The sequence below is a fragment of the Cherax quadricarinatus genome, chromosome 37 (assembly GCF_038502225.1).
Source record: "Cherax quadricarinatus isolate ZL_2023a chromosome 37, ASM3850222v1, whole genome shotgun sequence".
In the NCBI taxonomy this organism is placed as follows: domain Eukaryota; kingdom Metazoa; phylum Arthropoda; class Malacostraca; order Decapoda; family Parastacidae; genus Cherax; species Cherax quadricarinatus.
The window spans coordinates 24,348,494-24,420,582 of record NC_091328.1 but is presented as its reverse complement, the minus strand read 5'-3'; the positions used below and the strand labels follow the sequence as shown (position 1 = coordinate 24,420,582).

The 72,089-nt window shown below is 40.9% G+C and overlaps 2 protein-coding genes across 2 annotated transcripts in view; one reads left to right on the top strand and one right to left on the bottom strand.

The window, feature by feature from the left end:
• The first annotated feature begins 27,187 nt into the window (after positions 1-27,187).
• LOC128704213 (cytochrome P450 2L1-like) lies at positions 27,188-47,457 on the top strand. The gene is made up of 10 exons (XM_053799269.2): positions 27,188-27,275; positions 33,043-33,142; positions 36,311-36,441; positions 37,420-37,638; positions 42,988-43,187; positions 44,559-44,673; positions 45,570-45,750; positions 46,108-46,225; positions 46,691-46,835; positions 47,273-47,457. The coding sequence occupies exons 1-10, from the start codon at positions 27,188-27,190 to the stop codon at positions 47,455-47,457; spliced, it is 1,482 nt and encodes a 493-aa protein (XP_053655244.2).
• Positions 47,458-67,534: 20,077 nt separating this feature from the next.
• The window catches only part of LOC138853673 (uncharacterized), a 5,572-nt gene continuing 1,017 nt past the window's right edge, over positions 67,535-72,089 (bottom strand). Inside the window, exons 3-4 of the mRNA XM_070091727.1 lie at positions 70,459-70,647; positions 67,535-68,954 (exon numbers count right to left, since the gene is read on the bottom strand). Coding sequence (XP_069947828.1) covers positions 68,701-68,954; positions 70,459-70,647 — 443 coding nt within the window. The 3' untranslated portion in view covers positions 67,535-68,700. The remainder of the gene's footprint in view (positions 68,955-70,458; positions 70,648-72,089) is intronic.

The window sequence follows — 72,089 nt, the reverse complement described above, 5'->3', positions numbered from 1 at the left end:
CTCCGACTGAACTTAATTACTCTTCAGTCCTCCCTTCTTTATCCAATCCTCCCCCCTTCTTTTTCCCCTTCCTCCCCCCTCACAAACATCTCCTTTTCCCCATCCTGTTTGTAGCCTCTGTGGTCCTCCCCTCAGCCATTATGGTTTCTAGTTTGGGGGGAGTAAGCTGGAGCTCATCCCGCTCCGTTAGGTTCCTTGGGTGTGCCGTGGAATCTGGATTATCTGGAGGCGCTCTACTCCTTTCCCAGATTTCCGAGAAGTGGGAGGGATGTCTTGCAGGTGACGGTTGAATCTCCAGAGGCTGCCTGTCGGTTCTGGGAAGTGGCAGCCGATGGAGGTATGCTTTGTGGCAGGATTCTAACCACCCTCTCTTTTGTCCACCGAGATGGCTCGGTAGATGTGAGGTTGCTATCCCATAGTGCTTGTGTACTGACGTGACAGATAGGGTATTGCATGGGTTCATGCTGCATCTGCACTATTTGTGGTCTCTAGGTCCTCTCGGATGAGAGGAGGCACTTACAGCCCTTTCATGCCTTCTAGTGACTGTCCCTCTGCTGTCCCTCTTTTTTTTTCTTTCCTTTCTTTTTTTTCTTATAAATAATACTAAGAATGAAGTCCTGTCATCATGGAATCTTCATTCAGTGATAGCCGTCCTCCTCCCAGGCCCCTTTTTGTTACCATATCCTGTTCTGACTCGGCTTTGTTGTTGGACCATTCTCTAGAGACTTCCCATTCCCCTGTACCTTTTGCTGGTGATGCTTCATCACCTGCTCCAGGTGCTAGGGCTCTGCCCATTTCTGTTAGTGCCTCTGCTTCTTGCTTGCCTCTAAATATGCATCCGGCTTCACCGAATACAGTGTGACAGTTTTCGGATTGCTGCCCACCCACGGTACTATGCCTAAACGTTCCAGACCATTTACTGACGCTGAACCTTATCCTTCTTTTTCCCACCGTTGTCAGGTCTATCTTAATAAACGTGAAATCTGTTGTCTTAGGGAGAGCAAAGGCCTTACGCTATAGCTGTCTCTCGGCTCCGTCTGCAGGGGAATCTTCCTTGCCTTCCTTATTCGCGAGTAGCTAGGAGACCTCCAGCCTTGGTCGTCCACCCACCTACCAGCTCCTCCAGTGTCGTGTCTTCCAGGGTCGCACCCGTCTCTAATTGATTTGCAGTTTTACCCTCTGAAACCCCCACCTCCTTACCTACTTCTACTTCTATTTCTCGCCCACTAGTTTCTCAGTCTGCAAGGCCTCGCATGCCTGCATCTTCATCGCTCCTATCACCAGCAAAGCTGAACCTGTTTCAAAACCCAAGTCTCTTCGCATTCCTCCAGTACTTACAATTCCTCAACAGTTTTCCTTTTTGGCCTCAGTGCCTCTTTCTAACCCCCCTTTTTAATTCCCACACGGAGGTGGAGGTTCACCCCCCTCGTGTAATCCCCTCTTCTCCTGTACCCCGCAGTCTTCTTACCCAATTCCTTCCAACCTCCTTCCTCTCCTGTTCCACCGCAAGACTCTTCTACCCCACCAGCACATCTCTCCAAGTTCATACTCCCCTCCCCTCTCAGACGTCTTTGGTTCCCTCCATAATCTCCCTGATCTCTACTTGCTCTCTGTCATCTGTCTCTGAAATCATGGTATCGGCATCTTCCATAATTATCCGCTGAGACACTTGACGCTATCTCCAACTATACTGCGGAGACAAAACCCTCGATGGACACTGACAGGTTTCCTTCTACCCCTTCTTATTTTTCACGACCCTCACAGCAATCTGTTCCTTCACAGCATTCTGATTATTCCTTGCTTACACACTTACCGTTGCCCCAACACATTGACTTCACTGACACTAACAGCCCATAGATTTTATCGCTTCTTTTTTGTTGACATACCTGTCTTTGTAAATAATGACTTATTTACAGTGGAATATTCGTGGCCTCAGGGGTAATCAGAGTGAGCTCCAGGTGTTGCTCTCCCAGTTGTCCCCAGTATGTGCTGGGTTACAAAAGCCCAAAATTCGTTCAACTGTTATTCGTCCTGTTTCGGGTTATGTGCTGTTGCATTCTTCTGATCCCTTTCCTGATGAATCATTTAATGAGAGCGTGCTTCTTGTGTGCGTTGGTATACCATGTCAACAGGTCTTTGTTCGTTCTCTGCTGCATTATACTGCAGCCCCCACTTATTTGCACAAAGGATATACAGTTTACTCTATATCTCTCCCCTTCCCATGCATTCTGAATCTCGGATATTGCATTCTTTATCTCTTCTCTACCACCACCCATATTGTTGTTAGGTGATTTTATTGCTCATCATAATCTTTGGGGAGGGTCACTGTGACTCTCGTGGTGATTGTTACGACTTGCTCTATGCTGCAACAATAGGGGAATAATTACTTCATTTTGTTTTTTGGTTAGTTTTATTTACTACCAATTATGAACCTTTATTGGTACCCAGTCAGTAAATTAAACTGACAATTCACTATTATCAGTGAAATGAGACTGTACAATGAGGAACGTAATTCTATGTTCAAATCCTTATCAATTAAGTATAATACAATAATTACAATGAACAGTCCAAAAAAGAAAGACTAAGGGAGCTTTAAGGAAGTAAATCAGTTATCCTTCCTAAGCAGAAGAGTTATCAGACTCTTGGAATTAACAGCAAAGTTAAGACAATAGGTATGATTTAGAATTATTGACTATGTTAAGATCTCTGGGTTGAAGACCCGATCAGAGTCAGTGCTATGATCTGACTGACTGTTCAAATGCTCAGTGGTCTGACGTCAGGTCTGTCAGGAGGTAGCGCCAGGCGCCAATTCTGGAACCATCAACCGGTCTCTAAAGTAGTGGTTTCCCACTTGCATAACAGAACACAGTAATCAACCTACTATAATACAATAATAATATAATACAATATAATATAATACTATAATAATGCCTAACGAATAATATCTTATTGAATACAACCTTGCTTGAGAGTACCTTTGATGATATATACCGTACCAGATAATAATATACAGTGAGGATTCTCTGCTCGTCTGTTGGTGTGAGCAGTCGTGCGTCTGCTGCCCTCTCTCGGCGATTGGAAGACTTCCTGTTTTTTCCAATATGGCTAAGGGTGTGAGGAAGAGGGTAAATACTGTGGGCATCGAGCTAGTTCGCGGGGCGATTTCGCCGCAAGCTGCTCCCTTGCTGTTGCCATTAATCATCCGGGATACGTATGGTATACAGGATGCAGAATTATATGGTGTAGCACTTAATGGCGCATACAGGGTGTTTGTCAAGTTGTTGAACACCGGCGTCTATGAGTGGCTGGTAGAGACATACCAGGATGTGCGAGTGGACGTCAATTATATGGTGAGTGTCCGCCTTCATGACGTCTCCAGGCATTATACTTGGGTCAGAGTGCGAAATGTACCGTTTGAGGCAGATGAAACGGACATACGCAATGTTTTCAAGGACTACGGGACCGTTCACCTGGTACAGCCCAGCAAGTGGGTAGAAGGTGCATATGTTGGATTCCCGGAGGGCACGTTTTCGCTAAAAATGACGATATGGCACCCCATACCGTCATATGTTATGTTGGAGGCCTTCAGGACTCAGCTCATGGTGTCCTATGCTGGGCAACGTAGGACCTGCAGGCGTTGTGGTGATTTTGATCACATTGCTGCATATTGTGAACGATAGACTCGAATTCATGGTCTAGAATGTATTGCCGCAGGGGAATGTGGGCAAGTTGGACGTGCTCTGGAGCTACAGGAAGATGTGGGCCTGGTCGTCTGTGGAATGAGGAGGTGAAGCGAGCTGAGGCAGTGGCAGGTGGGGACCTGACTGCCCCTGTGGCTGGGGGCCCTGTGGGACCCATTTTGCCTGATGGTGGGGGACGTCATGGCTCGGAGGAGGAAGCCAACGATGAGGTCCTAGAGTCGGTGCTCACCTCGCTGTTTTCCCAGTCAGATGGGGAGGGCGAGTCGGCAACGAGGGCTGGTGTGAGGAATGTTGCAGACCTGTGCAGACAGCAAATTGAGCCCATTGACTTGGTGGTGTCTCAGGGGGCAATGTGCCCAGATGGTGGGAAGGTTGGACATGTGGTGGAGGTGGAGGTTCACCGTGAGGCATCACAGGAGGTGGAGATGGAAATGGGTGGAGTCACGCACAAGCGTGAGGCTGTGACATCGGATTTGGATGATGTCCTGACTCCAGCACAGAGGACCAGCAAGGTAGCAGTGGTGGAAGAAGACTTTGGACCCGGAGCTGGACCGGGGAGGGGTTAGAGCTGCCAGTAGAGACGTGCGTAAAGGAGGTCCGAAAGGACATGGTGGCGTTGGGAAAAAGGTTTCAAAGCACAGGGAGAAGAAACCAGCGCTGGCCTAAGGTGCATGACAGTAAACATTAATGGTTTGTGTCAGGATGTGAAGCGTGCGTGGTTTGCAAGTTTCTTGTGCCGGAATAGAGTGGATGTCGTATTTGTGCAAGAGCACAATATCAAGGTGGGGCGTGTATTGGAGGTGGATGGATATAGGGCTTTTGTGATGCAGATGGGATGCTTGAAGGGAGGGGTGGAAGTCCTACTCCGGGAGGCGAGCCCATTTGTAGTTAGTAGAAGTGAAGGGGGGGTGAGGGGCGTATTATAAGAGTGGATGGATGATGGATGGGCGAGCGAGTGGCGTTCGTGTGTGTGTGTGTATGCACCCGCGGAGAGTGATGCACGTCTGAAAGTGGATTTCGTGATGGATGAGCTCGTTTATTATTTCCGTTCTTTACCACCTGTTGCTATCATGGGAAGGGATTGGAATTGTGTTATTCGTAGGCCAGACGTTGAGCCGCGTGGGGCGGCGCATTTTTCAACTATCTTAGGTGATCTTCTGAGAGATGTGTGCCTATGTGAAGTATTTGGGGGTGGGGCTTGGGCGGTGCAGCACACTTTTGTTAGACATGGATGTGCGGTGAGGCTAGATCAGATGTACATCACAAAGCAGGTAAGAGTGGAGTCCTTGCGTACAGTGGAGGTGGAATATTCTGATCATAGGGCGGTTGTGGTTGACCTGGGGTGGTATGGGCTGTCCAGGAGGTATAAGAGCTATTGGAAACTAAATATGAGGATCTTGGGTGATGAGGAGGGGCAGGGAGGATTCGAGACGTTGTGGGCAGAGCTCAGTGAGGAAAGGCGGGGTGTAGAGGATTTGCTGGGGTGGTGGGACAGGGTGGCTAAGGGACGAATACGTCAGTTTTATGTGAGGGAAGGAAAACACAATGCAACAATCGTATGGACTCCTTCAGTACCTAGAGGGTAGGTTGAGGGATTGCTACGGAAGAGGTGGACACGGGGGAGTATATCCTGTGGAGGAGATAGAATCGTTGGAGGGAAGGATTCGTGAGCTGCAAAATGAACGTTTTGATGTGGTGCATGTGCAGGGAGGGGGGGTTGAGGAGGTGTTGTGGGGCGATCGACCATCAGCGTGTGTTTTACAGGGTCAGCAGCACCGTCGGAAAGCCACTGAGGTTGGTAGGTAAGTCGTCCACTCTGAAGTGGGAGGTTATTGTGAGGAGCAAAGTGTTGCGGACGACAGAGGGGATGAATAGTTATGAGGATGCATGGTATGAGCAGTATTTGGGGAGAAGTGGAGTGGGAGGTGAGGCTTTGCATAGCATCTGCGAGCTAGTGCCATGTTCATTGGGGCGTAGTGATTGAGTAGCGCTGTGTGGGGAGATAGATGAGGGTGAGGTTTGGCGGGCATTGGTGAGTATGCATACAGGAAAGGCTCTGGGGATAGATGGATTGCCCTGTGAATTTTACCTGCAGAATTGAAAGTTAATGCGTGGATTCCTGGTGGAGTTAATGAATATCATGAAGGAGAAGAGGATGTTGGGGGAATTACAAGGGGGTGGGGACAAGGGAGGTGGGGTGTGGGCCGGGGATCGTAGGTTACATCGACGACACGACGGTACTCGTGTGAGAGGGAAAAAGTTTGAGAGGGGTGGGAGAGGTCGTTCGTACTTTCGTGGAGGCTACAGGGATGAGGGTCAATGCGGAGAAATCATGCTTATTAAGACTGGGAAATTGGAACTGGCAGGGAGATTGGGATGCTGGTGTGGAGTGGAGAGAGGTGAACTCTGAGCATATTGTGGACTGGGTGCAGCATAGATTGGGGAGTTTGTGACTGTACTATTTGACATTGTTGCAGAGGGCAATCGTGGTAAACACGTTACTGTACAGTAAGATTTGGCATGTGGCGGCAGTTTACTCCCATAAAGGGGCAAGGAATTACGAGAATCTTAAAGAGGGTGTTTAAGTTTATATGAGGTTCTGGGTGTGATTGGCTGAGGAGGGAGGTGGTAATGCTGCTGGAACGTCAGGGGGGGGTTAGGGTTATTGGATCTGCAGCGTTGGGTAAAATGTGTTTACTTACGAAGGGAGTATGTTCGAGTCGGGGGGTGTGGGGGGGTTAAAGCTTCTGTATGAGGGAGTGAAGAGGTGGTATGTGGGTGCAGAGTTGAGGGAATGTGAGGAGGTGCTGCGTACCATCATGGTCCTACGAGAGCCTGGCAAAATCCACTTGGGGGTGTTGGCGAGAGTGATTGGGAGCCGGGTGGTGGTGCCGGTTGAGGGAATATACCCCATGTATGGATGGGGAGATATTTGGTGTCGTTTTCGTAAGTTGAAGCTCAGGCCTCGGGTGCGGTAAAAGGGGTCCTGTACACGTGCAAACAAGAGCTGTGGCACTGGATACTCCTGCCTAAGACCCCAAGCATCCATTGATCTGCACCCTCACCCACGCACCCCTGTATAGCGCTTCAACCCATTCCATGATTTCATCTCCAAAACCCTGACACCAAAGTATTGTGCTCAATGCTCCTCTTTCCACCCTATCATATGCTCCCTGTCAATCCAAGGCTAACAGTCCCAATTCCCTTCCCCCGATTTTCCACGAAACCTTTGAGGATCACATGCCCAGTAACTATTGACCTATCTGGCAATCTGTATTGGTTCCTGGAAGAAACTCTCCCCACTACGCACTTAAACCTGTTACCCAATACCTTCACAAATAGCTTCTAATCCTCACATAGAAATGCAATGGCACGGCAGTCCCAAAGGGTATGCTGTTGCTTTCCCTTCAGGACCAACACCACCACCGCCGTCGCCTGCTTCTTCCGCAATTCGCCCCCTCCTTCATCGAAGTCATCAGTCGAAACAAAAAGCTCCTCAGCAGCTTCCATTGTATCAGATAAAACTCACACGAGAGACCATTGACACCTGGCGCTTTCCCCTTATGCATCTCGCTTAATGCCCTCCATATTTCCTCCTTTGTGATGACCCCACCCAACGCTTCCCGATCTCCCCTCCCCAGTTTGCATGGCATATACCCAAGCACTTTCTCTAAAGCCTCCCCTCCACCCCATAACTGTTCCAATACGTTTCATACCATCTATCTTCATACGTACTCATACCTTTCGTAGTCCTTAACAGCTGACCCTCCTGATAACTCCCCATCGACGACTGAACTGCCAAGCACAGGATAGCAGTGACCTGCTGCCGCTTTTTCTGTCGGCGCAACAGGCATGCCAATGGCCGATCACCCCATAACACCTCTTCCACTCCCCTCTGCACCCTTATTGCTGCAAACCTCTCCTCCTGCACCACCAGTATACTCTCCTTCACAGTATCAACATCATCTACAGGATAAGTTCCCACCACCACACCCCACACCTAATAATCCCTTAACCAGTCCTCCAACTAACTGGTTAAACCATGGTTGGTAGATAAGACACATAGGCAACATTTAAGCAACTTTATTCCGAAACGTTTCGCCTACACAGTAGGCTTCTTCAGTTGAGTACAGAAAGTAGGCAGGAGCAGTAGAGATGTGAAGACGATGTAATCAGTCCATCACCCTTGAAGTCGTAGATTTGAGGTTGTCAGTCCCTCAGCCTGGAGAAGCTCTGTTCCAAAGTCTGGAACTAACTGAAGATCAAGCGACAGTGTTGAGACTTAAATACTGTCAGAAGGAGAGGTGCAGAGTAGTAGTATTGAGAATGTAGCCACTGAGAGGTCATGTCCCTCTCAGATCAAACAATTCTCACTTGAAAAAGTTGTCCAAGGTTAAACCATACTTCAATTGATTTATGTGCTTCCCTTCCCTCATAAAATTTCTTTATCCTTTCCTTTGGTACACCATCCCACCATTTCACCATATCTCTCACCCTGCTCCCTTCCACACTAAGCTGTTCCCATAGTGCTGCAACACCCTCCAACCCCTCCTTGTCTGCTAGCATGCTCATGTTCAGCTTCCAATAACTCCTATGCCTTTCCCCCAAAGACTCCCACCCCACGTCCACTACTACCACCCTATGATCCAAATAAGCAACCGCCACAGTGTGAAAAGACTCAACGGTGATCCTCTGGGAAAGATATATTCTATCCAACCTAGCCGCATACCCTTTCCGAACAAACGTATGCTCTACCTCCCATGACCCCTCCCCCCGAAAAGCATCCCATAATAGTTCACCTACAACTGTCGACACATAATTCACCCCCTTTGGTTCCACATCTGCCCTCCATATGATGCAGTTCCAGTTCCCTCCTATTATAGCCACAGATGGCAAGGCACGCAACAAAAACACTAGATTTTCACCCACAAAAGCAGTCTTCACTGGCACATCACTTTCTGCCAGTGCATACACACACACACAAATGACACTTTCTCCCCCATCCACCAACCATCCACTTGCAAGACCCTCCCCATGCCCCCTCCCTCATGCCTCTGCAATACCAAAGGTCTCGCCTCCCGGATCAAGACACCCACTCCACCTTTCAAATGGGCTGATGGCTGCGCTACCACTTGATATCCTTCCACCTCCAACACGACCATCCCTGAAATTGTGTTCTTGAATAAACACCACATCCACCCTATATTTGGCCAAAAACATTTGAAACCACTCTCTCTTCACACTGTTACACAACCTATTAACATTTACTGTCATACACTGGAGGCCTTCTTAATGCTTCCAACCCCACCTCCTGTCAACACTTTTCCCACCCCCACCAGGGCTTGGGGCTCCCTCTTTCTTTCTCTCACCACTTTCCTGCCCGACATCCCCCTCCCTTCTGGTGTTGCCGGCCTTGGCAGCCTCATCCTCCATGTCATCGTCCTGGGAGGCCACACAATGGACCTCCACCTCCACCTTACGATGTTTCATTATGCAGGCCATTGTAGCAGGCTCACTGATTTCACAGGCTCCTCAAGGTGGTCCCACCTCGCACTCACCACAGTCGGCCGCTCCACTTCCACCTCTAGCTCAGGTGCACGTACCTCCCCAGCTGACTGGGACAAGGTCTGCAGAACTGTAACTAGTTCCTCCTCAATTACCTGCACCTCGGACTGTACCTGCACCTCTTCACTTGCCACTGGCAAAGTCGTGGGGCCTGTTAAGTCTTGACACGCCTCGCCCTTGACTGATGCAGCCAGGGTCTCCTCAACCACTTCACTCCACAGACGACCATGCCCTCCTGAGCACCGTGGGCCCTCAACGACCACCTCCGTCTCGTGAACAGGTGCTTCACCAGCTATTTCATTCGCCCATCTCTGCTTCCCACACACCACTGCCATGTGATCGTATGCCCCATATAGGTGGCAAGTACGCCTCTGCCCAGCATACGACACTAGTACCTGTGTTTTAAAGTCCTCCAAATGAACGTAGGACGGGATGGGGAACTGCAGAGTCATCTTCAGGGTAAAGGTACCTTCCAGGTGGCCCGCGTAAGCACCAGATACCTACTTCCCTTGTTGGTCCAAATGCACAGTCCCATAAGCTTCAAAGATACTTCGGATGTCCGCGGAGGTTGACCCACGTGAAATGACGTGAGACGTCTATCATCATCACGCATACAGCCGGTGTGGCATCGATACTGACGTCCTGAAAACGAGACACTAATGACTCGTACACTGTGGCTGAGTTCAGTTTCACAAAAATCCTGTATGTCCCATTCAACGTAACGCCCTACACCTCGTCCAGGATTCCATATGCTTCCTGAATGATGGCAGGGACTAATGCTTGTGCAGATGTAGGCGATATCACTCAACGGAGCAGCTCAATTCCTACGATACTGACACAACGTCGCACACTGATCGCCATTTTGAATCAAGGTGGCTCGCCCGAAAGAACAGCAGAGGAGTGCAGAGCACAACCGCACTCCACCGCAGTCAGACAGCGAGATAGCTTGACATATCACGTATTCCATAATAAGTGGACAGTTTAGCACATAGGGTTCAAAATAGTGACCATAGTGTTGTGTGTCTGAAAAACTGCCAGAAGTACTTGCAACCAAGCCTGAGGTTGGCTAGTACAATCTATGTTAGTATGTTCATATTTGTGAGGAAAAAGGGGGTAATAAGTGAGGTTATGATTGTTCAGACACCCAGGAACCATTAGCGTTTTACTGCCCACACTACCATCTAGCGAGCTGAGGTTAAACTCCAGTTTCTGGGTCTGATTTGCTTTAATTTCTACTGGTAGTATTAATCTTACCTGGTGTGGGTTGAAGTTTGGAGAATCACTTCACCTCCACTCTTCACCTGATCAGGTAAAGTGATCTGCCAGGAGTATTTCTGTTCATGGTTTCTGATTTTCCTGGTTACCAGCAATGAAACTGAAGTCGAATACCATCCTTTGTCTTTCTTCAGTGTTATACTTACCTAACTCTCATGTTTCCAGTGTTATTTTCTTTATTGTCAGCTCTGCTGCTGGCCTGGTCAACCAGGGTAGACGCTAGTAAATTGGAACAAGATCCCTGTCTACTGGACGTACTGGGACATTACGACTACTCACTGAATTCTTAAATGTGATGCTACAACCAGGTGGTGACGAAATTTTCCAGCTCATCGGACGAGCACCGCCGCCCAGGATAACCTACACCATTTCTTTAAAACATCAAAGACAATCCTGCGCATTAAGCACTTCTGTCACAATATCATACTGGAACCACAACGGCAGTTTTTATTTTTATTTAATTTTAATTAAAAGCCTTAGAAAATTATCTTCATTATTATTCCTAGAGTCATTCATTTATTTATTTTTTCCATTCGTTTTGTTCAGGCGGAAGGCGTTTCCCTGACAATGTTATCATAGTGAGTGATAGATCTACTCACTTAAGTTTCATTATTTGCCTCTCTTCTAATATTATTATGCCTAACGCTAGACACAGACACAACAAAAAAATGTATTCTACATTTTCCTTCGGGATACTTTCTTGGCTAACTTATATTCTGAGAGAAATGCATGTGAGAATATCATTGTTGACATATTGTGGAAGCATAACAAGCCATCGACTAGCAAGGAAAATTTGGAAAAGGCGTTGCAGAAAGCGGGATAAGTTCAGGCAAGTGTGTAACCTTAGGATAGGAATCTGACGTAATTGGTATAATCCCTAGTTAGGCGAAGGTGCTTCAAAAGGATGTATAATTCCTAGGCAGGTGAGGAATTTGTGATAAGATGCTACTAAAAATCAGTGTAATTCTCAAGAATCTGTGGGAACTTTGTACAAGGCTCTGTAGAAAACTGTGTAATTCCTACAAGTTGTGGAAATTTAGGATAAAATTCTGTAGAAGGCAGTATAACTCCTGGGCAGGTCAGAGAAGATCCGAAAGGCGTTACAGAAGGTGTGATATCGTAAGTGAAACTCGCATCACCTCCAGGGAAGGTTATGGCTGCTCTACTTGTGTTGGTGAGTAAACCCGTTGACCTCATGCAGCAGGAGTCTCTTCCGTAACCTCAACCTACGCTCTGTGTTCTTGTGTAATACGTAACCTCAACCATCACACTATGTGTGTTCCTGTGTCTTACGTAACCTCAAACATCGCACTGTGTGTTCCTGTGTCTTGCGTATCCTGCGAAAGCGTATGAAGCTATGTTAGTCTTCCCTCATTATTTTACATTTTTTGTACCTCTGTGTGTGTGTGTGTGTGTGTGTGTGTGTGTGTGTGTGTGTGTGTGTGTGTGTGTGTGTGTGTGTGTGTGTGTGTGTGTGTACGCGCGCGCGCGCGCGTGAGCGTGCTGATGGTGCTGGTGCTGGTAAGAGATGAGACGTGCGCAGTGGTTGGCTCGAGACACTTGTCTTCTCTAGTCCGGAGACGAACCTTCATCTCACCCACCAAATTTCAACTAAGGTAAACAATCTCTCTTACGCACCCCCTCTAACGAAGTTATAAGTAGCTTTGTACTTTAAAATTTAAATCATAATTTGCTAATGTTAATGCCCAATAATCGATGCAGTTTTTTTTTTTTAAGTTTTATACATCAGCATAGGTAGCTGCCCGGAACTGTACGGTATTTAATAGATTTTTGACTAGCTCCATTTATCTTGCGGAAAGGTAAGTCATTCACTAGGTTGTGACGCCAGCCAGCTTTGCATAGGAGAGAAGGAGATCTTCAGTATTCCAAAATGGATTTGGTATTTGCGAGTTTCCGTTTGTCAAATCAACATATTTCTTTAGGAATAAAGTTAAACGAATAAATAAGTATATGTACAACAGTAACACTCATACGTAACGTCATTTACAGCTGCAGTTTCGAATTAATTCTACATTGATGTAATTTATAAGAAGCAGAGAGTCAAAATTTCCATAGGAAAAGGAAGACATATGTTAAGAGCAGATAATGCATTCACCGGAATCTGCTAGTCCCTCGTTGTTTCAATCATCTGGACCGATAAAGACGTTAATGAGCGAAAGCTGTCCTACAGAAAGTTCACCTGCCGTGGAATAAGTGTCTCTATAGGTTACCTTGGGTAAGAGTCGTCAGGAAACAGGATAGATGGCTCCTGACCCCGGTTTTAGCCATATGAGGACAAGACGCTGGAGATTTTGTGTCTTCTGACCGAGGCCTTCATATCCCTTACCGAAATTAAAGATAATTCCATCTGACACATGTGCAACATCTGGGTATCTTTATTGTAGACGTTTCGCCATCCAGTGGCTTTATCGATACAAATTCTAGGACATATGTACATGTCCTAGAATTTGTATAGATAAAGCCACTGGATGGCGAAACGTCTACAATAAAGATACCCAGATGTTGCACATGTGTCTTAATCTCACCTTGTCGGTATTATATACCATTCGTACACAACATAATTCCATCTAATGTTGGAATGTAAGGCATGAATTATCACTTTCCAGATCACTTTCCACACATCTCCTAGGTGCTAAATAACACTAATGTATGTGCAGGCGATCCTGATATGTCAAAATGAAAATTTCTTTTATATTATCACATACACGATAAAAATATTTCAGTTGTATTGACACTTCTAATATTTACGAATGCGATGCTGCTGTTTTGGTATCTGTTTCTTTTGATGATTTTATGTTCATTTAGTGTATTTCTTCAAGAAATGTTGTATACACACACACACACACACACACACACACACACAAATTGCATGTGTCCAATGTTTCATCTTATCGATATTGTATACCATTTATATACAATTTTAGAGGTAGACACTAACATACACACACTCACACACAAAAACAGGATGTTCCACATATGGGACACAGAAACAAGGGGCCACAATTGGAAACTGAAGACTCCTATGAGTCAAAGGTATGTTAGGAAGTATTTCATCAGTCATGGAGTTGTCAGGAAGTGGAATAGGCTAGAAAGCGACATAGTGGAGGCAGGAACCATGCAGGGAGAGAGAGGACCTAGTAGCAAACAGTGAAGAGGCGGGGACAGGAGCTATGACTCGACATCTGAATCTAAAAATAGGTGAATACAAATAGTTGAGTACACACATTCACACACACACATGTAAGCAATAGGAGAAGACGACATGACTCAGCTGGCAAATTTTCTGATAATAAGGGGTTTGCAAGAGAAAGAAACCTGCCAGTCAAAGTGATTTTCAAGGCAGAATCGGCTCGAAACAGGATCCTGTAGGAGAAAGCATGACTAAGGGGCATGTTGGCATACCAGAGGGTGTATCTCGACTGCAAGAGAACACGAGAAGAATGCAGAAACTGAATGAGAGGCTACGAAAATGAAAGGAAGAAAGATAGGCAAAGATGGGGGTAGACTGGAGAACCTAGACTCATGAGGAAGATCAAATACGACCTCCCTCACAACCATCTACAGAAGCCCCCCAACCAAAACAACCCCAGTGCAACCAAACATTCTAACCCAAAACACACATGCTGTACCCTGATCCCGCCCACTGCATTACAAACAACACCTTCACAGCAACCACCCATAATTCCTCATTGGGTCTACTGCTTCCCCAACCCCAACGCACCCCCCAGACCACAGTTATAGAAAAGAACTTGAATGTTTGGTATACAAATGCAGACAGAATAACAAATAAATGTGAGGAGTGGCATGAAAGAATCAAGGAGACATCCACAGACATAACAGTACTCACAGAAACAAAACTCACCAGGATAATAACAGATGCAATCTTTCCACCCGGACATTCATTCCTGAGGAAAGACAGAGGGAGCAGAGGGGGAAGAGGAGTTGCACTGCTCATCAAAAACTGGTGGGGATTTGAGGAAGTAAAAGGAATAGATAGAATGGGCGAAATGGTCTACATAGTAGGAGCAATCCAGTCTGGGGGCCATAAGGTGGTAATTGTAGTGTTGTACAACCACCACAGAACTGCAGGAGGCCATGAGAATACTACAAAGAGAGCAACAGAGCAATGGTAGACACACTAGCAGAGGTGGCCAGAAAAGCTCATGTGGGTAGAGCAGTTACTAGTTATGGGTGATTTTCAATCACAAGGAGATTGACTGGGAAAACCTGGAACCCCATGGGGTCCCAAAACATGGAGAGCCGAGATGGTGGATGTAGTACTGGAAAATCTCATGCATCAACATGTTAGAGACACTACAAGAGAGAGGTGAGGATGAACTTGCAAAACTTGTTCATCCTCACCTCTCTGAACATCGAGCATATCATCGTGTATGAAAGGTCCCTTGGAGCTAGTGCCTCTTCAAGGGGTGTATCTTGGTGCGGTGAAGAGGCTCTTGGTCTTAGGAATTAGACCTTTTGGTCTCCTTCCTCAGACCAAACCTAATTACCCCCCAATCCCTCTTCCCCTATCCCATCCTCCCCATGCTCCCTTTTTCCCTTTCCTCCTCCTCCCTATCCCTTCCCTATTCCCTTCCAATTTTCAGCCTTTGGGCTTCTTCCCACAGACACTCTAGTTCCTAGGTAAGGGGAAGGTTACCAGGGTCCGTCCCATTCCATTGAGATCCTCGGCTGTGGTGTAGTTTGCTGTGGAATCTGGATCACCTGGATGTGCCCCTATCCCTCTCTGGTCTCCTGGGGGGTGACTTTGGGTGTCTTTTGGGTGACGGGTGTATCTCTGGAGGCTGCCTGTCGGATTCTGGAGGGTGGTGGCCGAAGGAGGTATGCTTTGTGGCAGGTGTCCGGCTGCCCTCTCTTTTGTCCAACGAAGTGGCTTGGCGAATGTGAGGTTGCTATCCCAAATTGCTGGTTTACTGGCATGAAAGGTAGGGCATGACAGTGGTTCCAGGCCCTTTTTTGCCTCCTAAGAGCTATTCCTTCACATTCCCCCTGTTTTCTTTTCTTTTTTTCTTTTTTTCTTTTCTTCTTTTTTTTTATGAAGCAACAAGAAGAAAGTCCCAAATCCATGATCCTGTTCTCCCGTTGCTCTACTGAAACCACACCGTGTTCCGACCCTGCCACATTATTTGACCACTCTTTGGACATTCCTAATGCCCCTGTACCTCTTGCTCTCCTGCTTCAGGTACCGGGGTTTCGACCAGCTCATTCGATACATCTGACCTCCACTCTTGACTCACGAAATCGTAATGACACGATTGCAAACAAACCATACCCCGGTTGGGATTGAACCCGTGGGCTGGAGTTTTGAGACTCTCTGACCGCGGGTTCAATCCCAGCCGGGGTATGGTTTGACCTCCACTCTTCTTTGACTATGCTTCTGGCTTCTTTCTATGGTGCATCAGTTTTCGGATCACTCGCCCATACCACGTCGAACCCACTCCAGCCCACACCTAAATGCCTAAGACCATTACCTGATGATACTTCTTTCCTTCCTTCTCATTCTTCTCAGAAACGACCGGCACAGCACGGACACCCTTCATACACTATTTTTGAAAATACACAATTGAGTAAGTTTTTTACTTTACGACCGGCTTCCTCTACTGCCCTTGTTTCCGACCATAGTATTGCCAAGGCGCTCCTACACCATGTTGGTCGAGATATATCTTTTCATGCTCTCAAGAGTGGTACACGCATCATTACTGTCCGGAATGTTAACCAAACGCCCGATTTTTCTCTCCTTATAACTCTCGATATTATTCCTGAAAGAACTGATAAACATCAATCCTTCAATTCATGTAGTGGTACTGTCATTCTGCCCCATACCATTGTCCAACATAATTTCCAGACATGTGACGATGACATTCTGGAACAGTTAGAACTCTAAGACCTCCGAATCCTCAAAGTAAACACTTATGTCCTTCCTGCCCACAGGCAGATTAACTGTAGCTCGATTAACTGCCGTGTGCTGCCGTACTCTGTATATATTCCGGGAGACTGTTCACAAGTTCAAAAGGTGATCCCTACACCGCAACAGTGTAGAAAGTGCTGGCGTTTTGGTCAGCCAACAAAATATTGCAGATCCATGGCTGAATGCCGTCTGTGGTGCCGACAACCTTACCAATACGTTTTGTTGTCTACCTCTCTCTTGCCTTAACTGTAATGAGGCTCACTCATCTTACTCTCTCCGTGGCCAAGTTTACTTTAATGAGTGTGAAATCCGTTGTCTTAAAGAGGCAGAAAGCCTCCTATATGCCATGACAATCTCTCATCTTCCCTGTATTTCTAATTCTCGTGTCACTAAACATCTTCCTTCTGGGGTCTCAACTTCTGCATCCTCCTCTGTGGTCACCCATTCCACAGTCACCCCTGTCTCTAATTCTTTTGTTGTCCTGGACTCAGAGATTCCTACCTCGGCACTTCACTCTGTTCTCACCTCTTCCTCTTCTCACTCACATGTTTCTGTGTCTACAAGACCTCGTACAACAACTACTTCCCATCGCCCCTCTCCTCTAAAGTCCAAAACATCCCCATTGTTTAAATCTTCTCCCTCCCTTCTGCAACCTACTCATTTTTCTTTTCCAGTCTCTGTACTCAGTTCTTCACCTCTGCCTTTGTTACGAGTGTGGAGGTTCATCCTTCTCCTTGAATAGTACCTTCTTTCCCTGTCCCCTCCCAAGTTTCTTCCTCTTCGGCCCCTTCCCAGGTCGCTTCCTCTCCTGTTCCCTCCCAAGCTTCTTCCCCAGTTCCCTCTACCCTTTTATTCCCCCCTACTTTGGCACAGTCCATCATCACCCCGATCTTTACTCACCCTCTTTCTTCCATCTCCAATTTTGTACCACATACAACGTCCCTATCCTATGAAACACTTGATGCTATTTTAGAATATATTGAGGAGACTAGACCACTGATGGACACCGATCCACCTCCTGTTCCTCCTCTTCACTCTTCTCCGTCTGTACAACTCCTTTCTTCGCAGTGTCCCAATCCTTCGCTGCTTGAAAGTTTTCTGCTATCTCCACATGTAGGCTTTTCTAACCCTACTAGCCCATAGACACTCCCACCTTCAGGTTTCTTGTATCTTTCTTTTCGCAAATCATGGCACATTTACAGTGGAATATCCGCGGCCTCAGAGGTAACTGTGGTGAGCTCCAGGTGTTGCTGTCCCAGTTTTCCCCTGTTTGTGTTTGTTTACAAGAACCCAAATTACGTTCCGCTGTCATCCATCCCAAATCAGGCCATTTGTTATGTTCATCGGATCCTTTTCCAAAAGGGAAGCTTCAATAAAAGTGTACTTCTTATATGCACCAGTATTCCATACCATCAGCTCTTTGTTCATACTTTGCTGCATTGCACTGCAGCCCTTATCCACTTGAATAAGTGGTATATAATCTGTTCTTTGAATCTCTCTCCCTCTCAGACCTTATCTATTCAAGATGTTGCATTTCTGGTTTCTACCTTACCGCTACCACTTCTGTTACTTGGCGATTTTAATACCCACCATTTCCTTTAGGGGGGATCCCAATGTGATTCCCGCAGCATTCAGTTGGGGGCTTTTCTCGCTTCTCTCTCCCTTTATGTTTTAAATTCGTGTACTCCCACCCATTTTGATCCTTGAACTCATTCTCTCTCTTGCATTGATCTCTCGGTCTACTCTTCCTCAGCTGTACTAGACTTCACCTGGTCTGTCCTCCCGGACTTGCATGACAGCAGTCATTTTCCAATCATCCTTACTTCTCCTTCATATTCACCACCTCTTCGTAGCCCATGCTGGCAATATCACTGAGCAAACTGGGATCTTTTCTCACATCTGACTGCTTTAAGTTAGGTTCCTTCTTCGTCCTCCACTGATGACCTTTTACACCTCTTCTCGACTTCAGTTTTAACTGCGGCTTCACATTTTATACCCCGAACCTCGAGCACGCATTCTCAGAAGTGCGTGTCTTGGTGGTCTCCTGCTTGTGCTCGGGCAGTACTTTTGAAACGCGCTGCTTAAGGCAGGTGCCGATACAATAGAACCACAGCAGAAGCAAGCAATCGCTCGCCGTGTCATCCGTGAAGCTAAACGCACTTGCTGTGGGATTATGTTTCTACCATCACCTCTGCTTCCTCTATCACTGTGGTCTGGAAAAAAAGTACGGAAACTGAGTGGTAAATACTCTCCCGACCCGGCTCATGTTCTTCGGGTTGCCGGTGTTAGTATCGCAAACCCTCTTGATGTTGCCACCGAAATTGGCAATCATCATCATTTATGCCCTTCGTTTCGTTCCTCAAAGTCTGCTAGAGAGTTAGAGCCCTTAAACTTTTCTTACCAGTGCAGTTTGCAAGGTGATGGAATGTCTGGTAAATAGACGTTTGATGCAGTATTTAGACGCACAAAACAATCTCTCCACTAGTCAATATGGCTTTCGTAAGGGCCATTCTATCATTACCCCTTGCTATGCTTAGATTCGTATGTCAGTAATGCCTTTGCCAATAACTACTCAGTTATCGTCATCTTTTTTGGCCTTGAGAAGGCATACGATACTACTTGGATGTATAATATCTTCTCCCAGACCCACTCCTTAGGCCTCTGGGGCAATCTACCATTTTTCCTTAAGAACTATAGCTTTTCCAGGCGCTGATTGTCACATTATTGTTGTTTTTCTCCACCATGCAGTCAACAGTGTTTCCAATTGTGCCACCACTCATGGGTTTAAATTTTCTAGTACTAAAACTCACCAAATTACTTTTGCTAGGCGTTTTGTCGTCTCTGATCATCCATTGCACCTATATGGCTCGCGTATCCCAGAAAGGTCAGGTTTTTAGATCTTCTGTTTGACCGTAGATTAACCTGGAAACCCCACATTACCTCTCTGAAGGCAACTTGTCATAGCCGGCTGAACTTGCTTAAAACCCTTGCTTATCTCTCATGGGGGGATGATCATCTAACTCTCCTTCGGCTACATTCAGCCCTAATTTTATCGAAACTCGATTATGGCGACGTCTACTGCAACTCTCTCTAGCCTTAATCCCATCCATCACCAGGAATTACGTTTATGCCTTGGTGTTTTTCGCTCTTCATCGGTTAAGAGCCTCTATACAGAGGCGAATATTTCATCCTTGTCCGATCGCCGTGGTGCTCATTGCCTTCACTATTATGTTCACTCTCATGACCCCCACAATCCTCCCGTACATAGGGTAGCCAATGATGTTAGTAGACGTTATTTATTTGTTCGTGGCCCCTGTTTACTCTGTCCCTTATCTCGTCACCTACATTTGTTCTTGTCTTCTCTTCAGTTATCACCTTTCTATGTTCATGTAGCATCTCACTCTTCCCTATCCCCTTGGGACGTTTCGGCGGTTCGTGTCTGTTCTTTCTCAATGCCATGCGCGAAAGCCCAACTGCCTACAGTGGCTTCTCGCTTTCTTTTTCTTAACCATTTCCGATTTCATTCTCATGCCATCTCAGTGTACACCGATGGTTCCAAGTCTTCTGATGGCAACAGATTAGCAGCAGCGTTTCCGGGCAGCGATATGTGTGGGCATTTATTATCTCCAGCTAGTATTTTACGGGTGAATTCGATGCCATTCTCATAGCACTTATCCATATTGCATCTATGCCTGTGTCACCATTTGTGGTCCTTTCAGACTTCCTTAGTGCTTTACAGGCTATACGAAAATTTGATACACTTCATCCCCTGGTTCTTCGTATTCAACTTTGGTCACTCCGTATCTCTAGCAAGCACAAAGATATTGCTTTTGTTGGGTCCCCGGTCATTTTGACATACAGGGCAATGACCAGGCAGACACTGTTGTGCGGTCAGCGGTACATGACCTCCCAGTTTCATATAGAGGTGTTCCATTCGCAGACTATTTTAATGTAATTGCTACCCACCTTCGCAACCGTTGGCAACAACGTTTGTCTGATCTGCTCCATAATAAACTACATTCTATTAAACCAAGTACAGGTTTCTGGCTGTCTTCTTATCATCAACGTCGAGGTTGGGAGACTACTCTCTCCCTTCTTCGCATCGGCCACACTCGTCTTACTCGCAGGTATGTCATGGAGAGGCGCCCTGTTCCACTCTGTGAGAATTGTCAGTTTGTGTTAGCCACATTCTGTTGGACTGCCCATTCTATCAACGAGCGTGCATAATTTAACTCCAACATCATCACCACTCTACTGCTCTTACTTTACCTTCCCTTCTTGCTGATGGACCCTCCTTTAGCCCAGACTCTCTCATTGACTTTATGACAGCAACTGATTTACTGCACAAACTCTGATGAAGATGCCTCTAGTACTCCTCACAGCCCTTTCTATCTCAATCTCTTGCTGCCCTCTACCCCTACACTATCCACTGCCCTGGTGCACTTCATGACCTACTAAACATCCCTCTCCCTCTGTCTACCTAATACCCCTGCATCCTTCCCTGCCTGGCGGCGCTGTATGACCCTCGTAGTTTCAGCACTTCTTTTTGATAATAATAATAATAAAAATAATAATAATAATAATAATAATAATAATAATAATAATAATAATAATAATAATAATAATAATAATAATAATAATAATAATTATTATTATTATTATTATTATTATTATTATTATTATTATTATTATTATTATTATTATTATTATTATTATTATTATTATTGTTGTTGTACTTGTTCTTGTTATTACTGGAGCTAGTGATCACGTGGATCTGTGCTTTGAATACATAGTTGAGCTACAAATGGAGAGGGTAGGAGAAATAGGACGGGAGAGGCCAAACCACAAAAGGGGCGACTACACAGGCATGAGGAACTTCCTGGTAGACGTTCAGTAGGAAAGAGAATTGGCAGGAAAACCAGTAAAAGAAATGATGGACTATCTGACAACAAAATGCAAGGAGGTAGAGAAGAAGTTTGTTCCCAAGGGAAACAGAAATAATGGGTAAAACAGAACGAGTTCTTTGTTCACCCATAAGTGTAGGGAGGCAAAAACTAAGTGCACTAGAGAATGGAAAAAATACAGAAGACAACGGACCCAGGAAAATAAAAAGATTAGCCAAAGAATTAGAAACGAATATGCACTGATAAGAAGGGAGGCTCAGCAACAATACATAAAACGACATAACATCGAAAGTCAAGTCTGACCTGAAGCTGTTGTATAGTCACATCAGAAGGAAAACAATAGTCAAGGACCAGATAATCAGGCTGAGGAAAAAAGGTGGACAGTTCACAAGAAACGACCAAGAAGTATGTGAGGAGCTAAATATGAGATTTCAAAAAGTATTTACAGTGGAGACAGGAAGGACTCAAGTAAGTCAAAATAGGGAGGTACACCAACAAGGGATACACTAAAAAGTGCTGGATGAAATACTACCGAGGAGGAGGTGAAGAAGCTCCTAAGTGAACTTGATACATCAAAGGTGGTGGGACCGGACAACATCTCTCCGTAGGTCCTTAGAGAGGGAGCACCGATAGTGCGTGTGCCGCTTTCAAAAATCTTCAACACATTAATTGAAACTGGGCAACTACATGAGGTATGGAAGATGGCAAAGATAGTCCTAGCTTTTAAGAAAGGAGACAGACAGGAGTCATTAAACTACAGACCTGTGTCGCTGATGTGTATATTATGCAAAGTCATGAAGAAGATTATCAGGAGGAGAGTGGAGGAGCATCTAGAAAGACACAAGCATATAAACGGCAACCAGCACGGTTTCAGGGAAGGAAAATGTGTCACAAACCTACTGGAGTGTTATGACAAGGTAATGGAATTAAGACACGAGAGAGAGGGATGGATAGATTTCATTTTCTTGGATTGCAAGAAGGCCTTCGACACAGTTCCTCACAAGAGGTTAATGCAAAAGCTAGATGATCAGGCACGCATAACAGGAAAGGTACTGCAATGGATCAGAGAATATCTGATAGGGGGGCAACAACGAGTCATGGTACTTGACGATGTGTCAGAGTGGGCGCCTGTGACGAGCGGGGTTCCGCAGGGGTCAGTCCTAGGACCTGTGCTGTTTTTGGTGTATGTGAATAACATGAAGGAAGGGATAGACTCAGATGTGTTCCAGTTTGCAGATGATGTGAAGTTAATGAAAAGAATTAAATTGGATGAGGATCAGGCAGAGCTACAAAGAGACCTGAACAGGCTACAAGCCTGGTCTAGGAACCAAATGCAAAGTCATGAAGATCGGGGAAAAACAAAGAAGACCGCAGACAGAGTATATGCTAGGTGGCAAAAGACTGCAAACCTCACTCAAGAATAAAGATCTTGGTTTGAGTATAATACCGAGCACATTTGAGGTGCAGATCAACCAGATAACTGCTGCAGCATATGGGCGCCTGGCAAACCTAAGAATAGAGTTCCGATATCTAAGTAAGGAATCGTTCAAGACTCTGTACATCGCGTACGTCAGGCCCATATTGGAGTATGCAGCACCATTTTGGAATCCACACCTGATCAAGCACGTCAAGAAATTAGAGAAAGAGCAAAGGCTTGCAACAAGAACAGTCCCAGAGGTAAGGGGATTTCCCTAAGAAGAAAGGTTACGGGAAATCGGCCTGACGACACTGAAGGAGAGGAGGGTTAGGGGAGACATGATAACAACATATAAAATACTGCGAGGAATAGATAAGGTGGACAAAGACAGGACGTTTCAGAGATGAGACACAGAAACAAGGGGTGACAAGTGGAAGTTGAAGATTCCGATGTGTCCGAGAGATGTTAGGAAGTATTTCTTCAGTCATAGAGTTGTCAGGAAGTGGAAGAGTCTAGAAAGTGAAGTGGAGGCAGAAACCATACGTAGTTTTAGGACGAGGAATGACAAAGCTCATGGAGCAGGGAGAGAGAAGACCTACTAACGATCAGTGAAAGGGGGGGCCGGGAGCTATGAATCGACCCCTGCAACTACAAATAGGTTTGTACAAATAGGTGAGTACACACAAACACATATACATAGATACACGAACACATGCACATATACTAATTCACAGATCCACATATACAAACACACATTGAATAATTCAAATATAGGTGTTAGAATATATATATATATATATATATATATATATATATATATATATATATATATATATATATATATATATATATATACATATATATATATATATATATATATATATATATATATATATATATATATATATATATATATATATATATATATATATATATATATATGTCGTGCCGAATAGGCAGAACTTGCGATCTTGGCTTAAATACCAAAGCTCATCTTGCCATGTAGGCTAAGTGAAAATTTGTGTATGCAATAATTTCGCAAAAATCATTCTGAACCTAACGAAAAAAATATATTTCACTGTGTTTGTTTAGTATTAAATTATTGTAAACAAATCTTTAATATATTTAGTTGGGTTAGGCTAAAATAAATTGTTCTTGTTATAATAAGGTTAGGTAAGTTTTCTAAGTTCCTTTTGGTGCAAAATTAAATTTTTTTACATTAATATTAATAAAAAAAATATATCTTTAAACTTATAAGAGAAAATTTTAGAAAAGAATTAATTTTAAATGAGTTCTTGCTAATTGACCAGTTTTACATATTCGGCACGACATATATATATATATATATATATATATAATATATATATATATATATATATATATATATATATATATATATATATATATATATATATATATATATATATATATATATATATATATGTCGTGCCGAATAGGCAGAACTTGCGATCTTGGCTTAAATAGCAACGCTCACCTTGCCATTTAAGTCAAGCGAAAATTTGTGTATGCAATAATTTCGCCAAAATCATTCTGAACCTAACGAAAAAAATATATTTCACTGTGTTTGTTTAGTATTAAATTATTGTAAAGAAATCTAAAATATATTTAGTTGGGTTAGGCTAAAATAAATTGTTCTATTTACAATAAGATTAGGTAAGTTTTCTAAGATTCTTTTGGAGCAAAATTAAAATTTTTTACATTAACATTAATGAAAAAAATATATCTTTAAACGTATAAGAGGCCTTATCTAAATATATATATATATATATATATATATATATATATATATATATATATATATATATAAATTTTAGAAAGGACTTAATTTTCAATATGAGTTCTTGCCAATTGACCAGTTTTACATTTTCGGCACGACATTAATGAAAAAAAAATATATCTTTAAACGTATAAGAGGAAATTTTAGAAAGGATATATTTTATGATGAGTTCTTGCTAATTGACCAGTTTTACATTTTCGGCACGACATATATATATATATATATATATATATATATATATATATATATATATATATATATATATATATATATATATATATATATATATATATATATATATATATATATATATATATATATATATATATATATATATATATATATATATATATATATATATATATATATATATTAAGGTTATAACTTTTTTACAACGTAATATTCCTGTTGTTTAATCAGATGAACTTTTGCCTAAAAGCAATTCAACATCTTTTTTAGAAAATTTCACCTCTAAATGAAAAAAAAGAGTAACGAAATCAAATAACTTAAATGCATATTGTATATAATATTAAAAGCAAATAAAACAGCTTACAACAACATTGTTATCATATTTGTACATATATTACTAATTATTGCTTAGAATAAACCAAAGTTGCAGTTTGTTATTGTTTCTGCTGGCAGTATACAGTTCCTACATAACTTTGATTGCACGTTCAGCACACCGATCACTTCTTGGTATATTGAGTGCGGACGGCTCCTGCTTCCAGTGATTTTTCAGTGAGTTTAGTGCCTTTATGTAAGGTTTCAATATTTCTGACAAATTCTTGAAGTCATTTTCATCGTATATATGGTCAGTAAACCAATAATCTGCCCAGGTGTATGAAATGAATCTTCATATCTTCTCCAAAGAATAGCTAGAATGGCTCTTGAATTCCACCTCGCATTGATGATGTTTAAAATTTTCTGAAAGTTAATAAAAGGGAAGTACCCTATTTCTTCAAAGAATCTAATTATTCGTGTTAGACGGTACAAAAACTTCAAATCATCTTTCCATCCTGATTTATGGAGGATCTCTTCTGTTCCATTAACAAACTGTTCCTTTAGTTCCTCATAATTCTTTGCAGGTTGGGATATAAATGAATACTCGATGTTTGGAGAGCTGGTTTTAGCACCAAGATTTTCATCCATAACCAAACGGAGAATCCTGTCCAGAACGTGATGCTGACATCTGATAAATTGTGATTTGCTAATCCACTTCTCTGAGAACATTCATTGCAGACGGGCAACAGCTCCACTTTTTTTTTACCCTGTGTTAATGTTTGTTGTATCAGCAATGATCATCTTTATGGCATTCCTTAAGTTGTATTCATCAATAACTTTGGCCATCCTTCAGCAATAGTTTCAGCCTTGCCATCTTTCAAATCAGTGCATCTTATTTTACTTCTGTTCTTTCATTTTTAAGTACTAATACCTGTTAGTCATTTTCCTCAATGCGCTTTCCATCGAAATGTAAAAACCATTCTTCCATTTGTAACTTTTCAATCATTTCCTACTTTAATTTTAGCAGCCGCTTTGTATGTTGACATGTAAATTGCTCCTTGACTTGGTGTAGGAATGTCAATGCCATCAAATGACAACTGTCTGCATATCTTGGCGGCTTTACTTGTTGATACTTTAGTGCATGTCACTGAATTGGTTGCAAATTTATTTTTGTTGTGTTTTCTGGTTGGTGGAGTAGTACTTCCATCTTCATCTTTATATTCGCTCCCTTCACATTCAGTACCACTCTCACTCGATACATAACCGTAAGATGTTGATGCTGAAGCTGATTCAGCAGACAGTTTCCGTCTTTTTAAAGGGTGAATAGTTTTTTCACCTACAACTTGACCTGTAGAGTACCCCACTTCTTAGCTTTCCACTTGAAGCTGGTATACATGTTTGTCTTCAGAGGATAACCATTGGCCATTTGTATAAAGTTGCCAGTTAACAATTTTCTGAGTTGCTGCTTATGATTAGTAACGAAAATATATAGTGATTAATAATTTTCATTAATTTCAGCTGCCAATTAGTACTTTCTTGTGATGCTACTTATGAGTAGTAACGCAGATATATAGTGATTCAAATTTTTATTTAGGGGTGACCTTTTTTGAAAGCTGAGAGGAGATGCTTTATTTGGAAAAAGAAAAAAATATTATAACCCTAAGATGTATATATATATATATATATATATATATATATATATATATATATATATATATATATATATATATATATATATATATATATATATATATATATATATATATATATATATATATATATATATATATATATATATATATATATATATATATATATATTTATATGTATATATATATATTTATTATCCAAAATTTTATTTGCATATTTTACAAGTCTCGATTATGTGATAGCTGTTTCTTCATATTTATATAAAAAAAAACATTTTTTATATCAGGGAACTCTTTCACACACACAAAAAAATTTGTTTACTCTGAAAAACTTTTATCCTCTCTAAAAAAAAGCGTTTATTCATAAGTGAAAAGAACACATTTGTTCATTTTTTTTATAGAAATCAACAGGTACTTGGTGAAGCAAGAGATGATGTTGGAGATAGTGTTGGTGTCGGTGATGGTGCTGTTGGCGCTGCTCTGGCAGATCTTCAAGAAGCCTGCCGGCCTACCTCCAGGTGAGTAGGCCTACATGTCGACTGGCCTACTTGTCGACCTGCCTCCAGAATAGTACTTGCACTAAGGTCATTGCGCCTGTGAGGCGCTTAACCAGTGTGGGTCTACATTCTGTTTATGTAGTACCTTGTCGTGAAAGAGCTCTTGATCTGGGAAACTGGAGCTCTATTTAATATCTCATTTTCTTCGGATTAAGGCAGATTAATTGAGCAACAGACTTTAGAACTTCATGAAATACCTGCCTGAACTCATGAGTGAATCAACGAAGCTAATTTATCTGTAAAGAGTGGCGGTACTCATGAGTGACTCAATGAGCCTAACTTATCCACGCAGAGTTGCGGTACTCAGGGATGATTAAACACCACACGGATAAGCCCAGCTTATCTGTGCAGTGGCGAAACACTGGGCCATCTTTACTGCGGAGACTTTTCGCCCAGCAGACGCTTTATGAACGTAGTACCGAGAAGAACGGATCGATAACACAACTGGTTGACGATACGTCTTCGCAGTAAGGATACCCATGTATCACACATGTGTTTTATTCCTCTCCACCACGGTTTCACAAACCATTAATATAAAACGCATTCTGACAGGCTCTGCTGCTTATCTCGGCATATCTTGTCAGAGAAGAATAGTCATTATTCGCTGAATTATTTCCGTTCATGCCTCTCTTTTCCTTCAGTTTCCGGCAGAGGAGGAAGGGATGTATATGGGGGAGGGAAGGTGCGTGTGGGAGAAGTGTGGCAGTATGAGTTGTAATAACTATTAAAATCTTATAAGAGTGTTATGAGCTAGATGAGTGAGGAACTGGGAAAGTGTGTGTGAGTGGGAATTTGTGTAAGTGGAAAAGTTTGGAAGCGGAAATGTGAGTGGGAATACGTGTGAGTGGGGCTTGCAAGTGTGCGGAAGCAAGTTTAATGGGTGTATTTGCGGTATCGAAGTCGAATGGATTTACGTACGTGTTTAAGCGGTTTATAAAAGAGGTGGTGTGTTTTAGAGGTGTGGGAATGAAACAGGACCTCTGGGAGTATGTTGGAGAATGTGGGAATGAGCTGTGTGAGTGTAGAATGATGTGGAGCAGTGTGAGGAGCTATGGGAGCTTAAGAGTGAGTTCGAGTGGCGTGAAGTGAGTTAGAGAGGTGTGGGAGTTAGAATTGAGTATTAGACGTCTGAGTGTGATTAAAAGGTGTGGAAGTTTCGTCTAGGAGTATTTGAAAGGTATAGATAAGCGAAGATGTTAAATGAGTGCAGGAGTAAATTGGAGGGATGTGGCAGTGAGTTAGAAGGGTATGGGAACGAACTAGATGAAAATAGCAGAGTTGTGAAACTGTTTATTATCAACCTTAGACGATGAATACAGCGCAGTAATGCGAAAAATAAACACACAAAATGACCTAAAACGTATATATTTCTGTGTCTTTTACACAAACCAATTTTCCTTTAACTAAAACTGAATCCATCCACACTCTATGGCTGCCCTTATCTCAGTGACATTTTAGGAGGTTATAGGACGCGTTAATTATATTTACCATTCTGCCATTAGGCAGAATAGTTCACCTCTCGTAATACGTCACACAAGATAGGCTTCCTGTAATACTGCATCATAGAGGATAGTTTTTCTCTCATACTTCCTTACGATGGATAGTTTTTCTCTCATACTTCCTTACGATGGATAGTTTTTCTTTTCCTTTTAGGTTCCATTGCACTAGTTAGTTTTCCTGAGTGCCTCTTATCTCATGCAAAGGATACGTTACAATTTATTCGGCATATGTCACTCTCCCATATAGGCTGTGTCCCAACCAGCGAACCGGGTGCTAAGGGTTTAGCGATTATTAGGATATCAGTACCGTTCATTGTCCAATCACAAGCGAGCCCGCCAAATGCTGACGCAATGTGGTTTAACTTAAGGTCAGCATTTGCCAGGTTCGCCTACCTGTTGGTTGAGTACGGTGCTCTCTTTCTCTCTCTTGTCATTCTGTCACCGTTGTGTGGTACACTTACTATTCAATCTCTGTACATAGTGTACGTAAGTGTACATACTTGTATATATCTGGCAAATTATATCTGGTAAAGGAAATACAAGTAATAGTCTATCTGCTGAGTTTGTTTTGCTCCAAAACCCATTACGACCAGGTCACAGGTCATTCATTACCAGTGTTCGTAATACCTCCATTGTAGAGGATTTTTTTTTCTGTAGTATTCATTCGAACTTCAATACACAGGATGGTATTCTTGTCATATTTCATCAAGCAAGATGAATATTCTTCTCATATTCCATCATACAGGATAGTTTTCATGTCAGCTTTCTTGCCATACTTTTATGCATAAGAAGATAGTTTTCTTGTCATACTCACATGCACAGGAAGATCGTTTTCTTGTCATTCTCATATGCACAGGAAGACAGTTTTCTTGTCATACTCTTATGCACAAAAAGATAGTTTTCCTGTCACACAGGATGGTTTTCCAGTTACTGTGCTTCAAACATGATGGTCTCCTGTCATACTTCGTCTTGCAGAATGGTCATACTCCTTCCCAAATGATAGTTTTCCTGTCATACTCCTTCACACAAGATGTTTCATGCGCCAGAAACAAGACAACAATCATTTTCCTTTACCGAGCCATGCTAGACCGGTGACTTCTAGACTGTTGCAGCATTTAACAATAATGCGCGTGGACATAACGTGTACAGCATCAACAAACGCCCCTCCATTCGCAACCTCGGCAAATGGAGGTACCTACATTTTCATGGATCAAATGTGATAACTTCCAGTTCTTTATGATACCTACGAATTTAGTGTTTCTCCTATAATAATAATAATAATAATAATAATAATAATAATAATAATAATAATAATAATAATAATAATAATAATAATAATAATAATAATAATAATAACAACAACAACAACAACAACAACAATAATAATAATAATAGTAATAATAATAATAATAATAATAATAATAATAATAATAATAATAATAATAATAATAATAATAATAATAATAATAATAATAGTAATAATAAAATGTCAAGAAATTAACTAGAGTGAAGAGGGTTGATGATAAATGTTTGTGTTTAGAGCATACAAGCCTTTGAGACATAAGATTCCATACCCCAAGTGTATGATGCAGGAGTCTAAGGTCGGGAGGAAATGGTACCTGTGTTTATACAAGGACAGTAAGAACGAGGCTTCCTTGGCCGGCAGTATAAGCAGCCACTTCGCAGACAATCCGAAATGCGCACTGCTGACAATAATTCGGAAAATAATCATGGTGCAACTCTACAATGAGCGAAACGTTTTCCCATAAAAGCTTATTTTGCAAACGTGTTGGATATGTATATATCTTTACATTGGAAGGCTTCGCTGCACTGTATGACCCTTGTGGTTTAGCGCTTCTTTTGATTATAATAATAATAATAATAATTATCAATAATTGGAAAGTTTCGTTAGGTGTTAGGTAAATGGACAGCTGCAACTCATGCGACATTTTATTGTAGCAACGTTTCGCTCTCCAGGAGCTTGACAAAGTTCGTTGTGTGATAGAATGCATACAACTTTACGAGGGAAGACTCTTTCTTGGCTGGTGAAATGCGTATTAACTTCAGAGAGGAAGACGTTTGTTTACACTGCTGCTGTTCCTTAACTAAAGTGTGTGACGTAGCTGAATCCTAATGAGCAGAACAAGTAAAATCATTTGAGAAGATTTGACTTTTTTTTCAAGCGCATGTTTGCTGACAGTAATCACTGAATAAACTTCGAGAGATGTGTGCATATACACTGAGTGTGTATAACTCAGTTTAGAGACATCTCAGCATATATATATATATATATATATATATATATATATATATATATATATATATATATATATATATATATATATATATATATATATATATATATATATATATATATATATATATATATATATATATATATATATATATATATATATATATATATATATATATATATATATATATATATATATATTTATAATATATATATATATATATATATATATATATATATATATATATATATATATATATATATATATATATATATATATATATATATATATATATATATATATATATATATGCAAAACAACCGCTGTGAAAGAATATTGAAATGCCAAGCACTTTCGTGACTACTCACATTATCAAGGAATAATAAAAGTAATGCATCAAAGGAAGGCATATAAAGGGTCTAGACCACACCTCACCATCACATCCCACAACAAAGCAACACCTGACGTGCGACGACACGCGACTCATAAGAAAGAGAACACAGCAGCAGGCCCACTCCCCCAAATAAACAGGTCCTTCACGGCAACAGACAAACAAACTATTCTACCCAAGAATTAAGATTGCCTCAAACTTCTCCTGTTCTTCTCCATTCTCCTTTGTATGGACTGAAGCCACAGTGTGGCGAAACGTTTCCTCATTAAAGATACCCAAGTGTTTCACATGTGTCTAATTTATAGGTCAGTTTTGTTCCAGGATGCGATCCACACCAGTCGACTAACACCCAGGTACCCATTTTACTGATGGGTGAACATAGACAACCGGTGTAAGGAAACACGTCCGATGTTTCCACCCCTTCGCCTGGAATCGAACCTGGACCCTCACTTGTGAAGCGAGAGCTATTGCCACCAGACCAAGGGGCACAGTGGCCTGTTGCCTCAAGAGCACACCTTCCTGCTGCCATTACTGGCAGTTACGAGTCATCATCATATTTATGGAGCAGGAAGATACAAGTCACTGTGTCAACAGCAATCATAACTATTGTTACCTTGACTAGAGAAGTTCGTGGCCAGGCAAGGACACTGTGTGGCTTTGTAAATGGTCCAAGTCGGACCGAAACGTCGTCATAAGTTCCTCTCTCCTATGTGCGGGTTTTTTGTGTATTGTTCCAGTCAAGGTATTGTGCCTTTTTTTCTTTCATGAAGATATTAATTTTGTTTCATTTTAATAACAAAGAAACCCGCTAAATAAGTGAGGATCCAGAGCGTTGAACATTTTGCCGAATGAAATCTTCTAGGCTCTTAGAACGGGGGTCCTTGATGCCGGTGAAGGACTCTGCGTTCTAGAAACTGAAACTTATCTTCGCTTCCTCGGATCAAACTTGATTATCTTCCATTCCCCAAGAATTACATTATCTCTATGAGCATAGCGCTCTTGCATGATTGCAATAATTATAATAATATTGCCATCAAGTCAAGGTAACCTAGCAACGGCTCAACCATTATTCTCCCCATGAAGAAAAAAAAAATCACTTATCAAGAAGAACAAGACTTTCAGGACAAAATTTAGTGTATCAAGTCTGGATTTATCAAGTCATGACTTTTTTTAAAGTCATTACTTGATAAATCTAGAAAGCCTTGACATAACTGTATACCGAGCGAAACGTTGTGTCAATAAGGACTTCTGCTTACGTTATTAATTTCTGTTAACAGCATGCCCTTCCGTCGACTATACTCTCAATGCTCATCTAATTCCTTTGAGGTGGTACAGAAAATGTCAGAGATAACGAAAGGTCTTTATCTATCATGTCTTTATCAAACTTCCCTTTGTAATTATTTATATCTTTGAATTTGCCAGAGCTGTTATTTCGAAGATTACAAGATCACATTCTTTAATCACGATAATGATGAATTTGGTTAAAATCTCAGCAGGGTTTGTTTGGAACAGTTCTTTAATGACCCAAATTATATATAACTTTTAAGCCTGACAAACTCATGCGAGAAATATACACTCAACAGGTCGATGGGGCTTGCCTGTGATTGGTTACGTGCCCATGGGCATAGGCAGCATCAGTGAACACCTCCTTGACTTACACAAGAAGCATGGAGACATATACCTGTAAGTACTATTTATACGGTGGCGCACACATACATGTAATGTTTCTGTTGTGACTTAACGTAAGTATTGTATCTATCGTGGGAATGGTAAATATACTCATCTACACACACACATATATATACATATTATTATGAATATATATATATATATATATATATATATATATATATATAATATATATATATATATATATATATATATATATATATATATATATATATATATATATGTCGAGCCGACTATGTAAATCTGGTCAAATAGCAAGAACTCATATAAAATTAAATACTTTATAAAATTTTCTCTTATACGTTTAAAGATATATATTTTTCATTAATGTTAATGTAAAAAATTTTAATTTTGCACCAAAAGAATCTTAGAAAACTTACCTAACCTTATTATAACAAGTGTAATTTATTTTAGCCTAACCCAACTAAATATATTTTAGATTTGATTACAATAATTTAATACTAAACAAACACAGTGAAATATATTTTTTTCGTTAGGTTAAGAATGATTTTGGCGAAATTATTGCATACACAAATTTTCATTTGTCCTATATGGCAAGATGAGCGTTGCTATTTAAGCCAAGATCGCAAGTTCTGCCTATTCGGCACGACATATATATATATATATATGTCGTGCCGAATAGGCAGAACTTGCGATCTTGGCTTAAATAGTAACGCTCATCTTGCCATATAGGACAAGTAAAAATTTGTGTATGCAATAATTTCACCAAAATTATTCTGAACCTAACGAAAAAAATATATTTGATTGTGTTTGTTTAGTATTAAATTACTGCAGACGTATTTAAAATACATTTAGCTGGGTTAGGCTAAAATAAATTGCTCTTGTTATAATAAGGTTAGGTAAGTTTTCTAAGATTCTTTTGGTGCAAAAATTAAAAAAAATTACATTAACATTAATGAAAAATATATATCTTAAAACGTATAAGAGAAAATTTTAGAAAGGACTGAATTTTAAATGAGTTCTTGCTAACTGACCAGTTTTACATATTCGGCACGACATATATATATATATATATATATATGCACCACGCAGAAACAAGCGGATATATACAAAGAAAGATCGCAGTCAGCAGGACTCGAAACTACTAATGGGGACAGTCAAGATTTCTAGGCAGCGCTTAGTCCACTCGGCCACACAAATGCCACATAGGTTGGGCAGCCTGGTTCACAAGCCGTGTTTCTTTCCCAGCCCGGGCACGTCAGTGAGCCTCAAGCATGAATTCAAGCTATTTCAATCTCCTCATGTATGTTCTGACCTCTCAAACGATTTTTATGTCAATGCACCACGCAGAAACAAGTGGGTATAAAGAAAGATCGCCCGGGCTGGGAAAGAAACATGGCTTCTGAACTAGGCTGCCCAACCAATGTGGCATTTGTGTGGCCGACTGGACAAGAGAGCTGCCTGGGAGTCTTGACCGTCCCCAGTAATATATATATATATATATATGCGATATATATATATATATATATATATATATATATATATATATATATATATATATATATATATATTATATATATATATTATATATATATATATATATATATATATATATATATATATATATATCTGTGTGTGTGTGTGTGTGTGTGTGTGTGTGTGTGTGTGTGTGTGTGTGTGTGTGTGTGTGTGTGTGTGTGTGTGTGTGTGTGTGTGTGTGTGTGTGTGTGTGTGTAAATGGGGGGCAGCCCCACACCTCTAACTTCCACAGCAGGCGTCTACACCATCCTCTGTGGATTCTGTCCCAAGAAATATGTAGGCGAGACAGGCAGAGATCTCGAGCGTCGAAGTGCCTGTAACAGAGACGATTTAAAGTACGCCTGTGTCCTCCACAGAGATTCCACGGGGCATTTGATGAACTGGGATGAGACACAACTTGTTCTCACCGAACCAGACCTCAGACGCCGACGATGCCTAGAAGCCTCATTAATCGCTGTCACCGACAAAATAGAACGTAACACTGGAAACAACAATATTTCTAAAACATTAGCATGCATGATACTCAGGCAGGCTAAGCACCACCAACCCAACAACACAGGAGTCACATGATCTCATATTCTACCCATCTTCATCCCAATATGGCATTCTTCACTGCTGTCTAGGCTTTAGATTTCTGCTTACCATGACTCCCCTGTCTTTTTCACATTCTGTCCGATCAAGTTCTACTTCACCTAGTTTATATGTTTGAGGGCTATTTTCATTACCAAGGATTAGTACCTTAAACTTATCCACATTGAACTTCTGCCATTTTTCAGACCAAGACATTAATTTTTCCATTAATTTGCGTCACTCACACCTCACTCTCCGCTTATATATGTCTTTCTACCTCTGTATGGTAAAAGTGATCAAGATCCCAGGACCGAAACGTTTTCTAATAAATATGTCCTAGTGTTTGCTTACGTGTCTTTTTAAACCAAGTTGTCGGAGTTTATTACCAAGGTTTATACTATATATATATATATATATATATATATATATATATATATATATATATACATATATATATATATATATATATATATATATATATATATATATATATATATATATATATATATATATATATATATATATACAAGTGGTTCTATTTCTGGTTGTCACCATCTACTAATAATGCCATTACTACCTCGTTGCCTCATTGTCAACTGATCGTCCTGGTGCAGTCGCTGAACAAGGAACAGGACTCTGTCGACTTAGATTACCTAATCTGTTGCATATATAAAGGGTGAGGGCTTTCAGTGTTCTTTTTATCAGGAATGTTTCTGTGTGATGGTACAAGAGAGAGAGAGAGAGAGAGAGAGAGAGAGAGAGAGAGAGAGAGAGAGAGAGAGAGAGAGAGAGAGAGAGAGAGAGAGAGAGAGAGAGAGAGAGAGAGAGAGAGAGAGAGAGAACGGGACATTGGATAAAACCTGCATTGAGACAGAGCCAAAGAATAATGTTTGCGTGAATATTTCGACTAGCAGCTGAGATCTTCAGCCTAAGAGAGACCAGGAATATGGAGGGTAAAAATAATGTTTTTTTTTTTTTCTGTGGAGTGAAGCATCTTTTTGTCACTGCAGTTTCTTGGTTTCTCAACGTTTAATACTGAAGGCTTGTTCTACTGTATTAGTATACCACCAGTAACTGAAGGTACTGACGCAGGTGGAAACTGGGAACGAGGGTGATGGTGTTCCTCCATGACTACCACCTCTGCAGGGAAGCCTTCACTAGGAACGAGTTCGTCGACAGACCAGACTGGAAAGTTTTCGCATTCATGGAGCATCCTTGTCTCGGTTAGTGAATATATTTAACCTAGAGTTTTGGTACAGTTCGTGAGGAGGTGGACGCAGGAATGGTGTGAGTGCATGCAGGTGATGTAAAAGTGTAAGGGAGTGTGCAGGTGATGTGAAAATATAAGACTGTGTTTAGATAATGTAAGTTGCATGTAGGAATGTGTGGATACGACGTGAGTGTGTAAGGGATATGAGTGTGTGATGATGTAAGTGGGTGTAGGTCATATGATAGTGTAGGAATATGTAAATATTATACATTTGAAGAAGTGTGTAGAGGTAATAGGAGTGAGTGTGTATTTGTGTGTGTGTATGTGTTTCTGTGAGTGTTGAGAGAGACAATTCGAATGCGTGTCGAAGTCAAGGGAATGTGCATATGTATTCACCTAAATGTGGTTGCAAGGGTCGAGTCATGGCTCCTGGCCACGCGGTGACACGAAGGTATAAGCATAATCTTGAAGCTTGAAGTAAAAATATTCTTCGCAGCTAATAAGGAAACCATTCCACTATAATGACTACCAAGTATTACACTGACATGGCAACCGTATTCTGTAAACACCACTGATGCACAACAGTCATTGCTGCCTTCCTCGTACAACACATGTTAGAAAACATATACTTATAAATGTACAAGTGCACTACATTTTTATTGCTCAAATTAAGTTTGCAAGTTCTAATTAGTAATTAGTATTAAGTAATTTATCATTTGGGCATCACAAGGAATTGTTTCAGAATCATGGAAAAAGAAACTCGGGAGATAAATTTATGTGTATATTTCGACCCCCTTCTGGGATCCTCTTCATCATATCAATTTATCTCCTGAGTTTCTGTCACCATTTGGGTTATGACTGAGCATCGACAAATGTTCATTACACTTTAGTTATTCATTATGAATAAAGTCTAAGTATAAAAGTCTGTAAATAAATAAAGGAATAAACCCGTATGTTACTGCTGGTTCAGGGCCTCCAATATCATTGCCAGGTGTGTTTGCAAGCAATGGGTTGATATGGCGCAATAACCGGCACTTCAGCCTGCGTCAGTTGAAGGACTTGGGGATGGGTAAGTCCAGGCTGGTGGAGGCGGTACAAAAACAAGCCTTACGACTGGTGGAGCATTTCAAGACCCAGGCAGGCAAGCCTGCTCCTGTATCCCATGCCCTTAGCGTCTTTGTGGTCAATGTTATTTGGCAGATGGTTGCAGGTGAGTAACATTGGATGCATTTAGGGGCAAGAATTATGGCTGTGCTTTATGGCTTTTGGATTCTGTTTTGTAAAATTGACCATGTACCTTGCATAAACTTTCCCGTGCCCTGATACTGGTAGCATTCTCTTTTTAATATGTATCTTCATTTTATTTTGTAACACTTCCCTTGTATCTTGTATCTTTTTCCTGAGTATTGTATATCACCTATATAGTTTATATCACTATCCTCATATAGCTTCCTTGCAGTTTGCATGATTTTCCTCTTACTTTTTCTCACTTTCATTGTGTTTTGTATCACCTTCCTTGTATCATGAAGCATCAACAGGTCACACAGCCACCGTCATTATCGATGCACTTGGGAAACACGAAATGAGCGTTCCTTACCCTACTCAAACCCTCTCCGTGACCTCTCTGCACCAGTTACACAGACGATGGACAACTGGCCTCTGTATCTTGATGTGTCGTTTGTGTGCCTCTCTCTCTTCCTGTATATTTCTAGCTATGAAGGATGCGATATATATTTTGTGGATGTCATAACTGGTAGTATCCATATGAGAAGTCAAGCACGCTGGTATGCTTGGAGAGTCAATAACGCCAACAACGTGTGTGCCGCCCATTAGGATTAAACTGCTCGGCTTGTCGTATCTATCCGGCCTTCAAGGAGGGTTCCTTGATGCTTTTGTAGAGCTGTAAATCAAGGAAATCAAAACACAAATAACCCGCACATAGAAGAAAGGAGCTTACGACGACGTTTCGGTCCGACTTGGACCATTTACAAAGTCACACTGTAAGTGTGACTTTGTAAATTTACACAGTCACACTGTAAGTGTGACTTTATAAATTTACAGTCACACTGTAAGTGTGACTGTGTAAATATGAGTATGAATGTGACTTTGTAAATAGTCCAAGTCGGACCGGAACGTCTTCTATGTGCGGGTTATTTGTGTATTCCTCCAGTCACGGTGTTGTGCCTTTTTTTGTTATTCTAGGGAATCAAAGCCACTCTTTTCTTCCTTGTATCAATTTTGATTACCTCACATTTCACAGGACGTTATATGGCCCCCCTACCTGATTTAGTGCTTCCCTGTAATTATAATAATGACACACATTGTCGCCTCTACCTTCGACATTCGATATGAAGTCTCCTACAGCACCACTGCATAGTTTATTATACTTTTCATCGCTCGTATGTTCAAGAAAAGTTTTTGGATATCCTTGTTGTGGATCATTCAGGTGTGAGGTTGTCAACTATGTATTCTTGTTCTGGTTTCAGATTTTGTCATACATGCCCTTGAGTATTTTGTATATAATTATCATAATCGTTATTGTTTACAGTGTGTGTGTGTGTGTGTGTGTGTGTGTGTGTGTGTGTGTGTGTACTCACCTATTTGTGGTTGCAGGGGTCGATTCATAGCTCCTGGCCCCGCCTCTTCACTGATTGCTACTAGGTCCTCTCTCTCCCTGCTCCATGAGCTTTATCATACCTCGCCTTAAAACTATGTATGGTTCCCGCCTCCACTACTTCACTTTCTAGGCTATTCCACGACTTGACTACTCTATGACTGAAGAAATACTTCCTAACATCCCTTTGATTCATCTGAGTCTTCAACTTCCAATTGTGACCTCTTGTGTCTGTGTCCCATCTCTGGAACATCCCGTCTTTGTCCACCTCGTCTATTCCGCGCAGTATTTTATATGTCGTTATCATGTCTCCCCTGACCCTCCTTGCCTCCAGTGTCGTCAGGCCGATTTCCCTCAACCTTTCTTCGTAGGACAATCCCCGTAGCTCTGGGACTAGTCTTGTTGCAAACCTTTGCACTTTCTCTAATTTCTTGACGTGCTTGACTAGGTGTGGATTCCAAACTGGTGCTGCATACTCCAGTATGTGCCTGACGTAAATGGTATACAGAGTCTTGAACGACTCCTTACTGAGGTATCGGAACGCTATCCGTAGGTTTGCCAGGCGCCCGTATGCTGCAGCAGTTATTTGATTGATGTGCGCCTCGGGAGATATGCTAGGTGTTATACTCACCCCCAGATCTCTTTCCTTGAGTGAGGTTTGCAGACTTTGGCCGTCTAAACTATATTGTGTCTGCGGTCTTCTTTGCCCTTCCCCAATCTTCAGGACTTTGCATTTGGCAGGGTTAAACTCAAGGAGCCAGTTGCTGGACCAGGCTTGTAGCCTGTCCAGGTCTCTTTGTAGTCCTGCCTGATCCTCATCCGATTTGATTCTTCTCATTAACTTAACATCGTCCGCAAACAGGGACACTTCTGAGTCTATCCCTTCCGTTATGTCATTCACATATACCAAGAACAGCACAGGTCCTAGGACTGACCCCTGTGGAACCCCGCTTGTCACAGGCGAACACTCTGACACGTCGTCACGTACCATGACTCGTTGTTGCCTCCCTGTCAGGTATTCTCTGATCCATTGCAGTGCCTTTCCTGTTATGTGTGCCTGATCCTCTAGCTTTTGCAGTAACCTCTTGTGAGGAACTGTGTCGAAGGCCTTCTTGCAGTCCAAAAAAATGCAGTCGATCCACCCCTCTCTCTCTTGTCTTACTTCTGTCACCTTGTCATAAAACTCTAGAAGGTTTGTGACACAGGATTTTCCCTCCCTGAAACCATGCTGGTTGTTAATTATACACTTGTTTCTTTCCAGGTGCTCCACCACTCTCCTCCTGATGAACTTCTCCATGACCTTGCATACTATACACGTTACTGATACAGGTCTGTAGTTTAGTGCCTCATGTCTGTCTCCCTTTTTAAAAATTGGGACTACATTTGCCATCTTCCATACCTCAGGGAGTTGCCCAGTTTCAAATGATGTGTTGAAGATCTTTGTTAACGATACACACAATATCTCTGCTCCCTCTTTAAGGACCCACGGAGAGATGTTGTCTGGTCCCACCGCCTTTGAGGTGTCAAGTTCGCATAGCAGCTTCTTCACCTCCTCCTTGGTTATATGTACCTCATCCAGCACTTGCTGGTGCACCCCCCTACTCTGATTTCCTGGAGTCCTACTGGTTTCCACTGTAAATACTTGTTTAAATCTTGTGTTGAGCTCCTGACATACCTCCCGGTCGTTTCTTGTGAATTCCCCATCACCCTTCCTCAGTCTGATTACCTGGTCCTTGACTGTTGTTTTCCTCCTGATGTGGCTGTACAATAGCTTCAGGTCAGTCTTGACTTTCGATGCTATGTCATTTCGTATTGCCGCTGAGCCTCCCTTCTTATCTGTGCATATTCGTTTCTGACTCGTCGGCTAATCTCTTTATTTTCCTGAGTTCTCTGTCTTCTGTACCTTTTCCATTCTCTAGTACACCTAGTTTTTGCCTCCCTACACCTTTGGGTGAACCAAGGACTCATTCTGTTCTTCCCATTATTTCTGTTTCCTTTAGGAACAAACCTCTCCTCTGCCTCCTTGCATTTTGTTGCCACATAATCCATCATTTCTTATACTAGTTTTCCTGTCAGTTCCCTCTCCCACTGAATGTCTTGAAAGAAGTTCCTCAAGCCTGAGTAGTTCCCCCTTTTGTAGTTTGGTTTTTCCCAGCCTATTCCTGCTGCTCTCTCCACTTGGAGCTCAACTATGTAGTCGAAGCACAGAACCACATGATCACTAGCTCCCAGGGGCCTTTCATACATGATATCCTCGATGTCAGAATTACTCAAGGTGAATACAAGGTCCAGTCTTGCTGGTTCATCCTCTCCTCTCTCTCTGGTAGTGTCTCTAACATGTTGATGCATGAGGTTTTCCAGTACCACATCCATCATCTTGGCTTTCCATGTTTCGGGACCCCCATGGGGCTCCAGGTTTTCCCAGTCAATCTCCTTGTGATTGAAATCACCCATAACTAGTAATTTTGCTCCCCCCATGTGTGCTCTCCTGGCCACCTCGGCTAGTGTGTCGACCATTGCTCTGTTGCTCTCATCGTATTCTTCTCTTGGCCTCCTGCAGTTCTGTGGTGGGTTGTACATTACTGCAATTATCACCTTACGTCCCTCAGACTGGATTGTTCCTACTAAGTAGTCCCTTTCGCCCGTGCCATCCATTCCTTCAATTTTCTCAAACCCCCATTGGTTTTTAATGAGCAGTGCAACTCCTCCTCCCCCTCTCCTCCCTCTGTCTTTCCTGAGGATTTGATATCCGGGTGGAAAGATTGAATCTGTTATTATTCTGGTGAGTTTTGTTTCTGTGAGTGCTATTATGTCTGGGGATGTCTCCTTGATTCTTTCGTGCCACTCCTCATACTTATTTGTTATTCCATCTGCATTTGTATACCACACCTTCAACTTCTTTTCTAAGATTGTGGTCTGGGAGGTGTATTGGGGTTGGGGAAGTGGGAGACCTGATAAGGAACTATGGGTGGTTGCTGTGTGGGTGGAGTTTGTAATGCAGTGGGTGGGATCATTGGATGTGGCATGGGTGTTTTGGTTTAGAGTGTTTGGTTGCACTGGGGTTGACCTGGTTGTGTGTGTGTGTGTGTGTGTGTGTGTGTGTGTGTGTGTGTGTGTGTGTGTGTGTGTGTGTGTGTGTGTGTGTGTGTGTGTGTGTGTGTGTGTGTGTTTGTGTGTGCGTGTGTATATTCACCTAATTGTGGTTGCAGGGCTCGAGTGGTGTACTCACCTAATTGTACCCAACTAATTGTGGTTGCAGGGGTCGAGACTCAGCTCCTGGCCCCGCCTCTTCACTGACCGCTACTGGGTCCTCCCTCTCCTGCCTCCACTACATCACTTGCCAGACTATTCCACTTCCTAACACTCTGTGGCTGAAGAAATACTTCCTAATATCCCTTTGACTCATCTGAGTCTTCAGCTTACAATTGTGACCTCTGTTTCTGTGTCTCATCTCTGGAACATCCTGTCTCTGTCCACATTGTCTATTCCACGCAGTATTTTTATGTCGTTATCATGTCTCCCTTGACCCTCCTGTCCTCCAGTGTCGTCAGACCGATTTCCCTTAACCTCTCTTCATAGGGCATTCCCCTTAGCTCTGGAACCAGCCTTGTCGCAAACCTTTGCATTTTTTATAATTTTTTTGACGTGTTTGACCAGGTGTGGGTTCCAAACTGGTGTTGCGAATGGGCCTGACGATTCCTTACTGAGGTACCGGAACGCTGTTCTCAGGTTTGCCAGGCGCCTATATGCCGCAGCAGTTATCTGGTTAATATGTGCTTCTGGCGATGTACTCGGTATTATACTCACTCCTAGATCTTTCTTTTTGAGTGAGGTTTGCAGTCTTTGGCCTCATTAGCCTATACTATGTGTGTGTGTGTGTGTGTGTATGCCCACGCACGTTAGTGTTTCATTGCAGTCACGCATATCATCATAATTTCCCTGCAGGAAAGGACTTCGAGATGACAGACAATAAGCTGAAGGAGTTTGAAGCAACACTCGAGTCTCTGATGGATGTGGTGAGCGTGATGGCTATTCCGGATTTCTTCCCTTGGCTAAAGTGTTTCCTTCCTGGTTTCTTGAGGAAGCAGCTGTTTAAAGAAGATCTTCTCTTGAAGTCCAAGAAGAAATTTTTAAAGTTCTTTTTCGTGAGTACTTCCGAGTCATTTCAACGAAACAATCTCTTAATTTCACGATTTTTTCGGAATTGGATAATGTGAATTCTACTGCAGAATACTACGTCAGTATATTTTTTATAACGAACCGACCGTATCCTACCTAGGCAGGATGACCTAAAAAGAAAAACGAAAATTTCTCTTTTTAAATTTAGTAATATATACAGGAGAAAGGGTTACTAGCCCCTTGCCCCCGGCATTTTAGTCGTCTCTTACGGCATGCATGGCTTAAGGAGGAAGAATTCTGTTCCACTTCCCCATGGAGTAAGGTTATTTATAGTATTTTAATAAATCCGTAGAAGTGTAACAGCAGTGAAACATTGGTAGTATCGCAGGGAAGGTAGAGTAGACTGACTGCTGGGGCTAGGTAAACAAAGTTGACTGACTGGCGAGACTGGGTATACGTAGCAGGTTGACTGGAAAGACTGCATAAACAGTCGAATGATAGTGAGGCTAGGTATAGATAGTGGCATGAGTGGTGAGGCTGAGTATACATTGTGGATTGACTGGAGAGGCTTCATAAACATAGCTGAATGACTGGTGAGGCTAGGTAAACATTATGGACTGACTGGCGAGGCTGAGTAGAGAGAGTGGACTAACTGGTGTGACAATTGAGTCAGTTTACCCAGGAGTTACCACGCTGCGCCACGTCGTAGTTTTCCGTGACCCTGATTGCAGACACACTCAGCTCAAGTGTTTTATCTCTGTGACAAATTCTCATTGTTGATATGAGTGTTTAAAGGCTGATTGCAGCTTATAAAGCTGGGGTCGGCAACCTTTCGAAGAGAGAGGATCAGGGTTGTCAATAGTTTTTTAAACCAATTATGGTCTAATTCTAATAATACTTAACACAATTTATCACACATAATTAAATAAACATTATTATCGAATGCAGATTTCTACTGTGCAGTTGTTTTACCACCAGACAACAAACTTAAATGAAAAACTCTAAGGAGGGAGGATACGAATTAACTTTTCCATGGACTGCTTAACCTTGAAGTGAACTACTGCATCTGTATTCGATACTAATTAGATAATTTGTGTCCAGGTGTTAAGTTGGCGGGCCGGATGTGGCCCGCGAGCTGGGGGCTGCCGACCCCTGTTTTAAAGTATTGTGGGTCGTACAGTTTCAAATGAGTATGCCTTATATGATAATTGTGTATTGTAAATTCTTACAATTATTGTGGGCGCCTCTTCAACCTATTGTGGTGCATCATCCACCTGTTATAAGAAGTGCCTTATCCACCTGTTGTCAGAAATTCCTCCTTCACCTGGTGTAAGAAGACCTTCCCCCACAAACAGTAAAAATTCCCTCCTCCAGCTGGTATATCTTGTGTTCTTCAGGAAGAGATGGAAGAGCACAAAGCCAAGCTGGACAGAAACAACCCGAGGGACCTGATAGATGGTTACCTGATTGAGATAGAAGACAGGAAGAAGGACCCTGAATCTACCTTCAGCGGTAAGTACTGAGAATACTAGAAGGAAAAATAGTCAGGAATGCATACGCTAAACCCATTTTTTCTATTGAAGAGCTTTCGATCCTGGAACCATGAATCCTACACATATATTTGACTTCTGACTGCGACACTTTAGAATATTCTTTATGCAGCTAATGACTTTATATATATTATAGTTTCTCTTTTAAGAGAGATCCAGAACTGTTAATTAAGTATGTAACCTACCAGTTCGCCCCAATGTTGGTGGAATGTTAGCGTTCAAGGATTCACACTCGACTGCAGTGCTTCTTTTCCAAGGGATGCTCAGCCCTTGTGAAGGAAGACTGGGGTTTCAACATCCTGGAGATTCAGTATTCATGCCTGGATGGTTCGTAGTACTGAAACAATATTACCACTCTCACGAGGACACGACTCTGGTCGATGACTGGACTAGAGTGATCCAAAAATCGCTGCTATGGCAGTTGTTCAGAGTTATCTGCCATCTACCACTATAGTGTTTTTATTATTATTATTATTATTATTATTATTATTAGTAGTAGTAGTAGTAGTAGTAGTAGTAGTAGTAGTAGTAGTAGTAGTAGTAGTAGTATGGAGAAGGACTAAGCCATCGGGATTATACAGCGCATGAAGAACAAACGGCAAATCAGACTTGATAATATGAGGTGAGTAACTGTAATTTCCTGAATTAAGAACCCTTCAGCAACCTTGAAGGCTCATCTCTCGAAAGGACCAACTCTTGCAGATCGCTGAACTGTGTTACTCTTAATTTTACCAAGCAATTTTCTTATTCCTTAAGCGAGCCGACATGATGTACGAAATGTTAGGCACTCAAATGCATACTTGTCTTTGGGCAATATTTATATTTGCTTAATGAAATTATTTTGTGTTATGTTTCCAGAAAGGAACTTGGCATTTTTGACATTTGACCTGTTCGTCACTGGGAGCGAGACGATGACCAGCACCTTGACCTGGATGTTGTACTACCTGGCCACCTACCCGGAGGTGCAGCAGAAGGTGCAGGCGGAGATTGACCAGGTGCTCCCTAAGGGTACTTTGGCTACACTCCAGGACAAGTCCAGGTAGCATTCACGTGTTCAGGTACCACTGACGTGTCCAAGTACCACTGATGTGTTCAGGTAACAATGATGTGTTCAGGTAGTAATGACGTGTCTTTACATGTCTAATTTACATAAACATTAACAATTATTTTCCGTTACAAAAACTTCAAGTATACATTTGCAGTAATAATTTAAAGTGCTTACTTGCGGAGGGGGGGGGGGGGGGAGGGGGGGAACTCTTCACCAGAGGTACCCGGAGGCTGGTGAAAGGCTCTTGATCCGGGTAATTGGAATTACTCTCCAGCCCCTGTGGGTAATCCTTATGGATTTTTTAACCTTAGTTATTAAAATATTAATTACTGATATGCTGGTTTGCAGGCTGCCGTACACGGACGCGTTTCTACATGAGGTTCTACGTAAGTCCTCCCAGACGTATGTTGGAGTGCCACACCTGACAGTATCAGACACTCGCCTGGGTGGCTACAACATCCCTAAAGTAATGTGTCTACGATATTATCTCAGTGTAGTTCAGACTAACGTTCTAACTGACCTTCAATTCGTAAATGAAAATTTGACGCCTTTTAGGAACATCCTGAAGTTGATAATGGTTCAAGAATTACCTTTACCAATACTTGTTCCTTCTTTTTTCCTCTCTTTGTCCCATTCCTGTCCCCCCTCACCTATATATATTGACTATCTCGTCTTCGTGTGTTAGTGTGACTTGTAAATGGTCCAAGTCGAACAGAAACATAGTGATAAGCTTCTCTCTCCTATTTACGAGTTATTTATGCATTGTTCCAGGACTGACCGAAACGCCAAGTTTTCATTTTGATGGAGAGTCGTAAATGAAATTGTCGTAATAGAGTATTAATACTAAATATATTGATAATTTTTTTTAAGTATTATTAAAATGAGAGCCAGATTTGAAGCATGATATGTTCTTGGAACTGTTACTTTGCAGGGCACAGTAGTGGCTAGTGCTGCCGCTGCCATCCATCACGATCCACGTTACTGGGATCATCCTGACGAGTTCCAGCCGGAACGCTGGCTTGACTCCGAGGGCAAGTTCGTCTCCAAGAAGGAAGGCTTCCTTCCTTTCGGCATAGGTGAGCGGCTTCAACCCATTCCTCTTGAGGGGAAAACGACACGTAATAGAAAAGAAACCCGCATCTTCGACGACGCGTCGCTCGTGAATGAGCTTTATCGAGTAATAATATAGCACATTGGTGGACGAAATGTCGATTAAACTGTGTCTTTTCCGTCAGTTTGTAGGTTTGTTGCCCCCCAGACGTCATCATCCTCAGGAGATGTCTGGCTTTAAGACTTTTCCGTGCTGCTTCCACTGGGCTGTGGAATTCGTGTTTATATAAAATATTGTTTCCTTTTTGCACTGTTACTGTAAGAATTTTTGTTCTCGAAAAGAATGTATCAATTTTTAGAATGTACTTTGAATATGTACTGTCAGTACATTAATTTCGTGATTCACAATGCACATTTTCATACTGATGTACTGTATATACGACGTTTTTTTTTCTTTTCCCAGGGAAGCGAATGTGTCTGGCCGAGTCCCTGGGACGTACAGAAATGCTCATCTTCTCCACGGTGATGCTGCAGACTCTCAGCATCTCCTGTGTTCCTGGCAAGTTGCTTGACCTCCGCCCTGACCCTAAGAATCCCTTCTTCCACTTCTCCAGGAAACAGGAACTCGTCATCACTGTACGCGAGTGAACACAATTTCCTTACGCCGACCATTCGCAACTCAATTAAAACTACTAAAAATTCTGGCGTTAGGATGTTTGATATAATATATATATTATACATATATATATATATATATATATATATATATATATATATATATATATATATATAAGGTAGTAGGTTGGTAGACAGCAACAGCCCAGGGAAGTACTACCGTCCTGCCGAGTGAGTGTAAAACGGTAACCTGTAATTGTTTTAAATGATGGTAGGATTGTCGGTGTCAGGTATGTAGGCATGTTTTGCTTGTTCTACTTACAATTAAGTCACACTACACATGCATGTACAAGCATATATATACACACCCCTCTGGGTTTTCTTCTATTTTCTTACTAGGTCTTGTTCTTGTTTATTTCATCTTATCTCCATGGGTAAGTGGAACAGAATTCTTCCTCAGTAAGCTATGCGTGTCATGAGTGGCGGCTAAAATGCCGGCAGCAAGGGGCTAGTAACCCCTTCTCCTGTATATATTATTAAATGTAAAAGGAGAAACTTTCGTTTTTCCTTGAAGGCCACCCTGCCTCGGTGGGATACGGCCGGTGTATTGAAAGATATATATATATATATATATATATATATATATATATATATATATATATATATATATATATATATATATATATATATATATATATATATATATATATATATATATATATATAGGTATTGAATCAATAACAACACTGTGAGTAGCCGAGGATTCGAACCCATGTCGTTTTGGCCCTTCCTCGTGGTGAGCGAAAAATCACATGACGCACTGGACCACACAATTGTGTGGTTCAGTGTTTCTTTTCCAGTGATAGCAATTACAGTAAACTCGGTGTACTGCATGTACACTGAGAGCCCCTTCCTTGGTAAATACAATGAGGACAGCTGGGGGTGATGAAAGACAAATGCAGCAACATTGAATATTTATTGACAATTTTTCACCCACGCAGCATTCATAAAGCCATGAATAGATGTACCTGGTAAAGGAGGGTGAACAAATGAACAGGAGAAAGTGCAGATTCAGGGCCCTCAATCTATCCTCATAGGGAAGATTTCTGATACATGGGATCAACTTTGTCATCCTCCTTTGTACGATTTACAGTGCATTTAAATCCATTCTGTAATACGGTGGCCAGAACTGTGCAGCATGATCTAAATGAGGCCTAACCAAGGATATATAGAGTATAAGAACAAACTGAGGACTTCTGTTATTTATACTTGTACTTCTAGATATGAGGCCAAGGATTCTGTTAGCTTTATTGCGAACACTAATGCAATGTTGTCTTGGTTTTAGATTACTGCTAACCAGAACTCCTAAATCCTTTTTGCAATCAGTAGTATTAAGATTTACATTATTTAGTTTATATGTAGCATGGTTATTTTCCTGTCCAACATTTAGAACTTTGCATTTGTCTATATTAAACTGCATCTGCCACTTCATCGACCATTACATCAGTCTATTAAAATCATCCTGGAGTGCTCTAGTGTCCTCATTAGAATGAATTGGACGGCCTATTTTGGTGTCATCAGCAAATTTGCTTTTGTCGCTATTTATTCCTTCATCTATTTCGTATTCTGATTTCTCCCAGTTTATACAAACTCTCTCCTGCCTATTTGTCAACCATGCCTCTACCCAGGAAAACAATTCTCCTATTCCGTGTGCCTTAAGTTTACTCAATAGCCTCTGATGTGGAACTCTATCGAAAGCCTTACTGAAGTCCATATACACAATATCATATTCATTACCATGATCTACCCCCTTCAAACACCTTAGTGAAAAAAAGTTAGTAAATTCGTAAGACAGGAACGCCCCTTTGTAAAACCGTGTTGAGATTCATTAATCAATTTATGGCTATCAAGATGGCTACGAATTGCTTCAACAATTATTGATTCCATAAATTTTCCCACTATGGAGGTAAGGCTTTCTGGTCTATATTTAGAAGCTAAGAACCTGTTTCCTGCCTTGTAAACAGGTATTACATTTCCCATTTTCTGCTTATCAGGCACTATGCCAGTTTGTAGTGATATGTTGCAAAAGATTAACCAAAGGTTTGATAAGTTCCTTCTTACATTTCTTTAGCACCCTTGCAAACAGTTCATCAGGGCCTGGGGATTTATTAGGTTTTAATTTCTCTATTTATCTGAGGACCATGTCACTAGTTACCGCAAATGTGCATAGTTTATTATCATCCTGTTCTACATAATCTATTATTTCAGGAATTTCGCCTTGGTAAAAACTGAGAGGAAGTAGTATTTGAAATTTCACACATATCCCTATCACTGTCAGTGATCTGACCTGAGTTACTATCTCTCTTTGTTGATCAATTGATTTGCCTCAACAAGCAACTTTATTTTGAATATTGTCTTTTAAACATATCCCTGAGGTATCCTGGTAATATCTTTTATTTTCAACCCTAATACTACATCCTGATTGTTTTCCACAAACACCCATACCTTTATAAACTATCAATTTAAATCCCTAGACAAGTCATCAATGACCCCCCTCAACTGAATTGGCTAATGCAGCCACTCCAGCCCCAGAGACATGAACCCCATCCTTTGCATACATATATTTGCATAGAATTTGTCCCAGTTATCAATCACTGGGATTGCAAGTTCCTTGCAGTACCTGTCTAGCCAGCAATTTATACCAATTGCCCTAGACATCCATTCATTGTCCACTCCTCTTCTAGGCAAGATGCAACATATGATTGGGATCACTCGCTTAGACCTGATTACTTCCATAGTTGACCTGTACTTATCCAGCAGCTCCTGTCTCCTGCCCTTCCCAACGTCATTACCCCCAGCACTAAGACAGATAGTGGGCTTGTTCCCATTACCTGGCATAATATTATCCAACCTGCTATGTCACCAACACCAGCTCCTGGGAGGCACACCCTCTGTCTGACCTTCCTATCTCTGTTACAAAAAGCACAGTCCATATATCTTACCTGAGAATCTCCTACAATTAGAATATTATTACCTTGATTAGCAGGAGAATCAGTGGTACCTTCAACCTCACTAACCACTGAAGTACACTCGTCCTGGAAAAGAGAGAATCGATTTCCTACCTTCACATCTTCTCTTTTAACCCTCCTTATCTTCCTTCTTCATGAACTGTGAACCACTTGCCACTTAAAGTGTCTGCCACTCTCACTGCTGGTGGCCATTTCCTCCTTACCAGCTAAAACCATCTCACACTCACTCCCAAACCCATCTAGGTGAAGCTTCAGCCTCCTATTTTCCTCTTAACTTTGATATAAGGGGCCCATAACTCTGAAAAGAGAAAAACGAGCTTCAGGAAAATGATTTTGCCTCTTTTTCTTTAAATAGTTTGAATGTTTTCCTTGTACTTCACATTTAATATTTTTGTTGTTGTTTACAAATACTTTATTTTTCTTAGTCTAGTTTGATAAATGATTATATCACGCATACATTGATATGGTTATTAACATTTGGAGCTAAGTAGGCTTAATTAAGGCAGTTCCTAAGAGGTAGGTAATGAGCCTTGAATAAAAAAGGGCATTTCTTCTCTGGCTCACAACACTAAGGTACTGGAGCTTCGTGATCCTTGGTTTCCCCTAATGAGTTTATATGCCCATCTGTTTCGGGAATTTGTGTGTATGATTGCCCCATTTCCCAAGGGTTTCAGTATCTGTTGGACGTTTTTGTCATGTTTCAAATTTCCCTATTTTATGATTCAGGTTTCTGTTTTGGAAATTTATCTCTTGTGTAATGACATTGCTCTTTGTATTGTGTTTGTATAAAAATGCATTGTGTAGCTATCGTTCTGTATGTATTTTGCTTAGAGAATAAAAGTCACAGAACCATGCAGGAACAATTCACAACTAACCTAAAAACTATAAATGAAAACTGTACGGTGCTTCGACCATTATTAAATCGTGAGTGAAAGAAAAAATGGAAGAAAAACGGACTTCAAATCATACCATGGGAAAAAAAAGGAGACAGAGTTGCGGTTAAGAATCCTAAATGTTAAGTAAGATTTGCCAGGAAACTGGAGCTTTTGATCATCTAACTGAGGCGGTTAAGAATCCTAAATGTTAAGTAAGATTTGCCAGGAAACTGGAGCTTTTGATCATCTAACTGAGGCGGTTAAGAATCCTAAATGTTAAGTAAGATTTGCCAGGAAACTGGAGCTTTTGATCATCTAACTGATGCGGTTAAGAATCCTAAATGTTAAGTAAGATTTGCCAGGAAACTGGAGCTTTTGATCATCTAACTGATGCCTTCCGTTGGCTGGCCAGTCCATCTCTTTAAAAATTAAGGAAGACCATTATATGTATGTTAGGTTACCTGAGAGGATAAATTGTACAGGTAATTTAAATTAATTCAATTAATTTGAATTACCTATGTAACTTTTTTTCCTTTTTCATTGATTCGATATAGTTTTTACTTCAATTACAGGTTTGACTTATTTGCAATCTACTGTTTTAATGGAAAATGTTTTGTTATTTGTTAGTGAAACTGTGGACCAGTAGGCCTCCTGCAGTGTAATCTGAGGTATTATCTCACTTTGTGAGGTTTAACCTTACTGAGTGAGCTGGGTGAGTTGTTATTTGCTCTGAGTGAGGTATCACCTAGTGTTTATTATATATAAAATTTATTTCTTACCTCTTCTTCCTGCTCCTCTAAAGATGTGTGTAAACACGTAAAAGGGCTCAGCTTTTCCTATTTTCAGCGTGGTAATATATATATATATATATATATATATATATATATATATATATATATATATATATATATATATATATATATATATATATATATATATATATATATATATACATATATATATATATATATATATATATATATATATATATATATATATATATATATATATATATATATATATATTATCATTGTTCTTCGATAATGTGAGTAGTCACGAAAGCGCTTGGAACTTCTCTATTCCTTCACAGTGGTTGTTTTGCATATTCTGAAATCACCTGTTTACTGTGATCTTATTGCATATATATATATATTATATATATATATATATATATATATATATATATATATATATATATATATATATATATATATATATATATTATATTATTACATAATGTGGTTCAAAAGATTTAAGAGATACATTGTTGATATAAAGATGGCTTATACAGTTCATGAGGCGTGAGAAATACATGTCTAGTACATACTGTTATGTGCTTGTCACTGATTATAATGCAAAAATCTCATCCAGCTCCTCAGAGCTGGGGTGCATGACCAAAATACAGCAGGCATTACCTCTCTGAACAGCAGCGCTGAGTCGCCGGAAAAGAAAACTAGCTGCCCTGGGATCCCTAGTTACCCTGCTGAGTCTTTTGCCTAGCTCCTTGAGGAAGTTATATGCACTCTTTCCCCTTGAGCCAAGGGTATATATATATATATATATATATATATATATATATATATATATATATATATATATATATATATATACAACAAGTCGGCCGTCTCTCGCCGAGGCAGGGTAAACCGAAAAGGAAGGAAATCTCAAAAATAGAAAATACTTTTATCATTCTACACTTTCATCTCACTCATACATAATCATTGTCTTTTCAAAGGCGCTCAGATACAGCAGTTTAGAAACATATGTAAAGATATATAATATATCCCTCCAAACTGCCAATATCCCAAACCCCTCGTTTAAAGTGCAGGCATTGTACTTCCCATTTCCAGGACTCAAGTCCGGCAATGTAAAAATAACCGGTTTCCCTCAATCCCCTCACTAAATATTACCCTGCTCACTCTCCAACAGCTCGTCAGGCACAAAATATCATTTGTCTCCATTCACTCCTATCTAACACGCTCACGCACGCTTGCTGGAAGTAAAATCCCCTCGCCCACAAAACCTCCTTTACCCCATCCCTCCAACATTTTCGAGGACGACCCCTACCCTGCCTTCCTTCCCCTACAGATTTATATGCTCTGCAAGTCATTCTACTTTGATCCATTCTCTCTAAATGACCCAACCACCTCAACAATCCCTCTTCAGCCCTCTAATACTTTTATTAACTCCACACCTTCTCCTAATTTCCACACTCCGAATTCTCTGCATAATATTTACACCACACATTGCCCTTAGACAGGACATTTCCGCTGCCTCCAACCGCCTCCTCGCTGCAGCATTTACAACCCAAGCTTCACACCCATATAAAAGTGTTTGTATTACTATGCATGGATAACGTTTTGTGTCTCCACAAATACCTCAATGCACTACTCATCTTTTTCCTTCATCAGTTCTATGATTAACCTCATCCTTCAACCTTAATGACTTGACTGACTGAATGATTGAACTGACTGACTGAATGACTTGACTGACTGACTGAATGGCTTGACTGACTTACTGAATGACTTAAAGTTAGACTTTTTCACTGAAGAGCACCTTGAAATGGTGTCTAGACCAGCTGGTGCCTTACCGTCAGTTGTATAATGTACTGCAGGTTAAAACTGAACAGAAGTCCATTACAGAATTTATGCACACTCCAGTACAACCATCGACTTCAATACCAGAACTTCTACCATCCACCTCAGCCCAGTAAGGCTACAGCTTAACTCTCCATTCTCTTCACAATCTTCCACAAACACCAGAACCCACAATTTAAGGTAAGAAATGCTATTATTTCTGCTGCAATTATAGTCCTAAGCAGTAAAAACATAATACATCATGACAATGAACTACAATTATATATTCACTTTTATTTTTGTCAAATCTGGAGGTTTAACAAGAAGTTGTTTGATGGGGGAAGCTTGCATCCTGAAATTTTGTTCAGTGTCATGATGTATTATGTTTTTACTGCTTAGGACTATAATTGCAGCAGAAATAATAGCATTTCTTACCTTAAATTGTGGGTTCTGGTGTTTGTGGAAGATTGTGAAGAGAATGGAGAGTTAAGCTGTAGCCTTACTGGGCTGAGGTGGATGGTAGAAGTTCTGGTATTGAAGTCGATGGTTGTACTGGAGTGTGCATAAATTCTGTAATGGACTTCTGTTCAGTTTTAACCTGCAGTACATTATACAACTGACGGTAAGGCACCAGCTGCTCTAGACACCATTTCAAGGTGCTCTTCAGTGAAAAAGTCTAACTTTAAGTCATTCAGTAAGTCAGTCAAGCCATTCAGTCAGTCAGTCAAGTCATTCAGTCAGTCAGTTCAATCATTCAGTCAGTCAAGTCATTAAGGTTGAAGGATGAGGTTAATCATAGAACTGATGAAGGAAAAAGATGAGTAGTGCATTGAGGCTTATATTCTGCCTTGCTTACCGTGGAGTGCACTAATATCTATTGTTGTACATAGTGTATATAGTGTACTTACTTCTGCTCTTACTTGGTGAAGATAATGTAAGTCAAAAGTTTTTCTGCTGTGTTTATTTTGCTCCCTTTACACCCAGGATAACAGACCATTGGATTCCTGGGTTGTAATACATGGAATGAGGGGAAGGGGTGGAGGAATGGGGAAGGGGATTGAGTAATCGGATTTGATCCTAGGGACGGATAGGAGGAAGGTATCTTCAGTTCCTTGGATGAAGGAACTGATGCCAGAAAGGGCTGAGAGAGATATTAGACATCATCCTCTCTGGTGGTGCAGGCGAGGTCAGGAGAGGTCACACAGGGACCTGCTCGGGTCACTGCAGCCACGGTGACCGTGTAGTTGGTCCAAGGTCTCAGTCCTCCTACACTTTCCTCGCGTCCGTTGGTCATTCTCGTCATCTCCTCCACCTCTTCTGCAGGTAAGGAGAAAGAACTATAATTATGTAATGGGACAACCCAATAATTATGTAGTCACCGTCTGGCGGGCCTAGTTCAATCTTAAAGGTGAGAAAGGACCCCAGTGGAAATAAGTCACTCTGACTTTTGTGGGTTATGCTAGGTTCTTTACACATATGCTGATATGTATGATAATCTATGTAACTTTATTTGTGCATACCTGAATAAACTCACACGAGATTTCCTTCTCATTCACTGGGCAGACCTATCAGGCGCAAAACACGTTCCCAACTCTCACGTTTGGAGTGGCATGGGCTAACAACCTCTGTTATTTTACACACTATTACGCACCCAAATAATAAAGATCTGCTAACCTGGTTGTAATGGGACTTCATTAAGTATGATTATAGGTATTTACACTTATGTACACTATTTACAAGAGTTTGGAAAATAAGTGTATCACGGTGAGCAACCAGCAGCTGTATGAGTCTGGCCAGAGCTGATGGTGAGTGCTACCACATCATCTCAGCAATTGTCCGCCTCACCTTGTGATTGGTCAATGAACCATGGTACTGATTTAACGATGGGGCCCAGTAAGATCGTTAAACCCTTAGCACCCAGTTCGCTATGTGGGAGTGTGAACGTGCGCCGAATAAATGTAACGTACTCTTTGAATGCCACATATCAACCCCAAACTGGCTCTAATGGCCAGGACTAGGTTTCCACCTCCATGGGTAGAGTGCCACCATGGCACGTTATAATAATGAAACCATCTGAACTTAGAGTGAGAAAGCAGACAGTAGGGCTAACGTAGGTTCAAGACACCTGTGGACGGTAGCAAAATATCCCCTCACTAAAAAAAAAAAAAACCTACACCATTTAAATTAAGCAACATATATATACAAAGGTGAAAAAAGAGCTATTCTACCCATAGTTCCTAACACATTCTAACCTAACACATTTTAATTTTTAAATTCTTGACAGAGAATCAGCCAGTTTATCTTTGCCAGCAATATGAAAAATACGTAAGTTATATGGTTGCAGCCTGAGACTTAACCTCACGAGTCTTGTGTTATGATTCTTCATAGTACTGAGGTACACCAAGTGTTCTGATCACTGTAGACAGTGACCACTAGAAATGACTGACCTACGTAGAACTTGAAATGCTCAAATGCCAGTATTAGGGCGAAGACTTCTTTTTCAATTGTGGAATAGGCCCTCTGGTAAGTGTAGTATTTAGCAGAGAAGTAGGCCACAGGCTGCAAATACTCATCTTCACCAGATTGTAAAAGTACTACCCCTACCCTTGACTCACAGGCATCAACCTATAATATAAAAGTTTTTTGAAAAATCAGGAGACAGGAGAATGAGCACAGTACAAAGAATTCACTTTGCTTTCGTGAAAGCATCTTGACATTCTGGGTTCTTCTGAAAAAGGAATTTGTGACTGGTAAGTGAGATTAGAGGGACTACAACATCTGCAAAATTCTTAAAGAATCTTCTGTTAAACCTAACTATACCTAGGAAACGTTGGAGGGATTTTCTATCACGACGCCCAAAAAACTAATAGTAGATTGGCCAAAGGGTGATTTAGATAAATTAACAGTAAAGTGGAAACTCTGAAATGTCTCAGAGAGAGTTTTAAGTCTAAACATATGTTGGTACAAGTATCCGACACAACAACAACATCATCTAGATAAGCGGCCGTGCCTTCAAGTTCTTTAATAGCCTGATGGATCAGTTTTTGGAATGATACCAGGGAGCTTTTCATTCCGAAGGGAGTTACTGTATATTGATAATGACCTCCTGGAATTACAAAGGCAGAGATTTCCTTCACCTTACCTGTTAAAGGTACCTAATAGTAACCTTTAAGGAGGTCGAATTTAGGCACAAAAGTAGCCTTACCCACGAAGTCGATTACGTCATTTGAACATGGCAGAAGGAAAGCATCTGAAATAGTCACCTCATTCACCTTACAGTAGTCTGTACACATTCGAAAACCTCCATCCACTTTCTCAACAAGGATGCACGGTGAAGCCCACAGAATAGATGACTCATCCACTAACCCATGTTCTAACAGAAATGCTAACCCCTGCTGAAGTAGCCTCTGTTTTTCAGGATTAGCTCTGTAGGGAAAGAGTGTAATCAGTTTAGAGTTTTCAACATCTGTATCTTGATATCATAGTGTACATTTTTTCGGAAAGTCCGAAAAGATATCAGGGTAAGACTGCTACTTGATTCTTAGACAGCCTCACCATTAATTAAAGGGCTAGGTTCCTTGGGGAGGACAGAATTTACCTGAATTTCAGGAATAGAGTGCAAGGAGTCAGGGTCGTCTACAGAGGCACAGGACAGCCATTACTGGGAATTTAACTGGAGTATTAAATGCTTTAATCTGATTAATGTGGTATGTTTTACTCTTTGAGGTCTTGTCACGGGGAGCTACCACATAGTTTACATCAGATAGTTTACTTACAATCTGCATAGGTCCCGTAAATCTAGCTTTTAAGGTGTGGTTGGGTATAGGTTCCTGTACCAACACTTTGTCTCCTGGATGGCAGGAGCGAAATTTTGAGTTTCTGTCATACCTCTGTTTCATCGTATTTTAGCTGCTTTTAAGTTTATTTATTTATTGATTTATTTTTTTATTTATTTATTTATTTATTGATTTATTTATTTATGTCTTTGCAAATAGTACATTGAGATTATGTATTTACAATAATGGGTTGCAATGCAAAGAGAGCCTCTATTATGCCTAGGCATTATGGGCCGACTTAACTGGGCTTACTGACTACTGAACACTAAGAATTACATCATAGTTGTACAGTAGATTATTAATTATATCAATAGTTGTACAGTAGATTAATTATATGTGAATCTAATTTATATAAGACAAAAGATATATTCATATATTCAAAAATGCTTTTTGTGAAACAATGATTCAATTATATTCCTGTCGACAATGGATAAAAGGTTCAAAAGTAATAGTTGAAATTATGATATGGGAATACGTTTTGAGTAAGTAAGTTCTGAGTATTGAGCATTTAGCCTTAGCCAACTGACGTGCCACCTGCAACCTTGAAGAAGGGTTGTAGAGTGTTATGCAGGCGTCTTCTCCCATCCATCCTTGAACACCCGAAGAGGACTTCGTACGTTGTGCCCAAAGATAAGCTCAAACAGACTGTACCCTGTGGACTCCTGCATGATTTCACTCAATGCGAACACCAACAGAGGAAGTGATTCACCCCAGTCTGTAGGAAAATGCATATAAAAAGTTTTCATCAAGGTGCCTTGGGACTGAGGATGACCAGCAGTGGATAATTTATGAATTATTCCTGGCCTAGTTAACGCTTCCCTAAATGCTCTGGCACTAAAATTAGTACCTTGATCACTCTGAATAGACTTAGGAATGCCAAAGTAGGAGATAAACCTAGTTAAGGCCTTAGGAATGGTTTTAGTATTGATACTGCGCATTGGGATTGCCTCTGGATATCTAGTAAATTTGTCCATAATAGTAAATAAATACTGATTCCAAGCCTCGGACTTAGGTAATGGACCAACACAGTTTACGATTAACCCTGCAAAAGGTTCTCCATCTGTGGGTATGTGATGGAGAGATGCAGGTTTATTGGGGTGTCCAGGTTTCCCTACTTGCTGACATTCTCTACAACAGCGGATATGATTCTTCACATCTTGCCTTAACTTTGGCCAAAAAAGCACTTTTAGTACTCTATACATGTTTTTTGCAATTCCTAAGTGGCCTCCTAACGAAGAGTTATGAGCTATATTTAATATCAGTGATCTAAACTTTTTAGGAACTACCAATCTATCTGTCTTTTACTTTCCCTCTACGTCCTTAGCAGTCTCAGTGCAGATTAAGAAGTCGTTTAAAATTTTATAATTGACTGGGTGATCTGAGGGGGATTCACCATGGTTGCCTGAAAAGAGAAATTCAAGGAAGGGTATTTTCGCTGTTCTTCCAGAAAGGATAGTTCCTCGAGCATGGAAACAGAGACACCTGGCAATCTTGCAACCCTGGAATAGGAAGGCTTGGTCTGGATCTGTTTACTAAATTCACGAGGCCCTGGCTAGGCCAAGATCAGAGTCGTCCAAGGATGGGTTAGCATTCTCATCAGATATCCCTTGGGATTAAGCCCGAGTTATGGCCACCATCAGAGAAGAATTAGTCATTATTGGTTCTAGAAACTTAGTAGAATTAATGTTATTACCCAGTAATAACACAGCATCTTTCATAGGAAATCCGTCAGAAACACCTACAGTTAAATATCCTGTGTAATATTTACTCTGCACATATATTTTATGTATAGGGACAGAAAATACTGCTCCACCAAATGTTTCTAAAAGAACTGATGAGTAAAATGACATTGGCTCAGAGACCGGAAGTACTCCTTCTCATATTAGAGAACAATATGCCCCATTATCCATAAATGTTCATATTTCCATTTTCCTTGAATTCTCCAGAAGGGACATATGACAAGTACTGTAGTATGAGGACATCCCAATTTCTACTTCTTTCTGATTCATTTCACTAGGGAGATTAGTAATTGTTCCTAATGGTTGGGGCTTAATTGGGCAGTTGGGCTTTAAATGGCCGGATTTGTGGCAAAAGTAACATACTACCTCAGGTTTAACTTTGGCTTCCTGATGATTTTGTGGCTAGCACCACTCTGGGTACTGGCGTCGTGGTCCACCATGTTGGGTTTGATGTCGCTCACCAGGTGACTTAGCTGGTTGGCGTCGTCGTTCACCTTCATCCTGCCACTTCGTCCTCCAGTCAGGAACTCTTCTCTGATGATCTTAACACATGCCAGGCTGTTGGAAAGAAAGATGTGACTGTTCGGACAAGGAGTGGTTAATTTCAAAAGTATCAGTCAACCTGGCTGCTTCCAATGCAGTAGCCAATGAATGATCTTGAAAAAAAGTTCGAACCTCTGGTACAACAGATTTCAGTAGGTTATCCACCAAGAGCAACTGGACCAGTTCCGAGAAGTTAGCAACACCACTTCCCTTGTACTACTTAGTGAATGCTTTCGTCTGTTGCCTTACAAAGTCGACATAAAACTGACCCAGCTGTTGTTTGCCTAGTTTGAATTCCCTCCTATACTCGGCAGGAATACACTGATAGACCCCAAGAACCATGCTTTTCACCACCTGATAGTTGCCAAAATCATCATTGAATAACACAGATGTAAACTCCTGTGCCTTACCAAACAATGCTGTATGCACCAATGTTGCCCAGTGCACATCAGGCCACCTTAAGACTCGAGCCTGGTTTTCAAATGCCTCGAAAATCTGTTCAGGCTCCGCTTCAACAAAATGAGGAACTAGCGGTACTGCCTTTTGCAAATTAAAGTTATCTACCATCTGTTTAAATTTCCTTCTCTCTATTAAACTCTTCCCTAGCATATGTTTGCTGCTCTCTGGTCTGCTCAAGATTGATTTTGGCTAAATCCAATGCCAATGAAGTGGACTTGCCCTCAGACAAACCCGATGCACCTGCTGCTGCACTGAACTGCTGGTCTGAGCGTTCTGGTGCTGTGTCTCTCTCATTATTCTGCAGGGACTTAAGCAGACTGCGACTAACAGCTCCTGTAGTGGGAGATACATCAATCTGGTGCACCATAATTTGTGATGTAGTTCACTGTGCTTGTGTGGTCGCTAAGGGAGACCTAATTAACTAATTAAATGGTCACACCGTGCCTTGGCAAATAGCTGTCAGACACACCTTTTGGTGTGTTCTTGACGGCTTCAGATCTCGGCGTCAGGTTAAAACACGTGGTGCACACCCCATTGTGGGGGTGCTTTGAGGACTATATAAGCCCAAGGAAAAGCTGAGCAAGGGAGATTCGAGAGGGTGAGTAGGGTGGTGGTACAGGTAATGAGAGGTGATCGTGTAGTCCCAGTGACCTCACATTACCTCCACTAATCACTCGACTCGCCTCTCCTGCCTACTCCCTTCACTTTTCCCTCCCTTTACTCCCCAATTATCCATACATTCCATTACCCTATCCCCTACATGACAAGTTGCTTCAGCTTTCACCTTTGTTCAAATAATGTCACGAAACTGCGCAGCAGTAAGAGTGTTTTGATGCTCTATACCAATGGAACAAGCAATTCACCAGCAACACTGTAGAGAAAGTTTGACCAGGTTTACTAGAGTGAATTCAGATACCAATCATCTGACTTGTATGGCATTAACCCCAACTTAACATGCTGTTTCCAATACATGCTCAAGCAGCAATGCAGAGTACAATGGGATACACATAAACACAATAGCAAGGCTGACACATAATAGTGAAGCAATTATCAGGCTGACACGCAAGCTCCTGCTCCAGCTTCATCTCTAGCACCAGCTCTAGCTCTAGCTCTAACTACAGCTCCTGGACAGGCTCCAGTATTATGCACCCAGGTAATAAAGACCTGTTAACTTGGTCATAATGGGACTTTACTAAGTATGATTATAGGTATTTGCACTTATGTACACTGTGTACAAGAGTTTGGAAATTAAGTGTATCACGGTAATCAGAAGGCAAAACAACGGCCAGAGTTAGAGCAATCAGCAGCTGTAAGAGTCTGGCAAGAGCTGATGGTGAGTGCTACCCCATCACCTCAGCAATTGTCTTACCCACCATGTGATTGGTACTGATTTAACGATGGGGCCCCGTAAGATCGTTAAACCCTTAGCACCAGGTTCGCTGGCTGGGAGGCAGCCGATATGGGAGTGTGTACATATGATGAATAAATGTAACATACTCTTTGCATGTCACACACACTAAACTTAAGGTTTGCCTTCACTGATTATTGCTATTCACCCAGAAAGTTCAACATTGATAGATATAAGTAACTTTATTCATGTATACACAAATACAGTTATTTAGATTCTCATACATAGCACATGTGTAAAGAACCTAAGATAACCCAAAAACGTCAGACAAAGCGACTTATTTCCATTGGGGTCCTTTTATTACCTTATTATTATAGTAGAAAGGAGATAATATCTTATTATAATATAATGGAGATATACCAGGAATAAAGTAAAATGAGTAATTTATTTTTACATGTGTGTTAGCTAAAACAATAATAATCATTGTCCTCCCTTTCTGTCGATACATCCTTTAGGCACCTTTTGGCTCTTTTATGCAACTGGTTCATGTTATGACTAGCTTTGACATGTGCAAGCAATCTGTTCCATTCCTTTACTGTACAATAAAAGGAGTTTGAAGCCTGGCCACTGACTGCGGGTACAACAAAGCAGTCCTCTCTTCCCCAAGTACTATGATTGCTTCGGTTCCCAGCCTTGACAAAATTGGCAGTAAGATATTCTGGACACTGTGAGCAATTTTATAAACTTGATTTAACTTCAGTTGTTTTACTCTGTCTTCAACATTCAGCATATCCAATTGTTGTAATTCTTCCTGGCCTACATGTTATCTTGGACCCAGGTCCAGGATAAATTTCCTCATTTTGTTGTAGGTGATTTGCAGTCTACCTTTCAGTTTTTTTTTGTCAAGCCAGAGTAACATGAAGAGCATACGTAGTCCATATGATATTGTATAAGGCATATCAGTTCTCCTGACATACATGAGTCAAAGGAGATTCCCAGATATTTTACTGAGGAAACTGAAGTGATGGGTTCCCCATTACACTGAACATTAAAATTATTTACCCTTCTCAGTTTATGTTTCGTGCCAAAGAGTATGGTGTCTGTTTACCTGAGGTGTAACGATAGTTTGTTGCCTACTAACCATTTGCTGCAGGACTCCAGTTCCAGTGTCTTTACATTAGCTATATCTTGTGGGTCTTTACCTGACACTAACAGAGCACTGTCATCCGCGTACAATAAGAGTTTGCACTTGACATTGCTGGGCATAACACAGAAATAATAAATGACCCAGAATACTACCTTGGGGAACTCCACATGCTATCGGCAGGGGTTCTGATTCCGTTTTATTGATTTTGTATATATAAAATTGTTAATACTGTTAGTGCGTTATTAATCTAATGTTTGCCCAAAATGCTCTGCATATACAGTATTCATATTCATATTCATATAGTTTATTTGGACATGATACATAGTTGTACAAGGAATTATAGTAGTTGGGTGTACATGACAAAAGCCCTTTGTATGGAGAGCATTATGGGCAGGCTTAAAATTAACTTACAATTAACAAGCAATGATGGTTCAGTGGTAAAAATTACCGTAAGCAATTTACAATAAGAAGTACAACTGAGTATTTGAAACAATGAAATTTGAACATTTCGATACTGAAGCATTATAGTTGTACAAATTTGTCGCATTACAATGTATAACAAACAAGTTGATCAATTTACTGTATGTTGTCTTGAAGTTTTAAGATTTAAGTAATTGGGAGAATTATTGGTAGTGTTAAATATTGAGTGTTGATTATAAGGGTTTTGTGCATGTACACCAGAATGCCATTCACCTTTGTACAGACACTGTATCATGCTGAAATAAAACATTATCATTATTATTAAGACTGTCAAGGCATTAAATAATTTTGAGAATGATAAACGTTTTCTCTAAGAAAATCTTTACATTCAAAGAAAATGGAAGGGCATATTTGTGAGGCATATTCCTTGACGTTGAGAAGAGGCTCTTGAGCCAAAGAATTGGACCTGACTCTCCCCTTCCCTCTATCGAACCTGATTATCTCCCATTCCTTAGGTGCTGTAATACCTCTACGGGTTTAGTGCTCCCCATTGAATAATAATAATATAATAATTTAAAAAAATAATAATAATACGAGACACTTACCTTAATATCGGCTTGGCTTAACATTCTTGTGATGTTGGAAGCGACTGTACCAGTGGGGAACATTGCTCTGCTACCGTTTCTGGAAATGCTTTTGAGTTTCTTTTTTTAATGTCCACATTGTCGTGTCGTTCAGCAACGACGATTAGGTTATCATCAACATATCTAATCTATGTTCTCTTGTTGTGTATCAAGTTATGGCTGTGATCCGTAAGAGTGTTTAATGGTGAGCTCATATCTAGTCCATAAAATTATTTGTAGTATGTGCCATCAAAAATGAAGCAAATAAACTTGATACACATTTCAACTAATTATTGTATTTTCCGGCATAAAAGGCGTGCTAAAAAAAAGCCTTAGAAATAACCCTGCGCCTTATATGCTGAGGGTCAGGAACAACGGTAGCCTTTGGGTTACTGGCAAATAGAATTTTCGGTAGAAACAATACATACCAGTAGTACTTTCTTTAGAATTATAAAATACCACTTCAGCAAAAGCATGAATAACAAGTCGTTACCGAAGATATCAGCACAAACTGGTGGTCGCTTTTACAAGAAGTTAGACTCCACAGTTACAACAGTCATATAACGAAATTTCAAAGTTAGTAACTGGGAATTTTCTGTTTATCATGACGAAGACAATATAAAACGAAAGAAAGGAGGGATGCATAAGTTGTGGAAATTAAGAAACTCCAGAGTAGTTGTTTACTAATGTTACGTTACAACTGCTGAGAAACATGGCGCCGGCAAGCAGCTGACACTTAGTGTAAACGAACATTTCATCTCTGTAAATCTGTTTAATATGCAGTGGAATATTTGTTTTACTAAAAGGGGCATATGTAGCATACAAAATAGTATACATATCTGTCTAAGAATGAATATGATTACTGACTTATCGTTATGATAGCTCTGTCCATTTCTTTGACAAACATTGTGCTGTTGATTGAACAGTTATTCAAGCTTTCAATTTTCATATTACCAATACCCTATTATAATGGAATCAAAGAGAAGGCATGCCTACACAATCGGTTATAAACCATAAGTAATAAAATTTGAAAAGGAAAGTGGGAACCGAGCTGCAGCAAGGCATTTTGGACCACTCCAACGAAGAAAATCGTACGTGACATCCAATACCAAGGATCGTAGAACAATCTGATAGCTTGGAGGGCTATGAAGAGCAAGAAAATAGTGAGGTTTAGTATCGATTTGAATAGATAAGCTTTAAATTGACTTGATAGTGGGAAGGGTTATGAAGGTCAGGGAAAGAGTTGTTTTTTATTATTCCCAGAATATGCATGCCGAAACTGGGGTGAATCTTATATGCGTGTGCGCCTTATATGCCGGAAAACGTGGTATATGATGCATGTGCTTGAAAAAGGAAGTTGGAAATCATCTATTTTTAATCTTACATATCGATGACCTGCAAAGTGGGTAAATTTGTGAGTAGTTATACCACCTCCAAACTTATTAGTTTTATGTTGAAAATAATATAAAATACCGACAAGTTGAAGATTAAGACATATACGTATCAGTTGGATATCTTTATTGATCAAACGTTTCGTCTACACAGTGCGTAGGCTCCTTCACTCAAATGGTATTTTATACTTTTTTCAACATAACTGTCAGACACTGCAGCACAACAGTATCTAAGTACAGAGGACATCTTTCACTCTTCATCGTATATCTACTAGCTAGGAGTGAGAAGGGTTGGATTCCAGAGGGACCTGCCTTCTTAGTGAATCCTGTCCCCTGCAACATCTTCGAGATCTTCCAATTCACCTTCGACAGTACTAAGACTCCATCCTCATGCTTCAGCTTCATATTGTTCCAGACGAGCTAAACTCTTCTCGAGGCTGAGGGACTAACCACCTCAAATACATTTTCTCCAAGGTTGATGGACTGATTACATTATCTTTATTTCACTACTACACCTGCTCCTTCTGTATTTGACTGGAGAAGCCTACTGGTTAGTTTCATGCTTGTAACACTGATCAGTTGCAGTAGTGAGATAATATCACTAGAATGGTTCAGCTGTGAAACACTAATGGAACGTAAAAGTTCTGATAAGGATTTGGAAAATACACTTGTTAATTTATGTGAGACACGTCCAATGTTGAATATAATAAACCTTAATGGGATAATAGGCATGAGTGTTTACGAGAGATCGCAAATTCACGCAGGTTTTTGGTTGGTTGGTATAAGATGTTTAAGTTTCTTTCCTTCTACTAAACGATTTATGATCTGCCAGGCTTTACACTAAAAGTTTGAAGGTAATTTGCTCATTTCTTTCTGTGGGATGGAGATAAACGTAGTTTGTCGCCATCTCACAGATTAACATTTGAGGTTAGTTGTATTTAGAATTACTGCTCCTCCTCCATTACCTTTGTTTTGTAGCTCATCCCTTAACGACGAGTTTTCACATCGTGGATCAGCCCGACTGCAGTGTTCTTCTATATGTTCTTTACTCTTCTTTTCACGAAGTTGAAAAGCCTGATGAATGGCTGAAAAGTTTTCTTAAAAGAATTTTGCAATTATTTGTACGACTGTGCCCCTGATAGAAGGACCTACGTAGATACGAGTAATAGAGTGTCACACATGCAAAAAAGACATCGTTTACGATTTACCGTGTTGCTAACAAGTTGTATCTAAAAGCTGTCGACTTGAACCTGAGTAATAATTGGACAGTTTGTGTCTTCTAAGCTTTCCCCATTTGCCAGTAATGTGTATTTCTAGCTTCACATGAAAGACCACAAGATACCCTACTTGCGTAAACTAGACCTAATTTGTAGACCTAATTTACGCAAAAGAATGTCATAATTTTCTGCATTATAAGTGCACAAGTCTCTATCATAAATTTTCTAGTTGTTGAAGTGTTGCCGTATTCTCACTGCCGGTTTGTTTTCTCTGTGCTGCCATCACACTCAAGGAAAGTTCCTTGATGTTGGCGAGGGGCTCTTGATTTAGGGAATTGGATCTGTGCTCCAGTTCCCCGAATTAAGCCTGAATGCCTTCCACATCCCCCCCCCCCCAGGCGCTGTATAATCCTCCGGGTTTAGCGCTTCCCCCTTTATTATAATAATAATAATGTGCTGCCATCACACTAAATTAATTGCAATATTCTACTTACTATGTTCAAATAACAAATAAAGCAACGAGTCGAGAGCAATAAATACGAGAAGCTTCGTAAGTCCTCCTGAGATGGTGCTAGAAAATAAGAATGGTTTCCAGTACCTTGCTAAATATTCCCTACAAGAGTCTATCATAGTAACATTATCGTAGGATATAGGATGCTAAACTCATACGTAGTAAAATTATCATGAGGTAAACTAAGTTATGGTTACAGGCAAATCAAAGGCAATTGTTTAGGAACATTTATTCAACAAGAATATTGCCTTCTGTGTCAACATTAATATAACGATCACGTTCTAATTAGTATAGAAAAAATATATTTATATAATGTATGTATATATATATGTATATATATAAATACTTTTAATATGAGATGTATATAAATATATAAAACATATAAGTACACTTGAAATAAATATACTACAGTCCAACTGCTAAATGCAGAGACAATATGGAGCATTGACGATTATTCTTATCTGAGAGTGACGATAGTCAGGTCACAGAAGCCTCCATATTGGCCTTATAACGTTACCATCAAGTGAGTACTAATGATACCATCAGTGATACCACTAACACCACGGATGACATTAACAGTGACACCACCAGTAACACCTTCAGTGGTAGTGTTACGGGTAGTGACAATGATGCAACCAGTAACACCACTACTAATATCTACAGTAACACCACCAGTGACACTAACAGTGAAACTGGAAACACCACCAGTGACGCCACTGATAACACCACCAGTGACATAGCCAGTGTCACCACCAGCGACATCACTAGTAGTGCCACCAGTAACACAACCAGTGACACCACTGGTGACACTATTGGTGACACCACTGATAGCACCACCAGTAACACAACCTGTGGCACCACCAGTGACACCATCATGATAGTTATTTGTGTTGATAAGATGCTGGTCAGATAGGGATAAAGGATCATATTCATCACGTACTGTCAAGGGAAGGCCAGGAGCTGTACATTAGTCCTTACTCAGTTTACAAAAGTTCTTCTATTCGTTTCTATATTGTCTACTGTTTCATATTACATTTAAATATTAATTACTATAAAAATTAAAGAATAATTATCGACGTGTGTCTGATTATTATTCCACGAAACATGACTTCCAACAAAGAACTGATCCCAGGTCACTCTGACCAGAGACACTAGAATAACAGTTCATTTACGGTGAGTGATAAATGCTTCTATAGGTGGAAAAGGCGGAGGCTCGATCCTCCGCAAGCACCTTTAACCTCTCAGACCGGATTGGAGAGCATAGCCTCCTATCGTAGGAAGATAAGATAAGATTTTTAACACCGGAGGGTTAGCCACCCAGGATAACCCAAGAAAGTCAGTCTTATTTCCATTGGGGTCCTTCAGTCTTGTCCCCCAGGATGCGTCCCACACCTACTTGCTTGCTCGGTGAGCGGGGACAGCAGGTGCAAGGATACACGCCCAGTGTATCCACCCGGCCGGGGATTGAACCACGGACACTTAGTGTGTGAGACGAGAGCGTTGATTACCATGCCACGGAACACCATGGTCAGGCTTGAATCCTCTTCCTTGTTACTCGATGTCTAAGGGGCCATGACAATAACGTGGGTTTGGTTGAGTGACGTAGCTGTGATCTCATCGGAGGTATGATCGTCCTTTCTTGCTTTAGTCACAAGCTTTCGCTGCTCGGAGGACGTAGACTTTGTGTTGCTGATCTTAGCTAAGGAGGAAGTACTTCGTGGTGCCTCGGGCAGATTCCTGAGGAGATCGATCACTTCGGAGAATTCTGGAACTAGTGGCTGGATGCTCGCCTCTGTCTCCAGTTCTGCACGCAACACTGCCAGGGGATTAAAAAGTTTTCAGGGGTAAATAACGAACTGTATGATGTGTGACGTCTCAGGATGATCGGGATGAAGGATGGTGGAGAGTGAGACGAAGAAATGTAGTTTGTGTAAATGATGGTGGTGGAAGGAATAAAAGTTTGTAGTGAAAGGAAAGATGATGACGTGAGGGAGGAACATTCGTATTGAGAGAAGGAATAGCAGATACAGAAAAAAAAAACTAAAAACCTTGCAGTATTAAAAAGGCCGTGATGAATGATATGAGTAGGTACGATAACGATAATTGACAGAGGAAAACAAGAGAATTTCAGCTAAAGTTTCGAGAAGGAAGTGAAGAAAAAATCATTGAATAAATTTTTTTTAGTAAATTAATACAGTTACAAACAAATACATCACGATGATTGTGCACTCTCACACACGCGTCGTGACTACCATACACTCTCCTACACCCATCACCAGAATTGTGCACTCTCACACACACGTCGTGACCACCATGCACTCTCCTACACCCATCACCAGAATTGTTCACTCTCACACACACGTAGTGACCACCATACACTCCCCTACACCCATCACGAACACAGACGGATTAACAAATAAATGTGAAGAGTTGCATTAAATAATCATGGACACATCCCCAAACATTTTAGCATTCACGGAAACGAAGCTCACAGGGATGATAACAGATGTGATCTTTCCATCCGGATATCAGATCATGAGGAAAGATAGATGGAGCAGAGGGGATGAAGTTGCACTGCTCATTAAAAAACGATGGAAATTTGAGGAAATAGAAGGAATGGACAGAAAAGAAGCAAGGGACTACATAGTAATAACAATTCAGACTGGGGAACCCACGGTGGTGATTGCAGTAATGTACAACCCTCCACAGAATAGCAATAGGCCAAAAAAAGAATATGATGAGAGCAACAGATCAATGGTGGACACACTAGCTGAGGTGGTCAGAAGGGCCACTAAGTAATACTTCCTAACAGGGATATTAGGAAGTATTACTACAGTCATAGATTTGTCAGGAGGTGGAATACTCTGGATAGTGATGTGGTGCAGGCAGGATCCATACACACCTGTCACGAACTTAGTGCCATCCCAACAAAAGTGCACTCTTATAAAAGTGACTTGACCACTATCACTCTCCTCCACCTGACACGACAACTGTACACTCACAGAAATTACGACAATTTTTTCACTCATGCACACCTGTAACAACTGTTTTGTATCCTCACACATTTGACACTGGCTTTATGCACCTAAACTCACGCTTCACAACCACTGTGTACTCTCACACAACCGCCATGACCACTGTGCACTCTCACACCCGTCAAGATCATTGAGCACTCTCACACACCCGTCAAGACCATTGCGCACTCTCAAGCAAGACCGTAGTAAACCACCAAGATTGTGGTGGATTTGAGCACAATGAACTCTACGAATGTCTCAAATTATATTCATTCAGTGGCGTTCTTAAATCCGCTTCACACATACCTGATATTGCTGATGTGAGGGAACCAGACGAGGAGCCGTCGCCCTCGTAAGCAAATGTTCTAAGGTTTTCCCCTGACATAAGCCGTGGTTCTTGACACGTCAACTGCGTATCTAGGGACGGCTGTTGCTGCTCTGGACACGACTGACTTCCCACGACGCGTCCACTCACCTCCTTGGCTCCACACTCACCTATCATTGCACATAAGATCTCTTACGAGAAAGCAATAGGAGTTAATTCTACCAAAACTAGAAAGAGTTACACTTTCCTAGTTAATTTAGTATTATATTCTAAAGATGCTTTTAAACTAAGTATTAATCCTCAGTATCATGCTTCAATACGATAAAATTCTATTCATAAGCAATATTATATACATAAACAAACTGAGGGAAAGTCTATAAAAATTCGTTTACGTACTTTGTTTGGAAAAGTAATACGTACATACAAAATGAGCTGAATCAGCAAGTCAGGCTTGAAAAGCAAAAAGATTCTAGTAACATAAGTCTTTCATCTCTGATAGGGAAACACATTTCGAAATTGTGGCTTAAGATAAAACATAACGTTAGTTTCTTGAAAAAAATACGAAGTATTTTCTTTCATGTTAATGCATAAAATATTTGATGTCTGAGACGTGGGTTAATGCTTTCAGATGAATTATTTATTATATACTAACAATTTAATATTAAGTGTAGTATTTTCCGTTTTGACACTGTCCTTGATGCTTTCTCCGTTAATCCAAAAAAAAATGCAGTCAGAAGTACAGAAAGCTACAGCAAAGAATACAAGATGAGACTGGATTATAATAAATTAATTTCAGAGTGCAACTTGACTACTTTTAAGCAGTTGATAATATCGAGAAAAATTTTCTGAATACTCCAGTAGAACACATAATTTTTTAAAAGCAGTTCAGTATCAGATGACTCACGAAATCGAAATGATACAATTGCAAACAAACTATACCACGGGCGGGAATTGAACTCGTGGCGAGTGAGTCGTAAAACTCCAGCCTAGCGCGTAAACCCCTACCCGTGGTATGGTCATTATCAGATATTTGTGGAGTTCAGTGATACGATCATACTCTTTCCTTACAGTACTAAACCAGTGATTGAGACCTTTAAAAGTGGTTTAATGATTATATATCATTGAGATACACTGACGGGCAAGGATCAGTAAGATACAAAGACCTTTTATAGGCCAGCGTCGCTGAAAAACAGACCTGGCCGTCAATCCACACTTAAATACATAGACCTGTTCCTCAAGGCTTGACTGGTGGGCCAGTATCACTGAGATTGTTTGGTGGGTGTGCATCACTAATATACGCAGACCAAGTCAGTAAAACTCCACTTGAAGGTTCACCAACCCTTTTACTGCATTTTTGTTGTTTTCCACAGATTCATGTCCATTTGTGTTCCTTCAGATATTCTGCTTTTCCCACTTCCCCAAGGTTAGCCTCAACAATTTGTATCCTCTCCTTCCCCAGGTTCATGTACGCAGGAATCCATCATGGGGCCCCTGGAAGTCTTCCCTTCCTCACTAATTGCTTGAACGGAGCAGAAATCAAACCCCTGTTTAGCCCAGTGCACAAGGGAAAAATAATTAGTAATGATAATTAAATAGGAATAAGTAGGCTAAG

Coding starts and splice junctions, on each gene's coding strand:
- LOC128704213 (XM_053799269.2), top strand. CDS start 27,188: ATGATGTTGGAGATAGTGTTGGTGTCGGTGATGGTGCTGTTGGCGCTG. Junction 37,639..42,987: donor TATTTGGCAGATGGTTGCAG/GTGAGTAACATT, acceptor ATTTCCCTGCAG/GAAAGGACTTCGAGATGACA. Junction 44,674..45,569: donor CCCTGAATCTACCTTCAGCG/GTAAGTACTGAG, acceptor TTATGTTTCCAG/AAAGGAACTTGGCATTTTTG.